Source organism: Hydra vulgaris, chromosome 15 (assembly GCF_038396675.1).
Source record: "Hydra vulgaris chromosome 15, alternate assembly HydraT2T_AEP".
NCBI lineage: Eukaryota > Metazoa > Cnidaria > Hydrozoa > Anthoathecata > Hydridae > Hydra > Hydra vulgaris.
The window spans coordinates 14,328,195-14,400,283 of NC_088934.1; the positions used below are offsets into that span (position 1 = coordinate 14,328,195).

The 72,089-nt window shown below is 28.5% G+C and overlaps 4 protein-coding genes across 6 annotated transcripts in view; 3 read left to right on the plus strand and 1 right to left on the minus strand.

Annotated features, from left to right (window-relative positions):
• Window positions 1-3,810: 3,810 nt before the first annotated feature.
• Window positions 3,811-9,205, minus strand: LOC136092157 (uncharacterized). Its single transcript, XM_065819885.1, has 3 exons — window positions 6,741-9,205; window positions 6,464-6,669; window positions 3,811-6,382 (listed from the first exon to the last, which is right to left on the minus strand). Exons 1-3 carry the CDS (start codon window positions 6,768-6,770, stop codon window positions 6,037-6,039), a joined length of 582 nt encoding a protein of 193 aa, XP_065675957.1. The 5' UTR covers window positions 6,771-9,205; the 3' UTR covers window positions 3,811-6,036.
• A 14,427-nt stretch (window positions 9,206-23,632) lies between these two features.
• LOC136092419 (b(0,+)-type amino acid transporter 1-like) lies at window positions 23,633-42,243 on the plus strand. 2 transcript variants are annotated; one of them, XM_065820652.1, is made up of 9 exons: window positions 23,646-23,735; window positions 23,902-24,135; window positions 30,602-30,727; window positions 38,383-38,651; window positions 38,735-38,838; window positions 38,952-39,048; window positions 41,042-41,197; window positions 41,286-41,463; window positions 41,575-41,718. In XM_065820652.1, the coding sequence occupies exons 2-9, from the start codon at window positions 23,904-23,906 to the stop codon at window positions 41,685-41,687; spliced, it is 1,275 nt and encodes a 424-aa protein (XP_065676724.1). In that variant the 5' UTR covers window positions 23,646-23,735; window positions 23,902-23,903; the 3' UTR covers window positions 41,688-41,718. The 2 variants fall into 2 exon arrangements, with proteins under 2 accessions (XP_065676723.1, XP_065676724.1); XM_065820651.1 differs by having other exon boundaries at window positions 23,633-24,135; window positions 41,575-42,243.
• Window positions 42,244-50,490: 8,247 nt separating this feature from the next.
• LOC136073691 (uncharacterized) lies at window positions 50,491-52,894 on the plus strand. Of its 2 annotated transcripts, none has more exons than XM_065819273.1 (4): window positions 50,491-50,745; window positions 50,823-50,952; window positions 51,070-51,231; window positions 51,555-52,894. In XM_065819273.1, the coding sequence occupies exons 2-4, from the start codon at window positions 50,919-50,921 to the stop codon at window positions 52,853-52,855; spliced, it is 1,497 nt and encodes a 498-aa protein (XP_065675345.1). In that variant the 5' UTR covers window positions 50,491-50,745; window positions 50,823-50,918; the 3' UTR covers window positions 52,856-52,894. The 2 variants fall into 2 exon arrangements, with proteins under 2 accessions (XP_065675345.1, XP_065675346.1); XM_065819274.1 differs by having other exon boundaries at window positions 50,493-50,745; window positions 51,447-52,894.
• Window positions 52,895-67,474: 14,580 nt separating this feature from the next.
• Window positions 67,475-72,089, plus strand: part of LOC136072131 (b(0,+)-type amino acid transporter 1-like) — a 57,464-nt gene continuing 52,849 nt past the window's right edge. Inside the window, exons 1-2 of the mRNA XM_065820608.1 lie at window positions 67,475-68,220; window positions 68,538-68,663. Coding sequence (XP_065676680.1) covers window positions 67,701-68,220; window positions 68,538-68,663 — 646 coding nt within the window. The 5' untranslated portion in view covers window positions 67,475-67,700. The remainder of the gene's footprint in view (window positions 68,221-68,537; window positions 68,664-72,089) is intronic.

Genomic DNA, 72,089 nt, shown 5'->3' on the forward strand with positions numbered 1-72,089 from the left:
TTTTTCCATCCTCACCCCAATTTATTTATTGGAGATAATATATATTTTTTTATATCTCTTTAAAAGCTTGCTTGCACTGCTAAGCACTTGACTGTACAAATTATTCCATCTCATGGTGGTTTATCTTAATTAGTGCATGGTGCTTTTACACCTTATGTACTTAATACACAATACTTGGTGTATTCCTGGTATTGGTACTGGTACTGGTATATACACAGTACTTGGTGCCAGGTGTATTCCTGATTCTGATCAACAGTTATCAAGATCACTCTACCACTAACAACATGAAAGACCAAAACTTTCATGTCAGAAAATAAGATTTGAAACATTTTAGAATTTTCATATAGGCCTGTACACCCATTTGAAACAAATTTAATATTTTTAATTTTAAGTAATATTTTAATATCATTCTTGACAATATCAATAGTTTTATACATCATCTTCACATCAGATTTCATATCATTTGAAACAATGCAGTAAGATTTGTGCATAACAACGTGTTTTTTTTCAAATAAGTATTCATAGAATTTGATGTAGGGGAATTTTGAGTACCTACGGCCTCCTGGTACCTAGGACCACCCTACTTTATTTAAAAACTATAAAATTCGAATTTAAAATTCTGAGTCAATCACTTCTGAGTGAGTGATTAGCTATAAAAACTTTTATTTTTTCATCTTGTTTTGATTCTCAGAAAGCGTTGCTACGGCAAGTTATAATCGGAAAACGCTTTTTGATGGTTTAAAATAAAGCTTTTCTGCTGAAATAAATATTTGCAATCCTAGAAAAAATGCTTTTCTAAATGTTCTTGTATATTAACTTGTTTGTTACTAAAGTACTTAATGCGATGTTATATTAGTTTCATCTTAATCCGGAATTGTTAATAGATGACTTTTTTCATGAGGTTATCAAATTTTGTACCTAGGGTCATACAGTTGGCTTCTACCTAGGGCTAAATGTATGTTTCTCTGATAAAGAATTCTTTTGATCGCGAGGAATATTGTTTGATTTCAATTGATTCAGAGCGTTTACTTTTTTTCGTGCTTGTTTTGGGATTACTATTTCACGTGTAGACTTGTTCGTCAGTTTTGCTCAGAATTATTTGTTAATTTTGTTTTTTATATAAGTGCTGCAATCAAATAGTGTTACTTAATGTTCAGAAATATTTGTATAATTACCTGAAACGGATTAGTATACACGGTACATAGGAACATGCTCTAAGACCTTGCAACGCAACCCACAAATTTTTTTTTTATTTATCATCAAAAGACTCTTCCTAATTCCAAAAACTTAAGAAACAAGTATTTTCACTTGGGGAGTAATCACATTTTTTCCTGGCAAGTAATCACGTATTTTAGGCGAGTGCCCAGTAATTTTGCTGTTCAAGATAAGAAACTAAGAGCCATGTGGCAAACTTAAATTTCTTGTATGTTAATCCTGGTATTAACTAAGGATGACTTACAAAAGGTTTAGGTAAATGGAGCTTACCCAACACCGTCTCAACCCCTAAAATAATACTTACACGCGTTGACATATGAACTGAAAACATGCATTTGGTCTTTACATTGAAAATTAATTAATGAGGCCAAAATATAATGTCTATATTATAAACGCGTATTAAAATTTTTTTTTTGAAGCATTTATTTAAAATGTCTGATCATGCGAAAGAACACGTTGATTTTGTTAAAATGTTTATAACTCGCTGCTTCAGGAAATCCAAGGTTTAAGACCTATAAATAATGATGAAACAAAATTTGATTTTCTATATTCTGGAAAGATTTAGCAGCTGAAAACTAAGACATTTCTACGATGCTTTGCTCAAAATGAAGAAAAAACCTTGCTGGAACTGACCCTTACTTCACTACCTAGCAAACTCGCTATGCCTGGCCCGTGCATGGCCCACCATTGGCGTCATTACTGGCCTACCATCGGCCGACAAGCATGGTCTAATCCAAGTCTTGCTCACGGGCCTGCATAAATGCAGGTCCGTATGAACAAAAGTTATATTTGGGGCAGTGGTGGATTAAGGGGACCCGAATAAGTGTTAATGACTTTTTTATATATATATATATATAGTCATAATTTCAGTCAGTTTTTTCAAAACTGACTGAAATTATGACTATTATTTATTTGAAAAATTCTGTGGGGGGGGGGGAGCAAATGCCCCTGCTGCCCACCACCCAGTTGCTACGGGCTTGCTATGCGACCGTGTTATGAAGATAACATATGCATATTTATATATAATGTGTTTTAGTTAAGACTATAATTACGAGACATACGCTATGAAGTTTAGTCTTGAATACCAGAGTTATCAGTGGGATATAATGAGAATATTTTATAAGTGAAAATTGGCGCAAATCAAAAATGGAAAAAAATATTGGCCCCTATGGTTGATGTGTTTTGGGAAAACACGTTTATAAAGGTGCCAAAGACGTTTCAAATAAATCTGCAAAAAGACTTATTTTTTTATATTGCTATGTTCAAGTGTCACAAGAAATTCCACATGTACGAAGTTAGAAATTCTCTGTACAAAGTAAGAAGGACAAAAGAATTAGACAGCAATTGTAAGATCAACATCAACTTTAACGCAAGGAAAAGCTCTGTCAAGTTCTATTAAAGATTTGACCACAATTGAATCAGGTAACATCGAGTTTAAAGCCAATTTTTTAAATAATTTTGTTATGACTTCTAAGTAATTGAAATATGATTGAATTTCCGCACTTCCTGTGGAGGAAAGAAAAGTTTTTAATGTTAAACCATATTAAACTGACCGAGAACAACAAGTTGATTGGAAAGTTATTCAATGGTGATAAATTCCCATTGTAACTAGGAGTAAATATAAAAAAAATGTGAGAGAAAACAAAGAGGTAAGGTAATTTATTACCAATAATTTTTTTAGAATGCAGTCTATATTTCATTTTGATTTTTTAAGCATGTATAGTTGGTAAAAAAAGATACTCCTATGGTGTATTGCAATTACGTTGAGGAGCTTGTACCAATGGTGCTTCATCACAGACATAAAGAAACAAATAATGTTGATATCAAATTAGGTGTAGATGGAGGACGGAGATTACTCGATCAATTATTCTAAAACCAGAGTAAGAAAATAAAAAAATCCCAAATAAATTGAGAAAGTGTGACGGATATACTTTCAAAGATTTCAAAGATTCAAGTGTACACAAAACTATCATACTGGCTATTTTACATTCATTAAAAATACCATAATCTGAGGATAATCTGCACATAATCTGGAGATAATTTTTGATAAATTGAACATTTCTTCCTTCGAATGCACCGTAGGGTGTTCAGAAAATGTTTTTTTTTGAAAATACGAGCTCTCTGGTAATTTTCCCATTTGACTGGATAAGATATAACCATAATTCAAATTTCAGGTCAATACCTGCTGATTTGACATTGCCACCAGCCTTTTAAAGTTATCATGAATTATTAAAGTTTAATCTTATTCATAAATTTGGGATAATAATGCAGAACATTAATTAATACTTTAACTGATTACAACTATGAATCTAAACATAAAAATTGCTACTAAAACACAATGATATAGACCTTTATGCAAAATAAAAAATAAATGTTTGAGATTCAAGTAATTACTAGTTTATGAAATGAGTAACAAAACAAAGTTAAAGAAAACTTTAGTTTCCTTATTATTTGTATATAACTAATCAATCGGAAACAATGTTACAGATATTAAAATAAAATGTTTCTATATTAGATTCAAATTCACTAAAACATATTTAGACTTGGAAAAGTGAGATAAAATTTACAAAATTATAATAAAATAAAAACTGTATAAATTGTAAAAATATGTATTTCCATTATAAAAGAAAATGTTGGTAACTGATGTTCCAATAAGTCCAACAGAGTTATATTCATACATTTACATACATATTTATTAAAAAGAGTTCTACTTTTTCATCAACATTGATGCTTTATCAAACTTTCGTTTGTTCCTTATATGCTGTTCCACTACTTGGAAAAGGCACTACTATTGATTTTCATCCCGTGTTAGACTTTAATTAAAGTCAGAAACTAGTTTAACTGACCTTTCCGCTAAATCGTTGACAACTTTTAGGTCCTTTAATATCCCAGATATGTAGTTAAATTCATAATTTTTTGACCATTCATCGGGGTACAGTGAAAGCCACTTAGCATTTACTTTCAAAAGATCAAAAAAAAGTCTGGAATTTTTTCCAATTAGAGAGCTCACTTTTACGTTTTGATTCATCTGTGGCATTATTGGCACTCCAATATCCATATTTTCATCGGTTATTTTTTTCAGAATTGTTGAAGCAATTTTCTTTTTTTCATGAGTAGACACAGATCCTGAAAAAAGGGCAAAAGGTGCAACTTCTTCACTTAGGTACCATAGGTGTCTTGTTTGAGCTATCAAAGCTGCTTATGCTACTCCTGGATCAATTTTTTTAAACATTTGCATGTACTTCCAAAACTGTAGGTCGTTGATAGGACCATCTATGGCGTTTGAAGATGTCAACCAAACTTTTACGTAAAAGCGATGCAGTTTCTGAATCATATTTTTATCATAACCTAAGTACTTACTGAATGCGTACATTTTAGCTGCATATAGAATGTTTCCCATCCATCTAACGTGATGGAAAGCTCCTGGCCTTAAGCCATTGTTCTCCCTTTCTCACATTTTTCTCACCAAGGAGTAACAACGTGACATAAATGCATTCCCTATAATCATATCTTATAAATCTATGTTCTTAGAGGGACAGTTTAAGAAAATTAACTATATCTTCTTTTGTGGATTTCAACGAACGTTCATTTACGTCCAGCAATTTAAAGTTGTCATTCTTTTGAGGGATTGTGTCCCAAGAGTTCTTTTATTTTATAGATAAATGTATTTGTAGATGCCGAATTCACCTTCAAGACAATCTGTTTGAAAAATACAAGGAAGAACATATCGGTGATTTTCTGAAAGCAGTTTTTTTACTAATTCTACCAATCCTTGCAGAGTGTTAACTAAAGCATGTTTTGTTTCTGGTGTAAAAGTATTATGACGCTTAAATCCCTTTCCCTCTGACATCTTTGAAGTTGCATCAGCAAATGCTAAAACTTCTTTAAATTTAAGGTCATCGAGTGTCTGAAAAGGAGACCTATTGGTGTCATTAAGTAAAACATCACAACCTTTCCTCTTTATATTTAGCATGTTACATCGTGAAACAATTGGTGCCGAAAAACAGGCAGTTTTCTCAAAATTAGCTAATCTTGAAGCTGTAACGGTTTTTTCATTAAATACAGCAACCGTGCTTGCAACATTTTGTCTATCAATCAAACTGGGGTACACTGACATGCGTAAAAGATTTGTAGTTTTGGCAACACACAATTTCTGTTTGTTATATAAGTAAACAATGTGAGACCAATTATCAGAGAGAGGTTGATTATTAAATTTTAAAGTAATTGTTTGTGTTTTTTCCGTAAACCAATTATTTCTTATACTTTAGTGTGAACTGGGTTGTGTAGCATAATAACTGATTTTTCTTTTTCTATAACACCTTGCCATGGAAAACTCTTTTTACAACAAAACTTTGGTACTCACTTCGATTTGTGAGAATGGTTATCTGATAAGAGACACAATAATTCTCCTCCTGCATCAATTTATTTATTTATTTATGTTTAAGATCAAATCATGAAGAAAGTGTACTGACAGTTTGAATATAGGAACAACTCTACTAACAAAAGAAGGTTTACCATACATAGATTTAATCATAAATACTAATAATGTTTTTGCAATTTTAGTGAGACTGTCCTCACTATATCCAATGAGGTGTCCTCCTCTGAAACTAACACTTGGTTTAATATACATCTCATCAAAGAGAAGGCAGCAACGCTTTTCAGAACTATTAAAATTTTCAAAAATAACTTTGATTGCATCATTGCACTCTTTTTCATTTTTAACTTCTCCAACTCTTCCAAAATTTGAAAAGAGACTTTGGACTGGGCAAACAAAGCAGATTTCTTAAATGTCGATAACAGCATCTGGAGCACAAATACAGTTCAAGTGCACGACGTATACATAAAGTAGAAAAGCGACGTCCATTTAGAGAGTAAGTGGTATGGCGTAGTTAAAGTTTGACTAACCAAACTTAATACCACATCTTTTATTTTAGAACTAGAGGTACAAACTCTTTTGAAAATAGCTTCTATCTGTGACCACTGAGTAAGACAATGTGAAAAACTAAGCAGGTCATTGCAGTTAACTTTTATATGCGTACAATGAATATTAACTTGACGTGAATGACAATTAATTTCAACAGAAAATATTGTTTCGGGCAGACATGATCGAGAAGCATTAAACAATATGACTTTTGAATTTTCAATGAATGCAAAGTATTGAGAAAATCTAAAATAGATTTAATAACAAGTAAAGTTTAAATCAAAACAAACAAATATCTTAAAACAAGGAAAAAATCATAAATGTTACTTTTCTTTTATTTCAGACAGCATTATTTCAACAACATAAAATCTAATTAAATAAATTTGACTGAAATCATCCATTTCATCAGGTATTGCATTTTGTGATCTTAAAGAAATTTTATTTATATTTGTAGATCTTGACTGTGTTGAGGCTATTTGGCACACCATTAAAGATGTGCATCCAGGTAAAATAGATGGGGGATCAATAGGAACCTAAAAAAAAGATATTAATGAAATTAATCATTGTAAAATTTATCAATAAAAACAACTTTAAGGATATTTACCTCATACTTTGATCGAGGAGGCTCGTGCATTTGGCAGCCTGGTGGCCAGTGTTTTTCACACACACCAATATTTGAAGTTACTTTTTCAAATGCATTCGGAATAAATGACCACCAATATTGTAACTTTTATGTGTTACTTGGAAACATGTAAACATGAAGCCTTTTTTCTGAAGTTGATGTTAAATAATTTATGGTATAATTAACTATTGATCATTTTTTTGGCATGATTATAACGAATAACAGTAACACCATTATTATTTATTATAAATACGACATAAAATTTTGTAATATTTAATAGATTCATAACTTAAAATAAATTACTTAAATTACAAACTACAAAATGCAATTTTTTAATTTTACTTCTTAAAAGATCAAATAACTCCAAATTTTTTAATAAAGATAGCAACCTTGTTCAAAAAAAAAAAGGTTTTTATTTTAAAAAAAGGTTGTAAATACCTCCCATATTTCTACTGCATTAATCTATATTTTATTAGTACGATATTGATAAAAAATATATACATTATACCTGTAACATAAATTTATATCACTTTAATTTAATCTAAATTGTGTATATAATTAGATTAATGTAAGTTTTTAATAACTTTTTTGTTAAATCAAACTAGCATTGCCATTTACAATCTGCCCTGTCGTCGTTTTAGCATTGATTTGAAGTTTCGTGTCCCGTTATTTTAGTAGTACCTGTTTAATATATTCCTTAACAAAGTTAAAATAACATTATTAGATAAAAATAAAATCAAAACTAATGCAACAGAGGTTTTCCCTTAATAAAGGGTTTTGCGGAGTAAGAAAAAACATCAAAACTAATTGTGAATCACAGAATTAGTTTTGTAACTCCATTATTAGACCGATCATTATTAGAATTTGTCATCCCAGCGTGGTCTCCTCATTTCATAGGAGATATAATTACAATCGAAAAAATTCAACATCAAACCACAAAATAGATTAAATCAATAAGTCACCTAAGATACAAGGAACGTTTAACACGGATTATTTTGACTACCCTTGAAAAACGCTGCACGCGTATGAACCTTGTACAGCATTATACAGCTATTCATGAAAGTTTAAACAATTACAGAATTTTAAGACCTAATCTTCGGTTTTTCTTGAATAAAAATCTAACGGAAATAGATATCAAAATAATTTTTTTTCCAATTTGGTAAATAAGTTATTTATTAATAGAATAAAAAAAAGTAGGTTTCGACTCATCACTGTTTATTCAGAAATTTCATTATAAGGTAGGTGATACAAATTAAGAGGTGTCACAAAAGTTTAAACAATTTTATTTAGGATCAATTTTTTGCTAATTAATTGATAAATCCGGTGCGAAAATTTTTTTTATTTTTAAATAAAGTTAAAATGAGTTGTTAACAATCAAAAAATTCATCACAACATCATCAATCAGCTTTTAATTCATTAAAAATTAACTTGAAGTATTGTAAATTTCAAATTAATTTCAATTGCGTGCAAATGGGTCGAAAATCAGTTTATAGTGAGATCAAGTGGCGAGTTATTGGTATGGCGAGGACAAAAAATCACACAAATCTTCAAATAGGCAAAATACTTCACATTTCTGAATATTGCGTTCGAAAAACCATCAAAACCTGGAAACTTACCAGGGACGTCTCCAACATGCCGCGTACTAGGAGACCATCCAAACTTAGCAACCGTGACAAAAGTGATATATTCAGAATGAGCAGAGAAAATCCCAGACTCAGCTGCAAAATGCTAGCACAAATCTTCAACGAGTCGAAAAATAATTCAAAAGTACGCAGAGAGCTTGTGAGACGAACATTGTTGGACAAAGGTATTGGAACGTACATAGCTGCTAGAAAACCTATTCTTTCAATCACAGATAAACGTAAACAACAAGTGTGGTCCAAAGAAAGGCTAAACTGGTTTGTAGAACAGTGGGCAAAAGTTATTTGGAGTGATGAAGCTAATTTTTAAGTCGTAAACCGCAATGAAAGAATCTATGTCAAAAGATTTGCAACTGAGAAATATTCAGACAGGTTTTTGCAACATCGCTGACAAGGCGGTGGAGGTTCGGTTGGAATCTGGGGATGTTTTTCTCACAAAGGTATAGGCTTCTGTGAGCTTTAAAAAGGCCGAATTAATCAATACACCTATAAGAACACATTGGAAACGTGTTTAGTTCCATCAATCAGACACTTGTATGGCAGAAGCAAGCAATTCATCTTTCAAAAAGACGGGGCTTCAGCTCAAACAGCTTACTCAATCAAAGTATATTTTTTGAAAAAAAAGTTCGATGTGATGTCCTGGTACCCTAGATCACCAGATCTCAACCCAATTAAAAATATTTGGTCTTGGATCGACAATCAACTGACATACCATGAAATTCAATCAACTCAGCATTTGAAGCAAGTTTTGAATGAGTACTGGCTGAAGGTACCTCGCGTGATGTGCATGAAATTAGTTGAATCAATGCATAAACGAGTTTATCTTTGCTATAAAAATAAAGGAGGACACTTTAAATATTAATTTTGCTTTTTTTTTCATTTTTTGTTTGAATGATGCAATTCGTTTAAACTTTTGTGCTTCTTATTTTTCTTATATGATTTTTTGTAATTGTTTTTTTCTAACTAAATATTAAAATTTTTATAATATATTCATATTCGTTTTAAAGCTAATCACTTTTTTTTTAATAAACAAAAGAAAATTAATTCGAAATCATTTTACAGTTTTTTTATTAAACAAAAGCCAAACATACTTGATAAAAATTCTGCAATTGTTTAAACTTTCGTGAATAGCTTTAAAATATTTAATGGAATTGATTTAATCAATTTTGTGGCGCCACAAACCACACCAGCGTATTGAAGATCTAAGTATAGTTTAAGAATAAGGAGCCATGCTTTTGAACTAGACTTCGAAAAAAATTTGAAACATTATAAAAGACGTAATTTTTTTCACTAATTGAGTAAAAAAATTACGTCTTCGAAATATTCACTACCGGTGAATATTTCGTATGCCAATCAGAAGTAATGAGGCACTGCCTGCGCGATTTTTTCTGAAGTATTAAGGTTAATAAAAAAACCAATCTTGTTATTAAAAACCAATAATGGATTCTTTTGCATCACAACATTTAATTACAATTTGATTTGATTAATAGTATCAACTCATCCGGTTGATACCATTAATCAAAAGGACCAGAATAGTTAGTTTTAAGACAAAACTAATAAAAAAGATTAATATTAGTGCTACGTCAACTAATTTTGGTATTAATATTATTATGAGGGCAAGGCTTCTTGCGATAGTTAAATTTTTTTATTTGATTGGTATGGGTACTTAATTTTGCGTAGCAACAAGATATTTTTGGTAATTGCAAGTTTTTTACTTGTGTTACATGCACTTAATTCGTCACGTGCACTTATATATAGACAGCATTATTATTGAAGATGTGTTTTATTTGGTTGCTATGGATACCTAATTTAGCGTAGCAACAACCTTTTTTGCTAGTTGCAGCGTTTATTTGTGCTATGTACAGTATATTTGGTATGTCTATTTATGTTTTATAGATTGTCACATAAATAAAAAAACACTTTTGTCCACTACCTAAAGCATCATGCATGCCCCCCCCCCTCCTTTCTTTAGATAGGGTGAATTTTTTAATTTAAAATGATTTATCAAGTTTAACTATTTAACATTACATGCGTAGATAAGGTGCAGGGAATGCTTTTTAATAAAAAAATGGAGAGTACAGAGAGATATTGACGTACTTTTTTCGATACGTTTGATACTTTTTCAGATTTTCTAAACAAACGACTTGAGTACCGGTAGCGCTTGTACTTGTAATAGCGTGATGTTTATATAAAGCAAAATAGTCAAATGCAAGTTACTCGCATGTATGTAAATTTATTTCTAAAGAACTATCTAATAAGACTTTTTAAAAACCATTATGAACATTTTAGTCGTAAAATTTCCAAGGCAAAGCATTATGAAGACTTACAAAGACGATTATTATGTTTATCTTATCCGTTTATAAGCATTTTGAGAAAACCAGTATCAAGTTCAATTAAGATTCAATTTCAACATGAAGCAGTTTAACTACTAAAATCATCAAGCCTTATCACAATACCTTATCGCAATATCTGATCACAATACCTGATCACATTACCTGATTACAATACCTCATCACAATACCTTATCACAATACCTTATCACAATACCTTATCACAATACCTTATCACAGTAGTTTAATTTTTCAATAGAACAATTTTATTATTTTAATTTTAATTATTGTCTATCATATACAGTGTTTTATCAATATTTTGCAATTACATTGTTTTATCTTCGCTCGGAAATTCTTTTAATTTCAGTTATAAGATAAATGGTTACCATACCTTAATTAACAGATAGTGGTTGTGACAATATATTAAATTCACACTTGTGTTTTACATTTATAAATAACCTTTGCGCTTATAGGGAGTATTTCACATATTTTGAATTAAAACTGACTATGACTGCTTGTTTCCAAACAATATGAGGTATCCGTAGCAAACAAATAAAATACACCTTCAATAGTAGTACTGTCCTCATATAAATACACGTACTGAACACAGTGTATGTAGCACAGATAAAAAGTCTGCAACTACAAAAAAAGAGCTTGTTGCTATGCAAAATTAGGTATCTATAGCTAATAATTAAAACTAACTATATACTTACAGGTATATTAGTAATCATGCCAAACTTACTTAGTATACTATTTATATCAAATTATATATTAAAAGTTTGGCTACTCATTTTTTTCTAAATTTTTTAACTTTAATATAATATACAAATTAAGTTTTTGTATATATGATAAAAATTATAAAAATAATTTTAAACCTGTTTCAGCTACCCCTATCTTCTCAAACCCCCCTCCCTCCTCACCCTGTGGAAAAACCGTCGCCGCAATCCTTGTTTACAGGTTATGCAAAGTTACAACTTAACAATAGATATTGCAGTTGTATAGTTAAGCATATGCAAAAAAGTTAATAAATTTATATTTCATAGATATACACATTATGTAGGTTATATGTTTAAAGCCAGTCACATTCATTTAATAGCTCTGTGTTCCATATAGTTCGATATTAGGACTATTACTTTTTCTTCTTTTTTTTTTTGATGATCAGAATGTTTCGCAAAAAATTTCTTCTGCTTACCTATTTGCAGATGACATCAACACATTCTTAACTAATAAATCATTTAAAATACTTAACAAAAATATGATCCGGACAGAATTGTTCAATGGCTACCGTTTCAACAAATTATCACTTCTAAAAAATTTGGAATTATTTATTTATCTATTTATTTTAGTGCGTAAATATATACAATCCGTAAGTTACTCACAAGATATATAGGTGGTAAGGGCGTGAAGAAGACTAATATGTCTTATCGCCAAGCCCGTTGATAAATTCCGTAAATATTAAGTTTAATTTAAAAATAAGCAATGCCGTTAACTATATAAAATAAACAAAAGTAAAATTGGTAAAGTAATAAATAAAACATCTATTAATAAGAAATAACAAGAAGCGCTAATAACTTAAACATATTCTTCTAAAAGTAAGGAAATATTTAATTTTTATTTATTAAAAAATCATATATTAAATTTTTTTTTTTAATATTCAAAAATAATTTTGTGGTAAACCATTTTTTAGTAATACCCGTTCAAATTAAGCCATAAACTCATTAAACATTCTGAGAGTTTTAAATTCAGTTGTGAGTATTTTATTCTATGCCTTTGGTCCTCTAATACACACACACACACACACAAAAATACACACACACACACACACAAAAATACACACACACACACACACACAAAAATACACACACACACATAAAAAAACACACAGACACACACACACACACACACACACAAAAATACACACACACACACACATATATATATATATATATTTGTATATATATATATATATATATATATATATATATATATATATATATATATATATATATATATATATATATATATATACATATTAAGAGGTTTACTCAAATTTCGTTCAAAAAATTCACAGTAACTTTGGCTAAGTTTGCACCAGTTTGACTTTCATGAATTTATGAAAGCCACGATTCAATAGAGATTTTGATCATGAAAGTATGAATTCAAAAATTTTCTATTAGTTTGTTTGCTTTTCTTTACACATTTCTAAGAATCAATCAAAGTTGATCTAAATGAGATACATCATGCATAGAATCAATATAATTAAGTCTATTCAAACACAAATAAATAAACAACTGAATTTCAGATTAAGTAGCTAAAAATTAAAACTTGTCAATTCTATCAAACACCTTAAAATCAAAACAGATTCTAATTTATTATTTAAGCCACATCTTTTAGACTTAGTATTGAAGCTAGACAGATTACACGGAATGTTGCCTAAAATCTGCCATTATATTAGTCATAACTCTGCTAAATATATTATGCTGTTTTTCACAATCATCTCATATATGCTAATTTGAAGACAACATTGGCAGCATATTTTTAAGTATAACTCATCTCCAAAATATATCTTAAAAAATAATTTATTTTCAACATACTATTTTAAACTCTAGCGTTCTCCATATAACTAAAAAATTGTCCGTTTGTTTAAAACCAACATCAATAAAATAACCTACCCTTTTATTTACTAACTTTTTTAATTATAATTGAAAATATATTTAACAATACTGTCCTGTTCATTACGGCGGCCTAAAACATTGTCCTACTCATTACGGCTATAAAACCATACAAAATCAAAACATTTAAACAAAGAACAACGCCTCTTTCCATCTAAAGTCTCTAAAATCAGTCTTAAAATTTAAAACTGAACTCTTAAACCATTTTAACAAAAAGCTATTGTTCATAAATCTTTCTACAACTTGTTAATCTTAACTCTGAGTTTTCATTTATCTTACGTTTTCTTTTTTCAGATGTTTTATAATTCTAGTTAAAGATCTTTTTTAACTTAAGTAATTTTATGATAACCTTTAAATCTTTTTTTAAATGAATTCGTTTTATTTGTACTTTTATCATCATATTTACTATTTAAAACTCGCTAAAGTAACAAGACTTGCAGATGACACTGTTATTTATTATTTATTGCCATTAGTGAATTATTAAACGACGATATTTGTTATAATGCTAAATACTTTCAGATAAAATATTAGCTAATTCAAAATGAATTACTTTTTAGATGAATTAGTAGCTAATTTGAAATGAAATGAAAATTAATTAGTAGCTTACTAAAAAAGAACAAAACAGAAAGCATGATGCTTGGCACATCACAAAATCTTAAGAAATACCCAAAAGAATTAACGCTCTTGAACATTAAAGTAATTTCTACATAGCGCTACATGAAGCATGGTACCGCTATCGATCTAACTCTAACAATGAGTAGCAACTCTTACAAATTTATCAACTTTTTTAAAAAAGCTTCCTCGCGTATGAAGTTATTCCACAGGTTACAAAAGAATAAATGCATACTTCTCAAAAGAAATTTACTAAAAAATGATTATTCCTTTACTTTAAATTGGTTGCTTATTTAAATATTGCAGCAATCCAAAGTAATTGTTGAAAATCTTACTCTCGCGTGCAATAAATATCGTTTAAACGGTAACATCGGTTTGTTTTAACGTTTCTATCCACGCGTGTACATCCGTCGTTCACAAATGTCGTGAAAACCATGTAGCAATTTTAACAATTATATTGCTTTAAGGAAAAATCAAATAAATGCGCGAAATAAGTTCTTAATGGAATTACCAAAAGTTTAACTAGAGTTAGGAAAATAATCGTTTCGTTCTATCGGATCAAAACTTTTAATAACCTTTCAAAAGAAATAAGGAAAAAAGAAAGCTATGGACTTTGAGAAACGGAGTTAAAATGTTTTTACTCTTCAAACTTGTTTTTTAAATTTTAGTATATATAAATTTTATACAAGTTTTGAATTCAGGATACATGTTAATAATAGTTAGTGCTGAAATGTTCATTATGCATAAGTTCTCCTTTAATAAAATAAATAAATTATTATATTTTATTATTTTTATTGCTATTATTATTGTTGTTGTTATGTTATATTGTTTATATAGTAATGCTAAACTTAATAGTAGTCGTATATTTGTCATTAAATTAGGTAGGTATTTACTTCAAGTTAATAGTTATTGCTTTTTTTTTAAATGCAGTGCCTTTGCTAGGCTCCCCCACCCCCCACATTGAGGAAAAGGGGGCTCTTGTGCATATTTAAAGAGCTCTCTTTTTTTTATTTTCTTTTTTTTTGTTTGTTTGTTTGTTATTTCTAATGGAAAGTTTCTCAAGATTTTGGGGTCTTAATGATAGGTTTTGGGGGGCAACCAACCCACTAGCCTAAAAGCTTGCATTTTATTTTTATAATAATTTGCCTACCATAATACGCAATGGGAAGCCTGTTATTAATTATTGTTATATGCATACTTAGGTTATGAATAACTTTTAGTTATCCCCTGTATTCTGTATGAAGTACAAGAAAAATAGATAAACTTTGATTTGAAAGTGACTAGAACAGCCATTGGTTTCCAGGGCCAGATTTTCACCATAGGTCAAATCATTTTTTTGGGGCCCACAAAAATATCTCAAATTTTTTGATGACCTGTATTTATTGTTATTGTCATAATCAAAATTTTTATCAAATTTAAACACTTTTAAGGATGATCAAGTTTAAATAATTTTTTCTTTATGTTCTTTGTTTATCTGGAATTTTATTTGAAATTTTAATCAAACGTGAAACTACAATTTTTCATTTCATTATTTACTTTTTCTCATTTTGTTTAGTTATTTTACAATTTACTACATATTTAATAATAATGATAATTTTGTACACATAATGCAAAATGACAAGACAAACTAAAAAATAGTTCATAACAAAGAACATAAATGTTAATGAATCCTATTTTTGAATATTTCCTTTGCTGCTTTTCTGTCAATAAATTTAGATAAATCTGCATAGCTAGATATTGTCAAACTATTCAAAGTTTTTTGATTCAAAGTTGACCATAAAAAACATTTGGTCAATTTAAGTTTTAAAAAGCTTCTTTTATTGCAATAATTCGTAATATTAAAAGAAAATTAGAAATCCTAACGCCTAAGAAGATATGAAAAGGTAATCTCTTTGTTTTTTTAGTTTTGTCAGTTTGTATGTTAGTAAATGTGTTAGTGTTTATTCTTGAAATTTATCTTTTATGAATTTGCACAACTTCATCAAACAAGAAAAAATTGATATCTTCCTAGCACTGTTAAACGATTTCTTCTACATGTTTCATAAGCTTCAGATCAATTAAATATCCTAAAGTTGTGTTAGATTCTTAATGTGTGTAATGTTATTTTTTTTAAATTACAATCAGAGAAACTAATTTTGAGATCAAGAAGTTTAAAAATGTTTCTATTGCCCTGTTTTCCTAACAACTTGTTAGAATCTACATTTTACTAATTTTTTTTCAACTTTAGTTAGTAAGACCGTGGTTGGTATTTGACCGGGCCCAGGTTTGATAACATATAGCCAGGACTGGGTTTGTGACCAGGGCTCCATGAATGTTTATACATCTTAAAGTATATTTTTTTAATTCAAAATTCATATTATATTTTGTATATAAATGCTTATATAAACATCATTATGGTCAACATGATAGTCATTATTATCATGATCATATTATTATCATCGTGATTATGATCATGATCAACAGCATAAAAGAAGACTAAAGTCTGATGGTGATGATGATGATAACCATGATCTTCATCATCATATTTATGATGATGGTCATCATCATCATCATCAGGCTTTAGCCTTCTTCTGTTATGCTGTTTCTCTAATATAAACAATCTAGAGCATTTTTTTTTTCTCAACTGAAGCTCACTCGTACAATATATAAGGCACTTTCTTTTTTTTTTTCTTACTTCTACCACTACCATTTTCTACTAAAGTTGCTACCTCTCTACATGCTGATGCCTAAATTACTTTAATCTTTTCTAACAAATGTTGTTTGATACAACGTTTTTTCTAATCTGTCTAGGATTATGTCTCTTTTTCTTGTCTTGCTAGAGTCACACCACACATCCATCTGATCATCTTCTCTTTCAGTAAATGCCACTCCATATAGATAATAAAGTTTGTATAACAATAAAAGGATATTTTATGCCAGCATCTAAGTAAATAGCAAACATATATGTTTGTATCCATAATATGTATGCATAAAGTGCATCTTGAAAGCTTTTATTCCTTATGGAATAAACGTTTGTAAACTTTTATTACTTCTCTTCAATTTTAAGTCAAGCCTCGTTCTACTCCTCAATATTCACCAACTTGAGCAGTTGCTTTATTGAACATTAATAATTTTTTCATCTTTTTTACAATTACATCTCTCTTAAGAACAAATGTCCTTTTATTATTGCAAGAAGTCAATATAAAAAAGTCTGATGTTAAGCTCTATTATTTTCATGATAAATCTTGTATCTTATCTCAGATGTTAGGTTCTAGAGACTTTTGGTCCCCCCCCCCCCCCCAAAAAAAAAAATCAAGCTTCTATATGAAAATCTAATTTCAAAATGGTGTAACACTTAGGTGTATGTTTTTTGATGCCCCATACAAAAAAATGTTCATTTTGAGATGCCTAAATAATATGATTCTGAAATTTTTTCCTAAGGTTCTATATACAACAAACTCCATAATATAAAAAAAACTGCAAGAGTTTTATTTTTTAAATTAGATTTATTTTCATTTAAAGTCTTATATCAATAAACCAAAAAATATAGAAATAAATTAAACAATAACAAATAAATAAACAAATTGAAATAAGTAAACTGTAATAAGAAATTTAAAATTAGAAGGCAATAAGAATTAACAATCTTTAACAGTTTTATAAAAAAATTAGTTCTCTGGTTTAAAGTTTGCCCAGCTGACTTCAACGCGTTGATGATCAATTTCACTGATTTTGTATTGTCTTTCTGTGACAGCTGTTGGGATATTAATCATTAACAATAGATTTGTTGATGGAACCCAGCACACATCATCTCTAGAAGGCCAATAATATGACTTTGAAGGGTAACATGGATGTATGAATCTAACTTGAAAATCTTTATTTTCAACATCAATCTCTTCAACTAGTCCGATCCATGGATTCTTATTGTATATCAAACATACACACACTCCAATGCTTATATCAAACAAGCATTCTTTAATAATCCTATCAGTTTGAAAATTAAAAACAAATGAATACACCAATTGTTCAGAAACAAGTTTTAGTTCCAATTTTTGTGTTACTTATTGGAATGAAATTGTGATAGCTGCGAGTGCCTGGTAACGTTTTTGCAGTTGCATATCTTTGCTCCATTTGAATTCGGATTATCATGTTTGACTCCTTAGATATGTAATAAAAATTAATTCCTATGCTTTCATTTTGACAAAAATAAAATATTGCAGATGCAGTAAGTATATGATTTGTTGTTGTTCGATGAAGGCTAGCAATTGAAGTTAGTTGTTTATCAGTCCCACCTATACCATCACAGGATGATTTACCGTAACTTGTAGCAAAGAAAGACCATGTACATTTCATAGAAAAATCTTGTTCATGGTGGCATATATTTATGAAGTGTTTGCAGTTTTTGTACTGGCCAGCACACTCATCTGAAAAGTAATGAACAGTTTCTATTTGATGAGAAATATTGCTTTTAATATGTTCAACTGTTAACTTCATCACATGCTATACCATATCTACATCATGCAGTATATCATCAGAGATAAAACATATTGAATCACATTTAAGAACATTATTTACTTTATAGTAAATTACTGTTGGATGCAATGTTACTTGAATTTTGTTCCAGCGAAAACTTTGTACTTCCTCTTGTACTACAGAAAACTATGAGTACTCTTGTACTCATAGTTTTCTGAGAAATCACAATGGACAATGACCTCAGTACTACTTAACTCATATTTTAATTTTCTTAAAGAAGCAGCTTGACTTTTCGCAGTATAAGAATAAACAGTAAGCTTTTGTAACTTATTTGTCAGAGTATTATTGAAGCTACTTGTGGTTTCTGTTAGACTTACCAGCTCAGATCGGTCTGTAATCTATACAACAATCATTGTCTCCAACATTATCTTCTTGAGAACTCAACTCATTTTTGAGAAAATTTCCTAATTTAGAATCTTCTGGACACAAAGTACAACAATGTATCATGCAATTCTTTTTAGCCCTACTACAAACAAGCATATCAATAAGTTCATGATAATCCTTTGATAATTCAACTGCCCTATCATTAACTTAACATTTTAATGGTAGGTGCACACACATACTATATGCGTACCAGATGCTCCTACTGTAATGCACCATTTTGGACGATGTGAGCAAAAGTTAGAAAAACAACTCTTTATATCTGGATGGCTGATTTTAAACTTAGCATATAGTTCTTTTAGATTTGAGAGAATCAAACACTTTTGCATGTGAGATCTTTGAGCTATACTCACAAAATCTTTTTTGCCAGCCATTTGTCTGCTATTTTCATCGTTACAATAAAATTCAATAATTTTATCTAGTGTCTCTTGAGATATTTCTTTTCCTTTTTTTTCTATATTTTTGTTTCACCAAGAAATTGGAACCAGTGTTAGTAGTTGAATTTTCTGATTCCGATTTGAAATTAACATTTTTTCTTCGATTTTTCCTATAAGTATATCCATGTCATTTGCTTTATTTTTAACTTCCTAAGATAATTTATTGAAGGAATCTTCTTAGATTAACTGATCAAAATCTATAATTAAAATCCATGCAATACCTAACTTTACTGTTTTTTGAACATGTAATAATAGCTTTTTACTAAGAGCAACTCTTGAGTGTCTATTCACAGCATGCATTTTAAGAAGACTTATGTTCATAACCATCAAAGAAGAATTAAGATTTTCTTTTAGCAATTCGTTTATAGTTAATTCATTACCTTTATCTTAATAAGTCTGGCTGCAAGTTGGTTCTCCTGGTTCATTATCCTTAAATGACATCAATTTAATCTTACATGAAGGACATATCTTTTCTCCAGGAATAACATAAATACCAATGTTTTTGAATTTTCCAGCAAGTTGGATATCAATTTCTTTACATCCTCCTAAAAACATTATAATTACTGCTTCACTGAGAGTTTTGCAAAAAAAAAATCTTATATATAATTTAAAGCTTTAAAAAAGTTTTATGGATAAGTAGTAATACCTTTTCTTCTTTTTCCATTGTGTAAATGAAATAGATCACAGCAAGTTATGTGGATTGTTGAGTAACGTTTTAAGTAAGCATATTCATGGTGTAGGCAAACTGTTGTATTTTCATTAATTTCAATACCAGAACGTCTAATTATCAAGTCTTTATCAAAATCATTAAGACTTGAAACTTTCTTGATATTATTGGATTTTACATATGTTTGTTTGTGACAAACCTCTTTATTAATCGAATTAAATGTCTCTTTTTATCATTCATATTGTTATACTATTTTTTAGTTTTGTAAGAAATAATTTTAAAATAATTATTTTTTTAAGATTCTTAAATAGAAAATCCTTCAGCTATAAAACATAAAGATTGCATAAAATAAAGATCTTTTTTGTGAAATGCAAATAAGTTTATATGTTAGAACTCTACCTGAGATACTAAGATTCTACCAATTTTTTTAAAATGCAAAAAATAAATGCATATAGTTTAATATTTTTTCATTATTAAATTAACAATTTTTTCTTGTTTTTTTATTATAAATAATTAAATGCAAATAAATCTGATTTAAAAAGAAAACCATTGCAGTTTTTTTATATTATAGAGTTGATTAAATATAGAACATTAGGAAAAAGTTTTAGAATCATATCTTTTAGGCATCTCCAGATAAACGTTTTTTTGTACGGGGCATCAAAAAACTTAAAAAAAGTGTTACACTATTTTGAAACTAAATTTTTATATAGAAGCTTGATTTTTCGGGGGTTTTAACCATCAGTTTTGAGTTTCTCACCCTAAAAATGAGTTAGGTACAAATTTTCACAGCTATTGAATAAATATTTTATAAGTTAAAGCTAATTGTGTTGTGCGAATGGCTTTAAAAATAAATGGCACTGAAAAAACAGTCAAAAAAGAGATTAGGACTGAGTATCAATATCTCTGAAACCGTAAGGTATCAGACACTAAAATTTAGAGTAAAGTCTTCTTTCTTTAATTCAAGCTTGAGCTGGAATGACCCTTCTACAGTTCTCAGAACTCTCAGTTCTTCAGAACTCTCTTTAACTTTTGCTAAACTTTTAAAAACTGCTAAATAAGTGGTTCCAATTTTTCAAAACTCTAGAAAATACTTTGACCTCACCAACTATCCTACGATTAGTCTTCACTCGATTATTAGTTTCTTTATATAAAAGTTTTGAGGTTATTAAATCTTTCTAATTGCAGTAGTAAAGTTATTCTTGAAGGCCTACCCTCTTCTTTATTTCAAATAACTTTAAGGGTACCACAAGGTTCTATCTTTGCTCCTGTATTGTTTTATTATCTACCATAATAATCTTCATGAAATCTACAGTGGCTCTATTCGCTGATGACTTAACTTCATATTTGTCTTGACAAAAAAATCTTCACTTTTTAATTGCTTAGAGCAAGCAGCTGATTTTAAATCTGATCTCTCTTCTGTAACAACCTAAGGCTTGCAGTGGCATATGGTTTTAAATTCTGGACTTCAAATCCACAATTTTTGTTAGATAACAAAACTTGTTTAATTACTGCAAAAAATATTGCATTTTTGTTGGCATTTCTATATTGATGAATAACAACCCTCTTACTCTCAAAGTCTAAAAGCACATTGTAAATGTAATTAGACCTGCTTTATCTGCCCAGCTTGAGTCACTCTCCCATTGTTGTAAGGTTGAATTTCTTTCTTTTTTTACAAATACTATCATGGTCCATTCTCAAACAAGCTATCATCTCAATAACGACAAACCAAAACTCATTCTTGCTTGGCTTTTTATTGGACAAGTTGCATCCTTTTACTGTATCTGTCCCTTCATATTATAAAAATATTTTTTATTACAATTTTTTTCCTTTCACATCCAAATAACATTATAACTCTTACCCATCTTCATGTTTGTTTTTTTATACAACTTACAACTTTTTAAGTCTTCAGGTTTGTTTCCTTGTATTTTAACTTGTTCTCTATTTTAAAGTAACTCAACTTAATAATGGTTGCTTACAATCTTGTTGGAAGTAAATTAGAGTTTAAAAATATATAAATGTATGTCAGTATTTAATAAATAGTAAATGTAAGCATAAAATTATAGTATATTAAGTATTATAAATTTTTTTCTAGCCACAGCTACCAACCCCTGCTAAATCTTATAATTTTGCCGGGATCGGGTTTGCATACAGTCTTATATTTAACCAGGACCGGGGCCCCAGTCACTTACTAACTATAGTAGAAATCACCACAATCACACATTTACAGCCCTTCTTCAATATTGCTTTTTTTTTAGTTTCTTCTTAATGATGAAACTAAAAAAATGACCTATTTTGTTGTGACTTTTTTGGATTAAATATACCATCAGGCCTCTCTGTGTTCAGCATAGTTTTTAATTTTTTTTTAATATAAAAATTGCATTTTTCCAGTCTTTTAATCCGGTTATAGCAAGACAAAAATTAGAAATCTTCAAAACTTTACACACAATGCAGAATTTTTCTTTTTTCTGGCAAGTATATCAACCATTCATATTTTTAACTTTTACTATTTGGTTTTTTGCCTGTGAAAAACAGAAATGATTTGAACAGAAATGATTGTGATCTTTGTACAACTGTTATAATTCTTGAAAATCTGTGTCCATTTGCTTAATAATTTTGTTCTTTGTGAAATCCAAAATAGAAAGTTGTACTTGAAGAGAGTTTTTCATAAAGTATCATTATTACTGTTGATAAGTAAATCACAGTGTTCAACAAATGATTCAGAAACTTATAGATGTATAGAATCCTAATATTTTCAGAAACTAATTTTTTTGGTTCAATGAGTTTTTTATAGATTCTGCATTAGTCACCTTGACAAAAAATTCATCAAGTTTTGAATTTTAATTGGTTTTTGTTCTTTTTCTGCTTTTTTTTCTTTTCTTTTTTTTAGACTTTTGAGCTCCACTTTCATAAAATTGCTTCATTTTCTATATACAATAAAATTTTTACAAAATTAATCTTAAAGTGAAGACTTTAATGTTTTTAGTTAATTTAAGGTTAATTTACTTCAAATATTACTTATCGATTCAGCTTATAATTTATGCTTGTAATTTTTAAATAAATATAAAAAAAAAAATCATGAAAAAAGTATTTTTAAAAATAAGCCTCAAAAACCCTAAAGAATTATAATATTTATTGAACCTATTTTGGGGTCCCCAAAATTGTTGGGCACTAGACCGCAGCCTTGTCAACTTTTAGTTAAATCCTGCAATCTTGGTTTCTTTTATATTTTAAAAAATATTAACCATGCATTTATAACACTATTTTTCTGTTACACTTTTAAAAAAACTTTTCAACATTTCTTTTAAAAAAAAAGATTCTGATATTTTTAACTCTATAATGTTCTGGGTTTTTTTGATACAGAAAAAAAATTACTTTTGAAAAAAAAAATTATTCACAGTTAATTACAATGCTGACCAAGTAAATGAAACCAATAATTTCTTGGTTACTTTCAAACCATAAAAATATTTTTTTCATACAGTAAAGAGGAGATACCGAGAAGTTAACCCTAATGGATATTTGTCATGTTTGCAACATATTGTACATATAGTAAATAACTTAAATTCACATAATACTATGAAAAGAGACATTATTTATGATTATCATAATTTTTGTAATGATTGTTATATTGAGTTTGTGAAATTTTTTTTTTTATCACAGACACAAAAATAAAATAAAATGGGTAATGAGTATGAACCATTACAACAAAAAAAAGCAGAAACAAAGCAAAAGGTAGGTCTACTTGGTTGCATCTCTTTAATTGTTGGTACGATGATTGGAAGTGGTATATTTGCTTCAACAAGTAATGTGTTTATTAATGCAGGAAGCCCTGGAATGGCTTTAATAGTTTGGACTGCTTCAGGTGTTTTAGTTGCATTAATATCTTTATGTTATGTAGAGATGGGAACAATGATACCACTATCAGGTGGGGAGTACAGCTACTATTCAGAAGCTTTTGGAGAGTTGCCAGCCTTTGTTTTTTCTTATACATCGACTTTGTTTTTAAAACCTGCGCAACTGGCAGCAATTTTGTTAGCATGTGGAGATTATATAACAGTACCTTTCTTTTATAATGACTGCAATGTAGAAGATAGAATCATAATTTCCAAAATTTTAGCATCTTTTATTTTAGGTTAAGCTCACTTACTTAATTGCATTCACATTTATTATTAACCCATAGTGTCCATTATTGTTCCTGTTGTTAAAGTACTATATTTTGTATGTATAGCTATTATTTTTTTTATTATTATAATTGTCACTGTATTAATATAATAATAGTGATAATGTTAATAGAAATATTTTAGCTCCTAATTGTAGGAGTTATACCTTAATCTGATTTGTTAGAAGGTATTGTACTGCTAAGCCAAACTAGTTTTTAGCTTGATTTTGAGTATGTTGCATTATTTTTTTATTTGGTTGGTTCTTTTTTCTTAAGCACTAATATTCCTTCAGATTGACTAGTTTTGACATACTTAATAGGGTAGGTATGTCAAACCTGGTTTTAGTTGAACTTTATTTCAATAAAACTTTAATTAGTTTAAATTTAAACTATTTTTTATATTTTGGTAGTTATATTACAAGAAATTACATGTGTTAAATCATTTAGTGTGATAATACTTGTATTGTGAATAAAAATAACTACTCTTGCTTAGTACACAGGACCCCCTCCCATTTATTAATTTCTGGAAATTTTTCCCACCCACCTTAAGCTTATTAAGATACCCCACCCACCATTTATTAGATCTGGACAAAAAATTCCCATCCACTTTTTTATAACAACCCCACTTTGTATTAAGCAGCTAAGAGTTAAGAAGTTAAGCTAAAATTTTTAATGCAGTAGAAAGTTTCTATATTGTTAGAGTTGATAAGAATATATTTTAATATTATCTGAAATTTAAATAATACAGAGTTTATAAACATCCATTCAAAGCTGATAAACTTATGTATTAAAAACTTTATACTAACCAGTCCTAGTTATTTTAAAGTTCTTCATATGGTCTGTTACTATACAAATGTATTAAAGTTCTAAGGTAATTTTATTTAAAATGAGGACATTCCACCAATCTCTAAATTTTCTTCCAACTTTTACCAGTACTTTCTATTACTGAAACATGAAATTTTTAATTCAAAATATAAGCTTATATCTCCAAACGGTTCAAATTTATGAAGTATCAAAATGAGTTTGAGTTGGATATGTTCAGCGATATGAATATATCAGTGACATGAATGCATTCAGTGTTGAAGCATCCACTTAGTGTTGTGTGAGAGAATTCCAATGCACTGCAACTCTGTTTGTGAAATAGTTAAATCTCTCCTCGCATCCTCTTACAAGCTGAGGTTTGAGCTGTTTGTTGTGGTTGCACAAATGGTATACGCCGCACTCAATCAGTTGGTGCTATTGGACTAAAATATTTACTTTGTTGGTGTTGTTTAGTATCTTGAATCACTGGATTTTTTCTCCTTGTAAACAGCGTTCTTTTATGAGGTAAGTCCGAGCATCTGCTGATGTTTTTTTTTATTGTAGTTGCTAGTGGCGTGCCATTAGTGGTTTTTATGGACTACTTGTGTGTTGAATATTCCTTGGGACAACCTACATGCATCTCTTTAAATTTACTGATGTTAGTGCATGAGTTCACATGCATCACTTTAAATTTATTGACAAAAGTGCATGAGCCAAGTGTTTGACCATGTAACATTATCTTTTGAGCAATACGATCAGGTAAATCATTTCTAAATAAAATAAAGATGGTGGCCTCATCGATTGCCTTAGTGAAATTGGTGTAGATAACATCAGCGCTATAGCAATGGTAAGTATATTACGAGCTTCAATGAGGTTAGTCAGACATCTCTTTTTATGAAAATATTGTTTACCACGCAATTCATGGTAAACAATCTAATTTTGTCACCATAAAAAAAGGTTTTACAAGTTCTATAACATCTTTGCTGGTTCGACGCCAATAAACTAGATTAGGTAGTTTTAGTGCTTTTTTATTGCTTTTCTAATAGACAAAGATTTTATGGTCAATATCAAAATTTGAAATTGCTATTTTCTGTTAGAAACCTCAAGTTTTTCTTTTTTGCATTCAACAAAAATTAGTGACATTCAGAACAGAAAATAATGTCCAGAACAACAAATTTCTTAGTAATTGCTTTAAAAATTAAGTTTCTCTTTTCAAGTGAAGGTTTGTTAGGTTTTTTAAAAGGACATTGACCAGAAAGTACCATTAAGCAATAATCTTGTTGACTCCAACATAATTTCTTTCTCTGTGTTTAGTAACATTAAGCTCAATCATGTTCTCATGATTGAGCTTTGTATAAAATGCAATAATTTATATTTGCATTTTATACAAAGCTCCTCCCCTGATACTACAAATTTGCTTTTACTGCATAAGGACTATGTTGTATGCATGTTAATTTCAAGACAGTTATTCCACATGATTTTTTTTTGTAGACATTAAAAAAAGTCTACAAAAATTATCATGGTTGTATAGAGCTTAAAAAGACTTGAAAAATGAGGGGTCTTTTAACATTAAAAGTTTAGTGGATCCGAAATAATTGCATTTTTTGTGCTGGCTGATTGGATTTGCTTGGAAAAATGATTTTTGATAGAATAATTTTTGACAAAACGCCTTGTACTTTAGTAAGGAAAGTTGGCTGTTTTTCCATACTTAAGTATGGAAAATTGTTTACTTATTCAAGTATGGAAAATCAGCTGTTGTTATCTTGCTCTATAAACTTCATCTTTTCTCTTCCAGTAACTTCCAGCTCTAATAGTGGTTGCCGTGTTGTTGAAAGTAAAGATGTTGGGGGGAAAAAAACCCATATAAAACTTACTACATTGGTTGAAAGGAGGTTTTGTCGAACTAAATGATGCAAAAACCCTCAAGGTTTTATTTAATTATTTTTAATTAAAAAAAATAAAAGTGAGCAAAGTTCATAAAATGTGTTTTTTTGTCAAATATCAAATGCTTTTCGTTGCGATGTGGAATCGCTAAGGAAGACTGCTTGTAAATTAAAATGAACTCTTTTAATATCTATAAAAATGTTAAAAATACAATTTTTAAGCTGACAATTACCTTGCATTCAGTTTTGAACTTTCAGAGGTTTTCAGAGAATAACTTTTTTAGATTTGTTATTGGTATTTAATAAGTGTATTAGTGATTAATCTAATATTAAATTGATTTTTAGGCTTTACATGTCGCAACTGTCAGCTCAAAGCTATATTTATACTAACATTTAATAAAAATCAAATCTCCAAAAAATAATGAAATTGTAACCTGTTATAGTGAAACAAAAAGTTTGTTTTGACAATTTTAAAATCAAAAAATTTGTTTTAACCATTTTAAAATTAAATGAACATAAAATTTGAATTTTTTTCTTTTGTTTTTATCTTTAGATTTAGCAGCTTTAAAAATAGTCAGATGCCAATTTTTAGTCATAACCTTTCACTAGAACATAAATTATTCATGAAAAACTACTGCTATAAAATCTACTATGATGAGTGTGAACCCTAATATGTAATTTTTTTTCAAAATTTTAAAATGGCATGTTCTTATTATGCTTCAAGAGACTAAAACTGTGTTTTATATTAAAATAGCCTAAGATCTTTTTTGTTTAAAAAATTGAATTCATGAGAATTAAGAAACACCAAAAGTGAATGAAAGCGCAACTTATGTTGCTTGAACAGAAATTTGTCTTTATTTTAAAATTAGATATTAAAGTCAAATCATTATATTTCAACCAATTTAAATAAAACTTTGTGGGGCACCATCTTTGATTTTCCTGATATTTACATGTTGTTATGCGCATTATGTAGATAGGAAAAATTTGAAATTTCAGACTTCCAAGTACAACGGTTCGGAAATTATAGCCTTAAAAATGTGACACAGTGGCCCCCCTCGATTTACATATGGTCAAAACAGACTACTTTAGAGCTGTATAACTTTTTTCTCACTTTCAAAAAGTGTCTCTTTTTTTTAGAACTATTTTCTGGATAGTGCTCTCTTTAAAAAAGTGGTTTTTTATTAACTTGTTTTAAATTAGAAAAAAATTATGACCTCCTCAACTTTGGAAAAAGCCTAAAATTGCTAAAATATGCCAAAATGAAACTAACTGTAGCATTATTCTATTCATCTGCAAGTCTTAACAGATAAGTTTTCTGATTAGCTACTACTGTCTGCAATAAATGGGCAAAATATAGGCAGCTTGTTGCAGTTTAGAACCTAAATATATCTAAATGCAAAATGTCCACTCGCCTAAAAAGTCCAATTTTCAGCCATTTTGAGTTGCTTGTAAATTTTTCTAACACTTTGTTTTGATCTAAGATTACCAGCATATAAGATCATTAGACCCAACTATCTGAAAATGCAAACAACATAAACTTGTCAAATCCACGCCAAAAATGCCAGCATTTTTAAATAACCCTATTTTTCAATCATCAACGGTTGAATGTGTTACTAGAAACCAGTGCCCCTCTAATCTGCCAACTGGCCTATGTGAAGGGTGCAACTAATTATAAGTCATTTCTTAATAAAAAGAAAGATAAGGTTGGTTGTCCACTTCTTGATCTGGTCTTTATAGTAGATAGGGGCACAAATAAAGGGGGCAGTAACTTTTTAGAGACCTTCATTAAGCTTCAAATAAAGGTCTCTGAATTAATTTAGATATTTAGATACTTAATATCTAAATAAATTTTGAAATGAAACCATTATTTCTTTAAATTCTATTTTATTATAGGTAATCAGTAGTCTGTGCAGGGTCTGGACATCCCCCCCCCCCTCCACTCACTAAGGTGAGGAGGAGGGGAGGGAGAAAAAATGAGACACTTTTTGAAAGTGAGAAAAAGTTATACAGCTCTAAAGTAGTCTGTTTTGACCATATGTGAATTGAGGGGGGCCACTGTGTCATGTTTCTAAGGCTATAATTTCCGAACCTTTGTACTTGGAAGTCTGAAATTTCAAATTTTTCCTATCTACATAATGCGCATAACAATATGTAAATATCAGGAAAATCAGTGGTGACCCACAGGCGATTGGTTGATATATAATGATTTGACCCATTAACCATTTAAAGTTTATCTCTACATTTTTTGATTTAACACCCTCCAAAATGGTGAGATGACAACTTTTTTTATATTTTTCCGTTAGAAATTAAATTTTTTATAAAAAATGAAAACTATTTCAAAATCAACAATGAACTTAGCAAAAGTTAGAAGGAATTTAGCAAAAGTTAGAGCATTTTAGCCTGAATTTTAAAACATAACTTTTGAAGCTTTTAGGGTTAGGAGTTTAAATTTTGCATTTTTTTGTATTTCCTTGATATTTGTCACTGATTAAAATTTATAAATTTTTAAGATAGGCTGAAAAACATGAAATGGTTTCATATACAGCGACGCCATTGAATGGGTCTTTAGTTTCTTCTGCCCAACCTTTTACACAACATAACAAGAAAAAAATAAAGAAATAAATTTAAAAACTTTTTTTTAAAAAGTTCTTATTTCATCAGCTCCAGTTCTTTGTGACAAGACCTGATGGTCTTTTTGAAGTATCATTCTTTATACTTTATTTCTTATTCTTTATATTTTAACAATATTTGCTCCTATAATTTTTCTTCTATTATATATATGTATTTTTATCTTATATATTGTAATTAAAAACAAAAACAAAAAAGACTACTCTAAAGTGTCTTGATGAGATGTTGGGAAAAAAATCTGTAAAAAATTAAGTTATAAAAAGCATAGTAGAGCAGATAAAAATAGATAAATGTTAGTGGAATTAAAAAGAAAAAGAAATAAAAAGATAATGCAATCTAATTCAAAAGTTTGAAATCTCATGCATTTAGCTAATTTTTTTAAAGAAAATTTAACTCTAAGTTAAAGAGTTAAAAGCCTTAGCAAAAATATTTACTGGATTCTCCTGTACATTCATATTTTAAATAGCAGTAACTCTATGTATATATGATAATCTTGTGTATATATGATAATCTTCTATTGTTTAAATGAAGCATTGAATAAAATATTCTCAAAGGTAAATTATGTTTTCAATTTTTAGATTATATTTACTAAAAAAAACTTAAAATCAAGTTTTTATTTTCAAAACTGTTTTAAATAAGCTTATTAAAAATAATAAGTAATAATATACTATATAAAATAATATATATATAAAAATAAATATAATATATAAAGTTAACTAATTAATTAACCTATTAAATATTAACAAAACTTTTCAAAAAATTTTAATCAATTTTGCATTAAATCACACTGATTTATTAAAAACTGATGTTTAAGGTTTTATATCATTTCATTAAATAATATTTTAAAAATGCATATCTGCATTTTATTTATATCTAATTAAGTTTGCTGAAAGTTAAAACTTAGTTTTGCCCAGAAAATAACATTAACATATATATACTTTTTAATAACTTACCAAGTGTAGGCTTTTGCATCAATAAAAAATTGTTAAATAAATGGTTTTGAAATGCCATCAAAATTGTCAAGTAAAGCTTACAAAAGAGAATTACTGTTTTAGCAATAAAAAGATTTGATTTTTACTATTTCTTTATATTATTAAAAAAGTTGAATTTTTCTTTTTGTATTTCAGGTGTCGTTATATTTATAAACTGTGTCAGTGTCCGATGGGCAACAAATATTCAAGTGGTTTTTACAGCTGCAAAGTTAATTACAATTACCATTCTAGTTATTACTGGTCTTGTCAGATTGGCTCAAGGTAAATCTTTGTGTGTGTGTGTGTGTTTATATATATATATATATATATATATATATATATATATATATATATATATATATATATATATATATATACAGTGGTTGGCCATCACATTAGGACCAGCTGTAATTTTTTGTAAATATCATGTAAAAATAAATATTTTGGCAAAAAGAAAAATAATGGTGTAATTTAAAGCTTGTTCCTTTATTTATAAAGTTATACTTGATGAAAAATAAACAAATAAAATTTAACATTTTGAATATTTATTGGCTATTACAATAAATTATATAAAATATATATTAAGTATTAATATTTTGTAAAACCGCCTTTTCTTTGCAATAACTGCTTGATTCGTCGTGGCATGCTTGCAATTGAACTTTTTATAGTTTCTGTCAACTCTGGGTTATTGTGCCAGATCCTGATAATATATTCCATAAGATCTTGCTTGTTAGTAAGAATTTTTTTTCCAACATCTCGCTTTACTATTTCCCAAATGTTTTCTATGGGGTTAAGATCAGGTGAGTTGCCTGGCCATGGCAATACATCTACTTTTTTCTGTTTTAAAAAAGCCATAACACTTTTTGCTGTGTGGCAAGTTGCACCATCTTGCATAAATATAAGATTTTTGACATTTTTGGACTTCTTTTGAATTTTTTTGACATTTTTAGACCAATCTGCCATTTGAGGAAGCAACTGGTTCTCCAGAACTTCTTTATACTGGTCCTGCCTCATTGTGCCAACTACTTCGTAGAGACGCCCTGCTCCTTGCCCACAAATGACAGACCAGATCATTACTGAAGCTGGATGCTTGACTGTTTCCACAATGCAGTCAGGATGAAACTTTTTGTTTGTTCTACGACGAACAAAAGCTGTTTTGTCCATCATTACTTGAAAAGTTGATTCATCAGAGAAGCAAATCTAAAATAATGCTTATTTTAAATTATAATATTTATGAATATATTTAAAATATTTTATGAATATGAATGCGAAGAAAAATACTTTTTCCCAATCCTCAACAGACCAGTGACGATAGTTTTGAGCCCACTCCAGTCTCTTTTTTTTTCATGAGTGAAGTCAGTTTTGGTTTCTTGGCTGGGCGATGACACATCAATCCCTCTTCCTTCAGCCTTCTGCGAATGGTCCGGCCTGACACAGGAATACCAGCTTCATGGATAAGCTTAGTCAATACATTTTGTGGCTTTTTTCTGTTTTCCAGGCATATATTCCGGATAATACAATCCGCTCTTGGTGTTGTCTTTCATTTAGAAGGTGGTCTCCTTGGGCCAAACTCTTCCCCTGCATCAATTTTTTTTCTCACTCGCATTACGGTTTGGTGAGAAACCTTTACAATATGTGCAACTTTTTGCTGAGAATATTTTGTATTCTGTAAAAGACATCTAATTTGACTAACTTTTGTTGGTGTCATATCACATTTTTTACCCATAGCTGAAAATTTAAATTAATAACTATTTGGTGTCTTTACATAAACAGGAAAAAAAACATTAAATCTTTTATTTAAAATTAATGGCTTACTGATTATTATTAAGTTCAAAAAAAATAATTAATTAAATAAATCGCAGATGCTTGAAATGAAAATAAATCATATTTAAACTTCAATCAAACTAACAACTAAAAATAACCTTAAATTGTCCAATATGCACCAATTTGATTATGACAGGTGATTGCTGACAGCCAGAGTTGCCAATTGATAAAATTGTTTTTAAATATTACTAAGAATAGAAATAACTTGACATGTAACAAAAAAAAATATCATATTTATTTTCTCATATGCGGGTTTAAGAAACATATTTAAAATAAATTTAAAAAAAAACGTGTGGTCCTAATGTGATGGCCGACCACTGTATATATATATATATATATATATATATATATATATATATATATATATATATATATATATATATATATATATATATATATATATATATATATATATATATATATATATATATATATATACATATATACATATATATATATATATATATATATATATATATATATATATATATATATATATATATATATATTATATATATATATATATATATATATATATATATATATATATAGATATATATATATATATATATATACATATATATATATATATATATATATATATATATATAGATATATATATCTATATATATATATATATATCTATATATATATATATATATATATATATATATTATATATTATATATATATATATATATATATATATATATATATATATATATATATATATAGATATATATATATAGATATATATATATATATATATATATATATATATTATATATTATATATATATATATATATATATATATATCTATATATATATATATATTATATATATATATATACATTGATATGTATGTATGTATACATAAATGCAGGCCTCAGCGGGAAGCAAGAGCTTTAGCTCTCGTCCACACTCCCCTAAAACAGTTTACGGGAGCAACTTACAGCTCTCACAAAAGAATTTTTTTTTCTCAAAAGTTTAATTATTATTGTAACTAAAATGAAAAACGCAAAGTTAAAAAAATTAAATTCATTGGATAATAAACAGGCACGGTTTTTGCATCGTTAAAAAATTTTTACGTCTAAAGAATTTTTTCACAGCGCAATAAATAACTCTTGTTATGTATATATTATTGTAACAGTAACGTTACAAACATATGCTAGTAACTAGCATAAAACTAAATTTTGTATTTAAGCAAATATAAGCAATTTTTATATAAATAAACAAATAGCTTGTGCCAAAACCAAAAGCTCTCATAAAAAGCAGTTTATATATAAAAATATATATATATAAATATATATATATATATATATATATATATATATAAGGGGTTAAAAAAAATAATTTACTACAAATATGCAAGGTATTATAATAATTATAGTAGGAGACCTGTTATTTATATTATTTGAAATAATATTTTTCTTAATAATGTGTTTATTGGGAATTTAATTTGTCACACGCATAAGTTTTTATATTATGTGTGTGACAGATGATAAAATTTTGTGTTATGTGTGTGACAAATAATAAATTTTTGTGTTATGTGTGTGAAAAATAATAAATTTTTGTGTTGTGTACAGAATTTTGCAAAGTTTTTCAAAATGTAGTAGCTGCTATTAATGGTTTCAGAATATTTTTAAAATGTTTGTGCGCACACTTTTATATTCTTGCTGATACCTTTTATTCGAACAAGAGACATGGTTTTTCCTCCAACACCATCTGCAGCCCCCTTTTCATTGGAAGTTGCAAAATATGTCCAGTAAAATGTTTTACTGTATTGCAAAGATAGCTGGGTTATTAATTTCACCATAAACTTATTTTTAAAATCTAAAGATAGGACATCAGTGAAAAGAGTTTTCAGTTTCAAACAGTGAAAACAGTTTTCAAACATAAGTATTCTATATAATGTCTCAACAAAGCAGTTAATACTATCTTTGCTCTTGTCACTATTATCTGAAGAGATAAGATTTATAGAGATTTTATAAAGATATTTTTCAAGTATTGTTGTTAAAAACAGCACCTATAAACAATTAAACAGAGTTTCTACTCCAAAACGCGCTTTCTACTCTTTTAATATTCACAAACATGCCTTAGCAAATTCTACTCAATTCTTTTTCCTGCAATCCTCTTGCCCTTTTTAAATTCGACTGCTTAAATTTCTTTTTCACAAATATGCTCTCGGAACTTAGATAAAAAAAAAAAAAACATCAATTCTTTTTTCACTTTACCTTACGCACCCATTTTTTGTGACTTAAAGTTTCCAGAATGATCTTTGCTCTACTGCTGTCACATGACCTGCTCTAGTAGATTCAGATTATTTAAGGATTTTTTTACTTTGTTTTTGCATAGCAGGTGTTATATGTAATAAACAAAACTTCTCATTCAATTTGCACTTAAACTGATATGCAGGTATTTCTTCTAAAAAAAAAGTACATTTTTAGTTTTCAATTTATTGAAACCATTACCTTTTCATAGATTGATTGGAAAATAGCCTTAGTCTTTCTCAAAAAGTTTTTTATCAGCTTTTTCTTTTCATTTTCACACACTGTTATTTTGTCTTTGAGACCAGACATTTTGTCGGCGGTGTCGGTTTTGAAATAAAAATTAATTACTATCTTAATATCATTGCTGATACAACTTAATTTTTTTTTTTTTTCATTTTATTTTTTAAAAATAAAGCCAACAACCTTATACAACAATTTTACTTTCAAATTTTAGCAGCGCTCTATTTTTGATAAAGCTTTTTGATAGGTCTAACTGCATTGGTAAAGAATCCAATTATTTAAACCTGAAGGTATTGAAACATTTTATTGGTCATTAATTTTGTGTTAAAAAAAGATGTTTAAAAGAAAAAAACTTGTTTATTTTTGTGTTTGCTTTTTTTCTTTAAATCAAGCCTTTCTATTCATTGTTTCAACTTTCAGTTTTCTAAGGTACTGAATCTTTTTATTTTCTTTAGTGCAGTTTTTTTTGTGGACTTTTTGTTTTTCTTTAAACCTTATATCTCATCTCCAGACATTTTTATTTTCATTATTTATATAAATCTAACATAACAGCAAACTAATAACATTTACAATGACCTTAAAATCAATTATTTATAGACAAAATTGTTGAATTGTATCTGTATATATTAATCAACAATTACTAAGTTCTATATTAATCAACAATTGCTCAGTCTTTTTGGAATGATCATGTATAACATAACTTTTGAAAATATTTTAGCAATTATAAGTTTTTTTTGCTTGAACTGTTTTGTTTTGTTTTTTAAATGGTTAAAATAAACTATTAAACTTTTCTCATATCATAAAAAGTGGCAAGATTGAAAAACCGAAAATATGATTTTATTCTTGGCAATGGATTTGAATCCATGTAATTTTCAGGATGTCAATGTAGAGGACAGTACATAAAATTACTGAGCTTTCAAAGATATACGTTTATATGAAAAAAAGCCATTTTATAAATCATCGTTACCTATTGCGATTGATCTTTTTATAATATGAGAAAACTTTAATAGTTTATTTTAACAATTAGAAGTCTTTTTTACTTTAAATATATACAACAAGGTTGGAAAAATTGAAACACGTATGTTGCTATGGTATATTTAAACCCTAATAAATAAAACAAACTAAGTCACTGAGCTACAGAAGATATACGTTTACATAAAAAACAAACCATTTTATAAATCTTTTATAAGCTCTACATATGCAAAAAAGGTGCGCATGTTAATATTTTTTGTTGAAGCAATTTTTTTGAATGCATAATTTTTCTTCTGTTTACTAAAAAGTATTGAAGTAAATAAGGAATAAGTATATAACTATTGGTGTGCAATAGATAAGTATGGAAATGGACGGTTTAGTCCATTTAAGACCCATTTTTTTACTGGTATGGTCAGCTAGTATTAATAATTGTCAATAATCATTAATCTTTTTATTGTGTAGACAAATTTTGTCTGTTGTTAAAATGATGAGTTTTATATAAATCGAGTTTATTTAAAATAGTTTAATGAATCATTAAAAATGTTACTTTTGAATAAATAACCTGGTGGCCAGATTAAATGTGTGAAAGATTTTTTTGATGAACAAGGGATTATGTAGTGATTATATCCAGTGATCATTGATTATTGTTCAGTGATCAGTGATCAGTGATCATTGTAGTGAATCATCATCTAGATTATCTAGATTAGAGATAACTTTTATCTTATGTCCAATTGCACTCTACTGGTAAACTTATATTCCTAACCAATATCAAACTGTGTAATATTTTGAATATATTATTTTTTACAATTTGGAATCCACATAAGTTAGATATTTCAAAAAAAATGGTAATATACTAAACAATGATGCCATATCCTAACTTAAGGCATCTTTGTATGTTGGTAATGATAATTCTATGTGGTTGCATTTACAAACCAGGTACAAGTGGGTATAATATCAATGACAAAAAAATTAGTTTTTGTAAAAAACATTTGAATCGTTAAAAAAGCAAAGTTGGCAAGCTATTTAACTGTTTATATAGTCAACAATATTTAGAATACTTAAATGACTGTTTTATAACACAAAGTGTAATATAATTATGTTTTATAACACAAAGTGTAAACCCAACTTTTCAAATTAATCAATTCAGAATGTCTAATATACCTGGTTGACAAAAGAGTTGTGTATATTAGTCAACAACATTTAAGAAGTACTTTGTCACACTCATCAAGTTCTCAATTTTGATTTTATAAGCATTTAAAAAACAAATAATTTTGTACATCATCATTATCATTATTATTATTAGTTTAGCATTTAGCAGTTTTTGCACTTACTGTAGGAGCTTTTTCATAATACTGTTTTTCTAAGATGAACCAGTTATAATCAAATCAGAGCATTTTTCCTTCTCAACTAAAGCTTTTTTATCCTATCTGAAAGCACTCTCTCTTTTTTTTAATTTTTTTTATTTCCAATAGTTTCTCCTGAAACTGCTCTTGATGCTGATTATCTACAGTTATTTACATCTTAATGCTCTACATACCCAAACTTTAGCTTCTCTAATGCATCCTATTGTATTCATCTACTGCCTAAAATTATTGCTTCTTTTTAAATTAATTAGTGTCGATTAGCACATCTGTCACATCTTCATTGGATATGCTTCACTGCCATAGATCTTAACATTTTGATTGCATTTGATGTATAACTTTGCTTTAATCTTTATTGATGCATGCCATGCTATTAGAGAAGACAATTCTCTAAATTTTATCTAGACACACATTACTATTGATAACAATACTTGCCTGCACATATTTTATACTATGTTACTGTTTATTTCAATTTCTTTTTGACTCTAGCTTTGTATTCATCAAAAGTACATTTTCGATGTTCAAAACCAGCGATGGGCATTTTATGTACGGCTGCGTCTTATTTAGACCCATTTTTTACGACACAAACAATAGAGTTTACTTAAACTCTTTATCTGCACTCTCCACATGGCTGCTTTCAAGTATTTTCTGCTCACTTTATTTGCATAAGTTTTTATTTAGTGGATGTGTATATGTGATAATATGTGTTCATTGATAGTAAAGTGGCAATAGTTAAAAAATAAAAGCAGTGAGTAGAAAATCAAACTCCAACGAATAGATAAAATAGTTGTTTAGAGATAGTATACTTAACAATAACTTAACAATAAACAATAATTGTGGGAAAAGATCAATTGTTCATTATTTTTCCCTATTTATTTTACATACTGTTTTATTTACAACAAATTGGTTTTTAATTTACTTTAAAAAGTACAAACTAATTTTTTTTTTTTTTTTTTTTCTGTTATTCACCTCCCCAAGGCCGAGAAGGCAACTAAAGATGAGGAGGCTACTTAATAGTGGTTATAACCCTCTCTCAACTCTTTAACTCCGAAACACGAACCTTAACGAACAAGGCCACTGCGTGGAGAAACAAGTTGAGCGCGGTACTACCAGGGACGTGGTGGGGATTGAACTCGGAACCTCTCGCTTATGTAGCGAGCGCTTTACCACTTCACCACTACCGCATTTATTGGGGCAACACATGTATAATAATGACCTACTAAAAAAATCCAAGAAGTTATAAAAAGCGTTTAGTGTTTTTTGATTTTAGGTTTTGACAATGAGTTTAAAAATGCATTTACTGGTCCAAGTCTAAAAATATCAAGTATCGGCTATGCATTCTATGGAGGGTTATGGGCTTACGACGGTTGGAATACACTAAACTTAGCCACAGAAGAAATAAAAAGTCCTAATCGAGATCTTCCACTTGCCATTATAATTGGAATTCCGTTAGTTACTGGGTGTTATGTACTTATCAATGTAGCATATCTTACAGTTTTGACATCCTCAGAAATTGCAAGTTCAAATGCATTAGCTGTGGTACAGTTTAATTTTTTTTTTTCAAAAGAATTCTAATTTTTTCTTTTTATTTAACTTTTTGATAAATATTTTTTTATTTTAAGACAATGGCAAATAGAGTGTATGGTAAATATGCTTTCTTAATACCAATATTCGTTGCCTTTTCAACTGTGGGTGCTGCAAATGGGACTGCTTTCAGTGGTGGGAGGTTAGAATTTTATGCTACATTTTAAAAGTAAATGCAAATATATTGCATACAACTAAAATTGAACTTATAATTATTTTTATAAATATTTATAAAGATTTTATATTGTTTTCCAGATTAGCTTATGCTGCCGCACGAAAAAACCATTTGCCTAAAGTCCTTGCAATGCTTCATTGTGAAAAACAAACACCTATTCCAGCTTTAGTAGTGACAGTAAGTTAATATTGTTTGTGTTGACAGTAAGTTTATATTGTTTGTGTTGACAGTAAGTTTATATTGAAGTCCTTGTAATACTTTATTACAAAAATAAACATTTTTTTCAGTTCTATCTATATTAAATATTCTGTACTTGTATTTTTTTTTTTTTTTTTTTTTTTTTTTTTAGTTATTTCACCTCCCCAAGGCCCAGAAGGCCACTACAGATGAGGAGGCTACTTAATTGTGGTTATAACCCTCTCTCAACTCTATAACTCCGAAACACGAACCTTGACGAACAAGGCCGCTGCGCGGAGAAACAAGTTGTATTAATATACTTTTCTAGCAACACAGCTTTATTAGGCTTCAAAAAATTGTTGGTGCCACATTGGCATATGAGTGGCTTTCTATTGAGGAAATGTTGGCATTGTGTTTTTTTTTATAGGTTAACATGTGTTTATTGCCTCTGTTACAAAACACTAGTATTACAAGGTTAATTGTAATGCTGCAAATTTTTTAAAACATGCTAATCTTATTAAATATGTATGTCATTGTTGGTCAGATAAACTGCCACTCCTATATTGAGGCAATGCTAAGTTATATCTTACTGTTTGGCTGATTTATACAAGTTAATACATTAAATTGCAAATTTACAGATAGTCCATTCTAAGCATTTTTCTGGGTAAGTAATATATTTAAAATATATTGCAAATCCAATACAATCTGTAAATTTATGCATTTAAGCTAAAAAAAATCAATTTAGTTTTTAAGAAAATATAAATTAAAATATATAACCAATAATATATGAATAACAACATATGATTAATAAAGCAGTCTTAGTTCAGTGGTTAGAGCTCTTGCTCAAGAGGTGAGTTCAAAGGGGGTTCTCAATTTTCTTAGGGTTCAAACCAAGCTTTGGGCATATTCCATGCCATAAGTAAAAAAGGAGACACAAACTTCCTAGTATGCTCTTTTTTGTTCTAAGTAGAACAAAGTTTGGAAAAAAGTCTTAATTGTTATAAAGTTGGTACTGTAAAGATGGAAGAAAGACGTTGAAAACAAATACATCAAGTACCGTGAATGAAGATGTTTGTATATAAAGTGTCATATATATAGTTTTAAAACTGGTTAGTATATAGACTAAATAGATAGGTAACATATAATTTTAAAAAAATCGAGTACTGAAGTAAAGCTTTTCTTTTATTATTTTATCTGTAAAAATTTCTAATGGCTTATTAGTTTTTTATTCCACAATAATATTAACTTGATGTCAATAAAACGTTATATAAACCAAAATGCATAGTATATGGAAATGCAACTACTTGTCTAACAAGACTAAGATTATGATTAAGATTATGCCTTTATTAAACTGCATGGTTATGAAAATAAAGTTAGAATCTTAATCTCATTTCATTTATTTGGCTGGAGAATATTTCAGCAAATTTTAAACTCCATCTGATCAACTCTTTACATCAACTTATACTTAATGTATATCTTGGAGCTGGAATTAAATTATTAATTAATGTGTAAACACCTTATTTAGGGAGACATTTTAGTACAGGGGGATTTAAGATTTGAATATATTTTGCTTAAAAAAATTATCAAACCTTTTAAAATTATTTAAAAGATTCAGAATTAGAATAGGTTTTGTTCTTTATTATCATATTGAATCATAGTTAACCATTCTGTTAGTACAATTAGTTACTTAGTATATTCTTCATCTATTACTGTATCAATACACCCTTTACCTTCACTTGCTTAGGATAGACTATAAAGTCTTTATTTTCAGTCAGCCTTAATGCTCTTTTCATTATCATGAAATATCAAAACTTAAAGAAGTGATCATTCAACAAGCAAACCTAAAACACAATTATTTGTTTGTTTTTGTTTTATTTGTATTTTTATATGTTAGTAATTTAAAATTTAACTTCTTATAATTTTTAATAGACTACATTTTTAATAGTGTATATTAGCTTATTTATTTATATTGCTTTTATGTTATTTTTTATAGTGTATATTAGCTTGGATAATGATGATTCCTGATTCTTCTAATTTTACTACTGTAATGAATTATTGCAATTTTGTTGCGTGGATGATTTATAGTTTTACAATAGTTGCGCTTTTGTGGTTGAGATTTAAAAGACCGAACGTAAAGAGACCATTTAAGGTAAAGAATTTTTTTTTACTTAATGTTTTATTTTTAACATTTTTTTTTAATTGTTCATTACCAGTTTACTATTTTATTATTGTTATAGATTTTTATTGGAATTCCCATTTTTGTGTTATTTTTTTCCGTTTATCTTGTGATCGCGCCATTTTACGAAAATCCTTTGGGGTCTACATATTGCCTTCTGGTTTTATCTACTGGAATACTTGTATACTTTTTGTTTATCAAGTATCGAATTGTACCTCAATTTATTATGGAATTTTTCGGTAATTAAGTTATAATTAAATATAAACTATTACATTTTTTCTGATAATATCTCATGGTGAATTAACATAATTTTTGTTAATGGTAGCGTAACTAACAAATTTACATTTTAGATAAGTTTACACTGATGGTTCAAATGTTAGCGAATCTTTATTTTCCGAATACCATCGTAGAATCGTACACCCAATCTAACTATGAAACGATTATTGAAGATACAAAAATTTAAATAGAAAATAATTTTCATCCTAAATATTAAATAGTTTTCAATTTTTATTTGAACATATACGAATGCTATACATTATATAACACAAATTTAGTTAACTTGTAAATATTTTTTAAGATCTGGTTATTTATAAGATGTTTTACAAGCGTAAGACACAGTACGATATTAGTGTATCTACTTTACATGAGCTTCATTCACATTTATATAAATATTTATATGTTATTATTTGCCGACTTTTTCTGTTTTTAATGATAAATAAAGACTCTGCTTTTTAACGAAATTTTGTTTATAATAATTTTTATACGTTTATATATTTTTACCAGAGTAAAAATTAAATTCTATATTTTAATAACTTTTATTAAGTGAAACTAATTTCTAAAATTTTTATTAGTATCATTTTTATTTAAAAGTTTTAGGTTTTAAGTTTTTCTTGTTTTGCAAATTAAAATACAATATTTTTGGTAACTTTTTAAACTCAATTTTTATACTTTTTATTTTGTGCATAGAAATATTTTGTAAAGTAGAATAACAAAGCTTAAACAATCAAGTCTGATCGATAATACCTTTATTTTTCTATTTAAGGTTACAGGGGTCGCTCTAAGATCACTCGGCGTCTGGGTTAAAATTAAATTTAAAGACCTTTTACATTCAAACCTCTCATATGGTAAAAAAAAAAGGTCTTTTGAATGAACAACAACACATGATCTATTTTTAAATCAATTCTGCAAGCAATATGATCAAGCATTTCCTGAAAAAAAAGTTATTGTAAAAACCAAGTGTTTTAACTCCATGGATGTCTAACGGGTTATTAAAATCTTCAAAAAGAAAACAAAAGTTAAATGATAAGTACTTAAAAAAAAAATTATAAAAACAAAATGACATAAAAATTATAAAAAATATATTTGAAAAAACATCAAGCAACTCAAAAAAGCTTTACTATGCAAAGCTATTAAGTGAAGCCACCGGAAACACTAAAAAACATGGAGTGTAATTAAAGAAATAATCGAAAAAAATAATTATGCGAGAAACATTCTGCCAAAAAAAATAACAATTGATAAAACACAATTTATGATAAATCAATTATTGCTGAAAAACTAAACAGCTTCTTTACTAATGCTAGTCCGAATTTGGCATTAAAAGTTTATATGAATTCAACACCATTTGAATCTTATTTAAAAAATTACGATAAAGTTATGGATGAACCTAATTTAAAACTTTTTTACTTTAAAACTAACAAAAGAGCTGGATTTGATGAAATTAACATTAATGTTTTAAAATCAGTATATAATAAAATAGAACCCTCGTTATTTCACATATTTAATCTTTCATTTAAAACAGGTATTGTCCCTGAAAAACTGAAAATTGCACGAATCAGGCCGATATTCAAGTCCGGAGATGACTGAAATATCTCTAATTATAGGCCTATATCTGTTTTACCTTGTTTTTTAAAATTACTTGAGAGAATAATGTACAATAGGCTTTTTAATCACTTATCAGAAAAAGACATATTGTATTCAAAACAATTTGGTTTCAAAAAAAAAAAAATTCAACTGAACCTGCAGTTGTTGAATTAGCCAATCAAATATGACGTGCATTCAATAGTAACTACTTTGCCTTAGGAGTTTTCATTGATCTGTCAAAAGCTTTTGATACCGTTAATCATAATATACTAATAAAAAAACTTGAACACTTTGGAGTAAAAAATAACAATTTACTTTGGTTCAAAAGTTATTTGACCAATAGAAAACAATTTATAGTGTATGAACAAAAACAAACATTCTCGACTGCTGTAACCAGGGCTCTATTTTAGGACCACTGTTGTTCCTAGTGTATATTAATGATTTAAATTTAGCAACAGACCTATTAAATTGTATTCTTTTTGCAGATGACTCCAATCTTTTTTATTCCCACAAAGATATCAATACACTATTTGAAACAACAAACGAACAATTATCGAAAGTTAATGAGTGGTTCAAAAGTAATAAACTTTCTCTAAATATGGATAAAATCAAATTCATTGTTATTTAATTTATTGCAATATTGCATGGGCAAGTACAAACCATTTTCGGAGCTAATAGAACTGTACCTTGTGAGCATCTTCTGCGTATACTTGGAGCATTAAATATATATAAAATCAACTTACACCAAGTTTCAATGTTTATGTATAAAACAAATATAGGATTATCTTCTAAAATATTTAAATCCTATTTTCGCAAAATAGTTCATAAATATCCAACAAAATTTTCAAATAACAACTTCGTTGTTCGAAAATATAATTCAAAACTAACTTCATATTTAGTTTTATATCGTGGACCTTACTTGTGGAAAATGTTTCCAAAATTGTAAATACACATAAAACTAGTATAAAAAAATAACTAGTAAAACTAAGTCAACGTAAAACTAGTCAACGTCATCTGAAAAAGAAAAAAATCTTATGAAAGACCTACATCTCAAAATCAAAAATAAAACTCAAAAGCGCAAAGTTGAAGAAATCAACAATTTTAAAAAAGTTTCTGAAAACTACTGTTACCAGTTGAATGGTCTTGAAAGTGAAAATAAAATACTTAAATTAGCTGTAAAAACCAGCAATGGAGAGAAAGTAGAATTTGTAAGAGAATTTAGAAGAGAATTTAGAAGAGAAAAGTAGAATTTGTAAGAGAAAGTAGAATTTGTAAGACAAGCCATGCATCGTAAAGCATCATATACAGCAACAAATAAAAGCCTGTTGAGTCTAGAAAAATTTACCGCATTGAAACTAAAGAATAAAACAAACAAAATTCGAAATTTAAACAAGAAGATTGTTTATCGAGATTTAAAGTTGAAAAAAATAGAAAAAGAAATTGATGCATTAAAAGCACAATTTGAAAAACTTATCTCAAACTTTAAATATGAAATTCAATAACCTTAATCAAATGCTAGAAAATAGTAATGCAAAAGTTGAAATGTTGTGTCATAAAAAAAAGAAATCTCAAAAAGAAATTAAGCCGCGTGAAAAATAATTTAAGTAAAACAATGGAAACAATTTCCTTTTCTTTAATTGAAAATCTCTCTTTTTTAAAGTCAGAAGTTAAAGAACTTAATGCAAAAGTTGAATAATTAAATAAAGAAAATATTTATTCAAATGGTCTTTTAAAATTGTTGGAAGATGAGGAAATTGTAACATTTGAAAGAGGACGTTATTCAAGTGATATTTAAGAAGTTATCATGGAGCTGTCATCATTAAATGTCAGTATGAACATTGTCAAAACTTTCAGTTGACTTTAACAGAAATGTTATAGGAAATTTGTGATATTCTAGACTCAAAAGACAGGGAAAAAACTTTGCAAAGTTAATTTGTTCATTCAAAGCAACTTTGTCAGATTTAGGATCTGTCAATCCACTGTTAAACAGTAAGTTCGAAGAAATGAGGGAGCTATTGTTACCAAAAGGTATAGAACATTGGGATAGTTTAACAATTGAGAAGAAAAATGAATTTAAGGATATGTCAAACTTTTTTTGCAAGCTACATCTTTAAACAAACTTTGCAATTGAGACAGATAATGTACTGGATTCATTTGAAAAAATTGCTCTGAGTGATGCTCACGAAGACACTTTTGCATTTAAAACTTTTGAATCTGGGGCTGCAAGACTAATACGCACTGCATGTAAAGCATTCCACAAATGAGGTAGTGATGAAGCTGGTGTTGCAGGATATTTCAATTCTTTTCTCATTGGAAAAGGTGAAGACAAGTGTATGTTGGCTCCTTTTATAGGCAAGAGATTTAACATTTTGTTTTACAAATCCTAATAATCTAATAAAAGTCAGTTAAGGAAGATATATCAAGTATACTATTTTTAGTTGAATCTTGTGCACTAGGTATTTTTGATACGCTTATTACTGGTCCTCTTTGGAGACTTATTAAAGAAAAGAAAAACATTCTTAGCATGAATAAGTATTTATTTTCATTTAAAAATGAAATTGTCAGATCTTTGCAAAGATGCTTCTCCAATGCTCAATGAAACACCTGTATTTGACCCAAGAGATGTTAAAATACATTGAGATAAACTTTATGAAAAACTATTTGAGGATACTGGCAATATAGAATTTGATGTCTTGGTGCAACAGTCATTAGAAATAATTTCCCATATACTTGATAATACTACCATAATACTTGAAAGACAAGCAATTGATCAGCTCCCAGGCGGTAAATATTGGAACTCAAATGATCAAATTCAAAAGGCTGCTGAAAATGTACCAACGACTAACAAAGCTTCAGAAAGCGATTTGGCGATTTTGGATCTACTTATTCAAACTAAACCAAATCAGAAGAAGAACGTTACATGTTAATTGAAACAGCTTTTCATAGTGTTGAATAAATAAAATTAAAGTATAAAGAGCAACAAGTAGAGTTAATTTCAAAGAAAACTTCACTGTTGAGAATAAAACACCAACTCAAAGCAGATGCAGAAAAGAAAGCATCATTAAAAAAAGTAAATATAGTTAAAATGCTTAATCAATTGTTTCACAATCACAAGTTTGGCTAACAGTAGAAGAAGCAGAAGATAAATCTTCAAAAAATTAATAATAATACTTTAAGGAAGCAAGTTATTAGAAGTCAATTATATTTTTATTGTTATGTAATGGTGGCAAAATGTTCATTGAAGCTGTTTTTTAAAACTAAAGTTTCTGGGAATAAACGTATTGATTTAAATTCAAATGAGCTGATGGAAAACTTGATAACTTTTATTCGCACATGCAACTTGCCTCCACCAGAACAAAGGAACAATACACTAAAAGAAAAAAGCCAACGCAATGACTTGATTAGTAACAAAAAGAAGAGTTGTTTAGAAAGTTAAAAGGTATAATCAACGAGCCCTAAGATTCTTACATAATTTTAGAATTTTCATAAGTTTATATGAATTTGTTCATTCTTATGGTATGAAAAAACTGTTTTTAAACAAAAGTTAATTTTTATGCTTTTTACAAAGAAATTGTTACTTTTGACCCAATTACCCCAAATGGGGGCAACAAACCCTTGGATTCTTAAATGTTTATAGAATTTTCATAAACTTATGAATTTGTTTACTCTTATAGATTGAAAAGGTTATTTAAAGGTCTTTTAACTAAAATTAATATTTGTACTTTTTACAGAGATTTTGTTGCTCTTGGCTTAATTACCCCAAGTGGGAGAAACGAGCCCTGCGATTCCAATATAGTTTCTAGATTTTCATAAATTTGTATGAATTAGTTCACTCTGACAACTAATAATATAAGAAAAAGCTCTTTTTTTCTTGGACTGAACTTATTTTTTATTACTTTTACCGTGATTTTATTTCTCTTGACCCAAATGCGCCAAAAGGAAAAAACAACGTCTTGGCCAACTATATCACAAAAATAATTTGTATAATTGAATGCATTCATTCCTTTGTTTAAAAAAAAGAAGAAGAAATATACTTAATTATTTGTGCTCAACTGTAAGTCTTCTCGTCGATGTCAATTGAAAAGTAAATAAAAATTTTTCATTTCGGTGCCAAAAATCCTTTAGAAAAACTCCACAAATTTCGACCCAAAATAGACATTATTGGGCAGCACATAAGTCGTCATAATTCGGGAACCAATTATCCAATTTTAAAAAATGAACTCATTTTGAAATCGTCTGTATTTTTCACATATTTTGATAATAATTATGGTTAAATATAGTGAAGAAATCAAAATCATGTGAAGTGCCTACTAAAAGCTTAAAATTTGTAATATTTTTTTGCTAATATTTTTTCAGTTAAAAGAAAAAGTTAAAACACTGCTTTCATAACTTTTCTTTCAGCAAAAGGGGCATAAAGTATGTACGCAGTAAAATACTGGTTTTAGAAGCTCCTTCCCTTGTACGTAGTTTTGTTTTCAACAACCCCTCCTCCCCCTCCCTCTTCCAACCTCTGCGTACGTAGACATTATTTATTACGAAATCAACTAAACGCATTAATTTTTCAAAACATTTAAAACAAAAATTTTTTTAGTTAGTTCGATATATGTGCGGCCGTGGCGCAGTGGTTAGAACGCTAGCTTTATAAGCAGGAGATCCAGGTACGAAACGAGCTTTGGGCATATTTTCGCGTCGCGGTAAGGAAGAAGGCGTGAACTTCCTGGTTAAACGCACTTCCGTGGTGCTCTGTGACAAGATCGTTAGGACTTCTTGGGGCACCCAAAAATAAAAAAAAAATAAAAAATAAATATATATATATATATATCGTCAGCTCGGAATACAAGCGTCGTATACAACGCTGTTTAAATTGAGAAATTTGCATCCAAAGTTTAAAGTACAAAATCTCTTCATGTAAATATGATGACATGATAAAATTTAACAAAGTTGACTAAAATGAATATAAGTTCTAGTTTAAATTAATAATTTCTTCCTCCGTTACTTTCAGTTAGGTCAGGTGTATGGTCTTCATGATCACCCTGCTACTGGTAACATGTAACCAAGTGCAACCTGTTCCACGTCCTCACGCCTCGTGGAATTCGCTTTCTTAGCAAAAGCTGGATGGAGATTGCTTCCTGTTATCAGTACAATTTAAAATCGGTCATGCCTATAGTAATATATGCACACATATTATTTGTTTGTTTTTTTTTTATTTTCGGGAGGGGGAAGGGGGCTTTTATATAGTTTGTTGTGCCTTAGTTACTGTTTTAGCTCACTAGTAATCTACTTTATTTGTATGTTTGTATTCTGTGTAAACCTCCGGCGCGGTGTTGACTCAACCGTAAGTTGCTATCTGCATGTTTGTGTTTTGTCTGAACCTCCGGTGCGGTGCTCACTTACCCGTAAGTTGCTATCTGTATGTTTGTGTTCTGTCTGAACCTCTGGCGCGGTGTTGACTCGGTAAGCTCTCTTATCAAACCTCTATTCCGACGGTCTCCTTCAAGTCCGCAAATACGAAAAAGAACAATCTTTCAGTTCAAGTAAACCTGCCCAAGCCGAAACCCTCAGTCGATGTATGCACACTCACTATGCTTATGGCTATATAAATCAGACGATATATGTACACTGCGATGCGCCTATATTTATATATATTTCCCAATTTGCCTATTCCCTAAAATCCCGGTTTTCGGACGTCAAAGATGCTCAACATCAGAATAGGGGTTTGAAATGAGAGACTACCAGCTGAAATGGTGGGTAAGCGAAATATCTTTTTCTTACCTACCATTTTAGCTGGTAGTCTCCATTACTGTTACCATTACTGTTGTTATATTGGTGATTTGGGGAGAAATGTAGGAGAGTGCTGCTACATTAATTAATCTATACCTGCCCAAAACCTAACCCTCAGTCGATGTAGCAGCATTCCCTTGCATGTTATCCATAAATTAGCCAATGTAGCAGCACTCTCCTACATTTCTCTCCAAATCAGTAATATATTCGATCTTCGTTTTTTGAAAAATCAAAACTTTATTTTGAGTCATAGTATCTTTTGCTTACCGAAACGGTGGTATTCACCCAATGAGGTTTAATAAACAGGAGACGGTGTCACGTGACTTTTTTAAAGCCAGTTTTACCCAAAACATTTTACGGTCACATTAAGTAAGTAGACCGTTTAAGTAGACAAAATGATACTCTGCGCATGCGTTAATTCGCGGATACTTATTTAACGTATAAGTCACGTTAAATAAGCAGACAAATTAAACAGTTGAGGCATTTTTTGTTAACCTTGACGAACAAATTAAAAAGAGCATACGTTAATTGAACTAAAAGCACTTACTATTTAACTCACTGTATATATTCTAGTCGAAATTTATATTTTTATAGTAAAGTATGACAAGAAACATTTTCTGAAGAAAAATTTTTTTTTTCTTAGGCCACCCACCGGATAAGTATGCTAAAATCAGACATGCTTCAATGATATCAAATAAAATAGCTATAAAACAGTCATCTCACTAGCACATTTACTGAATTCCTCAATAATTTAACAGCGTTTCACGCTAAATTATTCATCTTTACCCCTTAAACTTAACAATTGTAAAAGTTTGTGATCTGTAAATACGCAAGGATATTTAATTAAAGAAAAGTTTTCACTTACAGTTAAGCTTTTTGATTAAAAGTAATTGTTACTTGATTGTACGCAGATAAATAGTAAGGAAAGTATTCCGATATTTTCGCAGCAAAAAGAACTGAAGAGAATTTATTAATTCCTGTCTAGCCCTTTTTTGTGTGTGTTAACTTACTTCCCCAAGGCCAAGAAAGTCACTACAGTCGAGGAGGCAGCTTTAGTGGTTAGAACCCTTTCTCAACTCTATTACTCTAAAACACAAACAACGACGAACAAGGCCGCTGCGCGGAGAAACAAGTTGAGCGCGGTACTACCAGGGACATGGTGGTAAACTTGGAACTTCTCAATTATGAGGCGAGGCCGATACTGCACTACCGTTGAATAACAACCTAGACGGGTGTTATTCGACAATTTCAGCGGTGTTATGTATATAGCAAAATAATAAAAAATGTGATCTGAACTTAGTTTACCATTTCTATGTGAATTTTTTAAATAAAAACGACATTACAGAACGATAGACCAATACTGTGAGCCATAAAGACCGTCAGGTTCAACTTTTCCCCACCTCTAATTTTTTTTTTAAAGTAAATGCAGTTAGTTTAAGTCTTTTTCAAGTGCAGAACAAATCGATAGTCTTTTTCAAGTGCAGAATAAAGTCGATCAGAAGAGTTAGTATTTTAAGTATTAAAAATTAGAAAAACCTGAAAATTTAGTCTTAAATGTAACGCAATCCGCCATCCTCGGCTTCTTTTTCTTTAATAGTTTTGAAATGATTCAGGTAAAAAAATATACATACGGTAAAGATGGCTGATTTAAAACGGTCTGTTTGTGCAGTCTGTTTGGAAAAAAAGGTAAATATTCAAAATCTTTAGTAAAAGTACAACCATCTGTAGCAAATAAAATCAAGGAGTTAATTTGGCCTGAGTACAATGTAGAGTTTAATGTCTGTCCGGATGTAATTTGTTCAAGTTGTAGAAGAAACATCCTTTTGCTGGAAAAAGGATCAAACACTTATCTTTTAAACTGGATAAGTAAAGTTTCTCAGGTATATGACTTTAAACTTATTTAAGTTAAATGATTAATACATATAAAGATTTTTTATTAAATGCTATTTTGAATTAGGTTGACAGACCAAGAAGTAGACGTAGTACTGAGCTTAGTGATATTATACAATCATCTCATGTTAATACAAAAGATGTTGAATCTCTGAAAAAAAATATGTGCAGCTGCTGCTTTACTCTCCTTGCAAGAGGTTAAAAATTTATAAGTTACTTGATAAGTAAATTAAAAGTTATCAAATATTCATTTATAAACTTCAATAAAAAGCCTTTAGGCGTATATTATTTTAAGAGTAAATTTTATTCTTCAGGATGTCATAACAACTGTTGTTCTAGTCAGGCTGTTTTGAATTTAATTAATTTGGCAGAAACTCTTGATCCAACATCATGTGAGCAAGTTGCTTCAGGCATAATGATAAACAAAATAGAGGGAGAAGGCATTGAGAGAGGCCAGTCCTTTAAAATATCTACAGGTGTTTAGGTTTTTATTTTCATTTTTAAATAATTAAAAAGGGTTTATATGTTCAGATAAAACTTAAATGCACATATAAAACACTCAGTAGATATGAGGCTTTTGTAACTAAGCAATTGTATAGGTTGCTAACAATTTTTTCAAAATGTTTGCATTGTAAATTTAGAGTAGGGGTAGTTTAAAGATACATATAATTAATTATACTTTATCTTTAAGGTGGAAATCCGTAAAATTTAACTGTTGTAACTAAAGACAATAAATCTTCTAGAAAGTTTTTTAATCAGATATCATTTCAAACAGTGATGGAATTAACTTCTGTTTTAGAATTGACAAAAAATAAAACAAAAAAACTGATATCAAGTCTCCGTAAGAATCTGGGATCATCTACTGTTGTGGAGAATAATGTAATTAGTATGATGACATCATTACAAGAAGAAATTGAATCTAAATATAAAATAGAACAAGAGAACTTTATTTGGAATGATGAAATTGTAACAAGACATGTAGTATTTATCTATGACACTTCTGAATTTATTCTTAGTATTTTAATTGAAAGAGGAATGGATCCTCTCTCCAGTATGATACGTATATCAATAGATGGAGGTCAAGGATTTCTGAAAGTAATTGTAAATGTCTTTGATAAAACTAATAAAAATGAGATTTACATTGACAGTGGAGTTAAAAAGTGTTTTATTCTTGCTATTGTTGAAGATGTTTGTGAAGACAATGGAAATTTGCAGAAAATCTTGAGTAGATTAAATCTGGATAATATTACATATCACCTTGCATTTGACTTAAAATGTGCTAACAGCATCTTTGGTTTGTCTTCTCATTCAGGTAAATATGCCTGCTTGTGGTGTGAAGGCGAATGTTCCCTAGAAAGTGGTACTCCAAGAACGTTAGGTTCTTTTGATTATTGGTACAACTTATTTGTTGAAAATGGGGCAAAGCGGTTAGAGATGAAAGATTTTTATAATGTTATTAGTCCTCGACTCGTTAATTTAGACAAAAATGCTGAAGATGAAGTTAATCACTTAGTCCCTCCACCAGAGTTACATCTTCTTATGTGGATTTTGACATTACTTGGTAGACTACTTTTAGATCGTTGGCCTCTTTTTAAAAACTGGCTCAAAGAACATTATATCTTACTTCAAGGTTATCATGGGATAGGCTTTGATGGGAACAATTCCAATAAACTTCTGGAAAAAGTAGATATTTTAGAGAGAGATGTGTTAGCATCTCAAACTAATTTATTGCCTATAGTTCATTGCCTCAGAAAGTTTGAAAAGGTTAAAGAGTGCACCTTTGGATACGAATTAGGCAGCAATGCTTCTTCAGTTATTGAAGAGTTTAAAGTATCATTTTGTGACCTACAGCAGTATGCAAAGATGCATTTGAATACAGAGCTGAAGGTTACCTGGAAAGTCCATATAGTTATCTGTCATATTCTTCCATTTGTAAAGTTTAATTGTTGTTCTTTGGGATCATATGCTGAACAGACTGGAGAAGCTGTTCATAATGCCTTCAAACCAAGTTGGTCTCAATACAAGCGAAGGATTGAACATAAAGATTATGCTAAAAGATTGAAATCTGCTGTTGCAACCTTTTGCTTAGATAAAATGTAAATATTGTAATATAAAAGTAGTTGAGTTATTTTTGTTGCATTTATTGTATTTTTTTCCTTTTAACTATTGGTATAATAGTGTACAAGGAGTTTAAATCACTTCAATTTAAGATTAGTAAGAAAAAGTAATGATTTTTTTAAGGAGGATAATGAAAGATTAATTAAATTTTTTTTTTTTTTTGAAAGGAGGTAATATCATAAAGCGGATAACTTTATCACTTGAAGGGGGGTAAATAGGGTAAAAAAATAAGTTTTTGTTACTTCTGATCGACTTTAGATTTGTCCAATACAAAAAAATAACATATCTAACCAGCACTTGTCTTAATATGAAAAAAAATTAGAGGTGGGGAAAAGTTGAACCTGGCGGTCTTTATGGCTCACTGTGCCAAGCTAAAACTTTATTTTGAAAATAAGATCAAAATATCCTTACTCAATACAGTTAACAAAATAAAATTGCATGGCTTTAAAGTCCTGTTAAAAAAATTTAATTGGGCCGAAACTTGGGCACTTACGGAAAAAATTCGATTTTTCCATATAGAATTACAAGCCTATATAGTATAGAATTATAGTTTAACATAAATATTATCATAAATTTATCAAAAAAGAAAATAAAAAATATCTGCTCTTATACCAGAAAATTACTTAATAAATGCATTGATCAATATATGTCAATAAATTGATGTACAAAATGAACTCTAAATGTGTGCCAAAAGGATTCGAGTCTTTGAATCATAGGAGTGTTAAAATGTTAAGAATGTTAAAACAGTCATGGCATCTACATGCTAGAAAAGTCTATACTTTTACAATATTCTATAAAAAATTGATCAAATATTTAATTAAAATTAATAACATAAATATATTTTTAAATACTACTTTTGTCGTAGTTGTAATAGTGGTTTTAGTTAACTGCAACTGCAACAAATGTATGCAAATAAAGAACTGACTTTAATAACTGTACCTATTAACTATATATTATATTAATAACCCTGGGTAATAAAATGAACTAATGACAGTAAGAAGTAAACAACTACAAAGTTAGCAAACAAGTCATCATGCCAATAATGAAATAAAGAACAAGCAATAGTTGACCTAAATTAGCCAATTATATAACTTTAGACATATATAAGAAACTTATAAAAAAAAAAGCAATAATAATAATAATGAATTTTTTAACTAAAACATAAGGTACATAAACAATAAAAAACAAAAAAACTAATTTATGTATATTAATTGAATCTAAATATTCAAATAATTCATAAAAACAAAACAAAATAACAGCAGAAATAACAGGTTACATTCACAACAATGATAGTACTAATGGCACACCTTTTACAACAGCCTAACACAGTAACAAAAGGAAATATCATTAATTTACCATTCTCAATACCTTTTAGGTAATGTTATCTGATATCATAATCTTTCCAAATAATTAAACTTGGGTTCATACAGCTACACAAAGCTGTTGCATTACCTTTTACAAAAAAATTGCAATCATTTACTTGTGCAGCTCTATGCACTAATAGTGGTGTATCATCTTTACTTAAACTATTAAAGAACGAATCATAAATCTGAACACATTCGCATGTGAAGCAACACTCGAATTTGAAATAACAATGAATGTGAAACAACATCATCACAGAACATCTTAGAAGCACCAAATATTATTTTCTAACATCACTTACATAGAACTGTTACTTTCTGAAAAACCACCTGAATTAAAACAACTAAAAATGCAAAAAAAAAACCAATTTTTTAAACTTTGTAACCCAGATATGCTATATCACTTAAGGCGTCATTAAGCTAGCCAGAAGTTTTTTTAAGTCAAGTATACTTCAAATATACTAGGTCCAATAAGGTCTAGGAATTCGTGTACCTAGGGCCAGAATTTTAATGCCCAAATTCATGGCTCTGGATCTATCTAAAAATTGGTGAAACTGATGTAACATCTTTATACCATGGCCTACTTTATTTATGCGGCCGGATATTTTGCATTTTGAAGAAAAAAATAGAAGGCCAGTTTTCTTGAAAAGTGTTTTTAAAGAAGCAGCTTTGAAAGCTCAAAAAGATGGTTAACAAATATTGCGTTGTAAATTGTTGTTCAAATTATCAAAAAAATTGGATTAAATTTGTAAATAGAAAAATTGGACACCTACTAATTATTCCGTTATATGTATCAAACACTTTGAAAAAAAATATTTTAAGAAAGGTAACACGAATCAAGGTTTTAGATTAATAAAAAAACTAAAGCCTACTCCAACTATTTTTTATTGCACAAATTTGACTGAAGAAGGTTCATCACAACTTATAAAATCTTCTAATTCGTTAAGAAAATCACCAATTAATAGAATATTTCAGCCAGATCAATATGAACAGTTTTTATTGAATGATTTGATTAGTAGCTTTGACGATATTACTGAAAGTCTTGCTCCAGATGGTTTTTCATTCATGAAGTATCATGATCATGTAATTTTTTATAAATTGAGTAATAGTACTTTATCTATTCCAGAAGTTACAGAGTGCATTCGTGTAAACAATGAGATGCATGTTAAATTATTTTACAAAGGTTTACCTCTGTCATTGCCTCAGTGGTTTCGTCAAGGAAGAAATTGTCGTTTATCTTGTAAAAGTATGCTTCATAATTTTTCTACCTACATTAAATCAAAAGCCGAACAATTTACATCTGTATTGACTGAATTACCGCAAATTAAATAAATGAAAAAACCTATTTATTCAGCCAATATTATAAAATATTCACTGATATTACGATATACTTCTATGCAGTCATACCAACTTTTGTGCAAAGAATTACCTTAAACATCATTATCATTACTTAAAAAAATAACTAGTGGAAATATTGATGCTCTAAGTTGTGTAAAACGTTTAAAATTAGAAAGTAAGATATCTCAAGGCATTTGCTTGATTTTTAGATGAAATGTACTTGCAAAAATGTGAGGAGTATTTTGCTGGAGAGATGATTGGTAGTGATGAGTCTGGAGAGATGTATAAGGGAACAGTTTGTTTTATGATAGTTGGCCTGAAACAAAACATTCCAAATGTGATTAAAACGTTTCCTGAAAAAAAAATCAATGCTGAATGGTTGAAAGAAGAAATTTTTGAATGTCTTCGTATTTTAACTGAATGTGAATTTAATGTTAGAGTTATTGTGTGTGACAACCATTCCTCTAATGTTTCTTGTTTTAAAAAAATTCTTTGTGCATCGAATCAACAAGCTGAAGATTTGTTTTTTATTTACAATCTAAAAAAAATTTACCTTTGTTTTGATGTTGTACATCTTATTAAAAACATCAGAAATAATTTGTTAAATTGCAAAAGATTTTTATTTCCAGATTTTAACTTTAATGGATTTAAAGATCCTATAATTGTATGTGGGGAGAAATTAAATAGAGCACCTTCCATAATATTTATGAAAAAGACATCGCTCTTGATGCTGGCTTGCGTAAAGCACCAAAAATAACAATGAAAGTATTACATCCTGGCAATTTTAAACAAAATGTTTCTTTAGCACTTGCAATTTTTGATGAAACTACATCTGCAGCAATTCACTCATATTTTCCTGATCTTAAAAGTAGTGCAGATTTTCTTACACTATTTAACAAGTGATGAGTTTTATCAAATTCTAAATGTCAATATTCAACATGTAATATTTTAGGTAATGCAGTCGTTTCTGGTGATAAAAAACCTGAATTTTTTAGGGAAATGGCACATTGGATTGAAGCTTGGCAATCACAAAAGATACCAAACAGTGAGAAGTTTACTTTAAGTGTTCAGACAGCTGCAGTACTAATAAGAACACTTAATAGTCATGCCTTATTGATCGAGGACTTACTTAATGATGGATATCACTTTGTTTTAACTGCGAGATTTCAAATTGACCCATTAGAAAGGAGATTTGGACAATATAGACAAATGAGCGGTAGAAGATTTTTGGTGGGTTTAAAAGATGTCACTATTTCTGAAAAAATATTAAAATCAAAAGTATAGTTAAAGAAAGTATTAACTTTGATAATAGTTTGAAAATGCCTCTTGAGTAAGAAAATAATTTAACAGATTTGAAAAAATTTCTTCTTGATATTGATAAAGCTGAGTGTACTCCAGAAATCATGACACTTGCACCAGAAAGTAGGGAAGTAGGTGCTCATATTGCTGGATATATAGCAAAGAAACTTAAAAAACGTTTTGGTACATGTTGTAAAGAATTTTTATGTTGTGTCAATATTGATGAAAGCAATCCTGATCATACTTATTTAACATTTATTTCTAGGGGTGGTCTCACTATTCCTTCACCACCACTTTTGGATTATGTTTGCACATCCTTTGCTATGATTGACTACTCTTATAACAAAATAAAGAAATTTAATTATACATGCACGACAAGCTTTATTATATTTTTTAAACCACTTTTATGACTCTTTTCAGACTTTTTCTTGTCCCATGCATGAGAAAACTGGGATAAAAATTGCTGGAAGAATTGTTATCAACATTTTTCTTAATAATAAAAGAATTATCTCTACCAGCGAAGTAGCTGTTGATCATGTAAAATTTCTTTTTTCTTAATCTTGTTTCTTACATCGTTTTTACTAATTCTAAATTTTAAAATAAGGACTCTTTTTATTTATTTCATAATAAATGTTCGTTTAATATCTAAAATTATGAGTTTATACAACTTTAGTGGACTTTTTAAATTTAGAAAGTAAAATAATTTTGAAAATGTTCAAAATGTATTAAGTTTTTGAAACATTACGATTTTAAAAACTGGCCTTCTATTTTTTTTTTCAAAATGCAAAATATCCGGCCGTATAAATAAAGTAGGCCATTTTTATACTAATTAATTTATTTTAGTATAAGTATATTGACTCAAACTATAAAATTCCATCAAGTAGAACTTTCTGAAAATTAGGTTTATATCCATAATAAATTTAAAACAAAGATAGACACTTAAACTTATATAAAAGTTTATTTAATCTTTAATTGTTCTCAAATAGTTCCTCTAGTGTTACTTAATTACAACATTTAAATATATAACAAAATAGTTCTGAGCAAAATTGACAAATAAATCTATGCATAAAAGTCCCAAGACAACTGAGGATTTTGAGATGCTGAGACATAGCACAAAATTAACGTCAGAAACATACAAATTATAATAAACTCCTAATATACAACTCCTAAATATACAATTCCAAATAAACAATCCAAACTCCTAAAATATACAATTATAATAAACTCCTAATCATAAATTATATAAAAGTTTAACTTAAATAGTTGATTATATATACACCTACCACAAAGCTGACATTTTTTAACTTCATTATTTATTTTTCCATCGGAGATATACTGCTAAATATCTTCAACAGAGTAATTATAGACTGGCATTTTAATTAAATTAAAAAAATTTTAAAATCTGATTATTGCTTAAATTTAGATATTTTTTATTATAAACCGGCATTTCAATTATGTAATTATAAACTGGCATTTTAACTATATAATTTAAAAAAATTTAAAAATATAATTATTTCTTTAATTTAAATATTTTTTGAGTCTATACCTAAGGGAAACAAGGCTACTTATTTAAGGATCGATTTAACCTACGTAACGGAAGCTTTACGCATATCTGCGCATGCGTCGCGCTTGCGCAAAACTGATTGTCTACTTATTTATCTACTTATTTAACGCGACAACAGAACTTAAGAGATTACTAAAAAATTTATTAAATTCTAGTCAAAAGATTGCACCAAATGAATGAATTATTCGTTAGTTTATGTTAGGAAGTTTTTGCAATCTTATAAAGAATTATTTGCTAACTGGTTGACTTTTTTTAGTTTATTCTAATAACATTTGGAATACTGAAATAGACATTCAGATAGCTGTATTTCAACACGATACTAGAAGATGTTGTATTTCAAATAGTATAATAGATTCTCGAGAAAATAAAGCCAAATGTTTGTGAGTTTTTATCTATATTTAAATAATTAAAAATAAATATACATTTCGAGCGTGTGTGTTTGTGTGTGTGTTTATATATGAATGTATATGTGTAATTACATATTACATATATACAATATATATTATTATATATACTATAAGGGGAAAAGCGGCGCATTAAGCCCCATTTACTCTGTTCATATATTAAAATGCTTAATGTTATTGTATTAAGTGAGATGGACATTAAATTTTACATCATAGATACTAACTAACCAATCAAAGAACTTTTCTCAACATTACTTGGGTTTCTAACCAATGGCATTAATATTTAATTAGAATTTATAGATGAGTGATTTTTCCATCTAGTTTTCTGTTTCCTTCAAACTTATTGAAAAACTTATGTTAAATTAGCGCGTGTTCGTTTTGACTTAAATACAAGTACATATAAACGCGTGTTTGTTTTGACTAAAAATACAACCATATATAAACTTAGTAAGTACTATTTTTAACTTTATAACTAACTGTGTATGTAATCAATGAATTAAAGTACTAATATTTCTAGAGAAAATTAAGGTAGCAATTATTGCAAAGTAAAATGGCAGTTAGATGAATGTCTAAGAGATTGTTTATAAATAGCTCTAAAATTCACTTTAATACTAAATTTCCATTACATGCTTTGAATAGAAAGCATACCTAAGAGAAATATGATTTATTTGATTATTCTTTAGTTTAATTAGTTTATAAAAATTAATGTTTTAATTAGCAGGGGCTTAATGCTCCCAAATGCCAAAAAAGTGATTAAAACAACCGAATAAAATTGATTAGATAAATAAAGTCAATGTTTTAATTATATAAATATTACACAGATATAGTTTAAATTGAAAACAAAAGTTACTTATTTTTAGAAATAGTTTAATACTTTTTTAAATATAGTTTTGATAATGGAGCTTATTGCCCCCTTTGTTTAGCAGATTGGTTTGAACATACAAAAAGAGAGAGGAAACAGGATGGAAGTCATATGCAACTAGCCAAGCAATGCTAGATGCCTACAATTCTGTCAAATGTAAGCAGATGTCTGCCAACTATGCTTCCATTCATTATGGAGTTGATAAAAAGGCTCTTTTAAGGAGAGTGCGAGGAGAAATACTAGTTAATTGTCATCCAGGGAAGCGAACTGTTTTAACATCTAAGCAAGAAGAAGAACTGGCAGACTACCTTATTGTGTTAGCTGAGTGGGGTTGGGGTTTTAGTAAAGAGGAGGTTAAAGACATAATACAGGAACTTGTGAAAGAAAATGGTATTGAAACTCCTTTCATCGATCGTCGACCAAGTAGGGACAAATGTTCAACTGCGATGAAACAGGTTTTGTCACTGACTCAGAGACCCAAGTTGTGTTAGCAGAAAAAGGTGCTGCTAGAGTGACCCAGAGCATTGGTGACTTCATTGACACTTCAGCACCTGCAGGACCGCAAACATCATTGTCTACTTCATTATCAGTAAAGTCTTCTATTAGAGATTTTTTTCTCAAAGAACTGCAGCCTAGATTTACTCAAACTTCAGGGTATAGTAGGTCGGCTAGAGTCTCCAGGTTTCGCTACGGAGAAAGCCCAACAGGTGATGAATGTTTGAAGCGACTGAGAGTTGAAGCAGCAAAGAAAGATAACACTCCAATAAAAAAGATCACCAGAAAAGAAATCTTCCAGCTGGAGATGATAGGGACAGTGATAAGGACAACACCTTGTGCCTAAAATGTAATATTCATGGGGGTCACGAAGAACAACGGGTCTGCTGAGACTTATGTAATGGTTGGTACTATACTAAACGCACAGAGACTCCAGATGGGGCTGATATTAAAGCCATGAAATGGATCTGTAAGATTTGCCTGCAAACAATGTGAAAATATTTGTTTAACATCTGGAGCTTATTGCCCCCATTTTTAAATTTTGAGTCATTGTTAGTTGTAACTTTATATATATATATATATATATATATATATATATATATATTATATATATATATATATATATATATATATATATTTATATATATATATATATATATATATATATATATATATATATATATATATATATATATGTATATGTATATATATATATATATATATATATATATATACATATATAAATATATATATATATATATATATATATATATATATATATATATATATATATTTATATATATATATATATATATATATATATATATATATATATATATATATATATGTATATGTTTATATATATATATATATATATATATATATATATATATAAATATATATATATATATATATATATATATATATATATATATATATATATATATATATATATATATATATATATAAGTATACTTACTAACAGTTTTCTTCTTCTTTGTTCTATAGCAACTTTGCAAGAATGAATACTTTCCCCATTTACAAAGGTTCCTGTTAGGTCTGAATCCCTTTGGAAACTCCCAATTCTCCACCCTTTGAGGTTGTCTTTAACCCCGGGCATGTCTTGAGATTCTGAAAAAGCCTGGTTTTTGTCTTGCACCAATCAACTTCTCTCCTGCTGTATGCAAGGGTCCATTGATCAGCTGCGTTTGTGCAATTATTTCTCGCATCGCTTTGACGCAGCGATGCGAGATATAATTTCGCATCCTGTCTTCCCAGATCCGCCTCAACTACAGCCGTTTCCACCGGCGCGTTGATAGGCTGTACTTCATTGGTTGATTTCAATGTTACCATTTCAACTTCATCAGCATCAGTAACTAATTCGATTTCATCAGTTATATTAATTACAAGTATTTAAATTTACTTTTTAAAGCTCTTCAAACAGTTCCTTCTACATCCGTAAAAGCTTTTTCTAGTCTTGGACTTTTTGCTTCTAAAATAAGAAGTTCTTTAAATGACATTTTTAAATAGTAGTTCAATTAAACATTTTTAAATAGCAGTAGCCAGAGATGTATTTACAGGGAGGGCAGAGGGGGATTTAGCCCCAGGCGCCAAGTTTTGATAGGGCGCTAGCCGTCAGAATGGTAAAATCTTAGAAAGTTGTTAAGTAGTAATTTTATATTGTTTTCACGAAAATTTGTATATTACCATCATAGATTGACTAATAAACCTACTATATATATCCAAGTTTTTGAGGCAATATTTCCAATTATTTGCTTTTCTGCCTACAAGTATATGTGCGGATGCTTTTTAATCGAAAATATTACCATTGGAAATTCATCTTTATAAAAATCATAAATGTGTATGTTTGGCAGAAGAAAGTATCATTCAAAAGGCAATCAAAGTCTACTTGCAAATAATTATTATTAGTATTACATAACTATGCGCGAATTATTTGTGCGAAAACGTTGGTTTGGTAAAAAAAAGTCACGTTGTTCAGTTTGACCCTTTTTTAAAGGATCCTATCTTTTTAGAGGATCGAACCTATCTTTTTATATATATGAGCAGTTTATAGGTATTATAATTTTAAACCTATAAATATAAGGCAGATAATTTTATACAACAAAGGCGAAAGAAATAAAGAAAGCTAAATATTTTTTCATCAGTATTGATTCTACTTCTAATATTAGCCGTGTAGATTAACTGTGTTCATTTTTCGGTATGTTTAAAAGAATGGCTGTCCGGTAGAAAGGTTTTTAGGATTTTTGCCTAACTTCTGATCTTAAATCAGATGCTATACTTTTAGTTTTAGAACTGCATGGATTTAATATAAAAAATAGTTATGGTTATGATTACAATGCGTCTAACATGTCTAGTAGGTATACAGGACAGAAACTCGCATTAAAAAAGTTAACCTTTTAGCTACATTTGTAACATGTTTAGTACACTCTTTAAATCTTAATGGTGGATGCACTGTGGACTGTTGTAGAAATGCTTCAGAATTTTTTATTTTACTTCAAAGTATCTATAACTTTATCAGAGCTTTTACATGTTGATGAGAAATACTTCAGAACAATTAAATAACAACAGAAAATGTATCACTTAAAAACTACAAGTAGTCAGCCAGATCTGATGCAAAAATTAGTTTAAACAAAAGTTTAAATGAAATAATAAATAATAAATGCACTATCTTTGATCAAAGATGATAAATCACAAAAGTCAGTCACAAGATCAAAAGCTAATGAACTATCTTAAAACGATTATAATGGCCATATAAAGAGGTGACATACTAGAAAGATTCAACAAAAATAGTAAACAGCTGCTGTCAGTTAAGATTGATTTAGAAACAGTTGTAAGTTCATACAAATCGTAAATTTGATATGTATTAGATCTGAGTAGTATGTTTGATATCTATAAGAGAGAGAGAGAGCAATTACTAAATTGGGACATAAAATATATCAAAAAATAATGCAAAAGAAAAAGAAAATTAACTGCTGTGAAAAAATAGAAGAAGAAATAAGTTTTGAAATACTCTTTAAAGATTAATATATATTATGCTATTATTGATAAACTTCATTCTAACCTAGAAAGAAAAAAATTGTGCTATAATGAAGCCAATAAAAAAATTTAACTTTTTGTTTCAAATGGTAAAACTATCACCATCATAAGTTTATAAAAAAGCATAAATACTTCAAAATATATATAAAAATGATCTTTCGACTTCATTTGCTAACGAGTGTATACAATTCAGAAGTTATATAATGATTAAACTGAAAACATATGACCAAAAACTGTAATAGATATTTATATAATGATCAGAACTGATAAACTTCAAATATTATTTAACTATCCTTAATGCTACATCTACTATAAGTAGATATATCATTAAGGACATATCTACGCTGTCCAACGTTCAATTGTTCAGCCGAGAGATCATTTTTAGCATTGAAGAGGGTTAAGTCTTATTTAAGGTCGGGAATGACTGGTGTGAATGTCTTAATTGGTTAGCAATTCTATCTATTGAATCTGCACTTACCAATGATATGAACTTTAATGACATTATAAATACATTTGCAAAACAAAATTCACGTAGAAGATTATATATATTTTTTTAATGTTAATTAAGTTTAATTAAATATATATGTTTCTATCAAAAATGTCATTGTTTTTTAACTATTCACCCCATATCAAAGTATTCAGTTATTTGTAAAAGAGGGCGCCTCAAAAATTAGTGTCGCAGGGCGCCAAAAATATAAATACGTCTCTGGTAGTAGTAATAGATTACAACTTCAAAAAAAAAAGTGTTTAAAAGTAAAATGTTAAGAAAAAAAAATTAATTCAACTTTTATTTATAAACATTTTTTAAATATATATAAGCCTTTAAAATTATAAAGACTTGCTCTGAACAAAAAGTGAATAGGAGTAAAAGTGATTACTACATGAAACACTATTGGTTTAAACTTCTTTTAGTGCATGATAGAAGGTAAAAAAATTAAATTCACTCAACTTATCGAAGAACTGCAAGTCGATATTATGTCAATAACAAAAAAATCGTTTCAGTCATGGAATTTAAAAGAACTAAGAGAAACATTAAAACTTTGATGAAGGAGAGTATTCCTCGCTGTTTTCCGAAATTCTTATTATGATAAATTTTTGATGAGATCTTCAAGATCTTCAACAAAACAAGTTTATATTTTTAAGTTGTTATATTACGATTAATAGTTGAAAACTTAAAAAATATATATATAATTAATCTGAAAGTTATGATACATATATATATATATATATATATATATATATATATATATATATATATATATATATATATATATATATATAATATATATATATATATATATATATATATATATATATTGTTTTTGCATGGATAACGTTCGCATTTAGGTAATTTAGGATAACGTTAGTAACCAACGTACCCGTCAACAGACCTACTCCTAGATAATATTAAATATTTATGATAATATTTTTATCATTATTCATGTACAGTGCAGAGTCGCAAAACGTGAATGTGTCAATCCTCCTTACTTTAACTTTAGACCTAATCCAATTCCAAATTGAAAACAAATTAATTCTAATAAAGTTGCATAATAATAGCATAACAAAATAACGCATTTGATAATTTGTATAAACAAGGGGTTAGCAATCTTTTAAGACGAAAGACCCAAATTTTACAATTTATAAAAATTTTCCAGTTTTTAAAGAGCTACTAACATCTTGTTTTTTAATGTTATAATAGTATTTGTGCATGGAGCTGGGGAGTCGCATTATAACTGTGAAATTTAAACATCAAATATTTCTACCAGGGTCGGCAACCTGCTTGCGAGCAGCAGGTTACCAAATCTGGTATAAACATTTAAATAATATAATGTAGATTATGTACTTACATAAATCTTTATTTGTTTTTACATCAGGGCAACAAACACAAACTTTGAAAAAATAATAGTGTTACGAGTAAACATCTCGCGTGTACTCATTTACTTCTGTATGTGTCAGGTATTTTTAAAGCACAACACGGTTTAAAAAAAGAAGAATGTAGAAAATGTGATTAAAATACTAAAAGTTGGGTGAGTACATAACACAAGACTACAAACGCCGCCTAATTTTTTTTTTTTAAGTTTAGTTTTGTTTATTTTAGTGGTCAATAATTTAACATATTTATAACAATCCGCAATAAATTTATAGGCTTTTGAAAAAAAGTCTAGAAATTTATTCGCCATGTTTAAAATACCAAAAAAGATGTGCTGCATCAGGCACTTCTATACTTACAGTCTTAAGATACTTGAGGACACAAGTACCATACTTTAAGAACATAATAGAATACTGGAAACATATGGGGAGAGGGTTTATTTCCAGTTATCGTTTAAAAACTCTCTTTTATCTAATTTAAATGTTCATTTAGTCAATTTTTGAAAATGTTGACGGAAGTCGCGTCAATTACTATTTGCGGCAAGGTATTTCACTGCAACACAACACAGTTCGTGAAGAATTTTTCTCTTTGCCTGCAATTAAGTACTCTTTGCTGTGCTTTGATTATGACCACGCATAATATATTTTGACGACGAAGGACGATTTAATAATACATGAAAGTTTATTTTATCGAATTCAAGCATGAACTTGAACATCAGAATTAAATCACCTCTTGTTCTTCTTTCTTCAAGTGTCGTAAGACTTAACATGACTCTTCGCTGCTCGGCGGTGCGATGCCTAATCGCACCGCCGAAAGAAATGGTTTTTGTAGCACAGTTTTGAACTTTTTCTAGCGTTTCTATGTCTGCCCGTTGGTAAGGTGACTACGCTTAGATAGTGTACTCTAGGTGAGGACGAACATACGTAGTATATACACTTCTTAATACACTTAAAAACTACGGCTGCGAAAAGTTTTTTTTAGCCTCTCTAAGGAGCGGTTAGCGTTCACCGCAGCTGCTAAAACTTGAGCATTATATTTAAGATCATTTGAGATAAGAACTCCAAGATCTCTCTCTAAAGTAGTAACTAAGTAAGTATGCATGATTAGTAACGAAGTAACAAAATTTATTTAAAAAAGTAACGTTGTTGACGTCAACTTTTCTTGACCTCTCCCCTCCCCCTAATCAAATATTGTCTAAAAATTTCCAGACCTCCTCTCCCCCCTATTTTGTTGACGTAGTTAATGGACAGCCCCATACCTCAAAAATTTAACTTGTAACTTTTACAAAAAGTGTTTGGTAAAAATGGAAGAAAACTAGTACTTATTTATTAATATGCAATGCTCCATTATTGCACAGTTAAATTTAAAAGTTAAAAAAAATATTTTTTTATTATAAATGTTTGGAATATCGACGTGGCATTAACATTAAATGAAATGGTAAGGATTTTGTTGAACTGAAACTCAAAATAATACTGTCATATAATTAAAGCAATAAGACTTTTTTTGATGCTATAGACTGTTAGGATTAAATTCGCCATCTCACTTTATATCAAATTAAAACTTTATTCATTTTTACACATATTTAAACTTCTCAATACCTTTAGCTAAATAGTTAGTGACTAAAAACCATTACTTTTAAGTAATTTGTGAAAAAACTTGTAAAAAAAGTATTAAATAAAACAACGTTTATCGCTTTTAAGTGTTATTTATTTTCTTGAATAACCCTCATAAATAAAATGTTTTAGTTTTCATAGTGAAATATCTTTTTTATTTAGGTGTTACCTAATGGTTTATTTTTACATTTCTACAATTAAACAGGTTATAAAAATATTTCGGGTTTTAACATTTTTAAATTTCTACAATTTAACAGGTTATAAAAATACTACAGGTTTTAACATAACGGGTTATGACATTATAACGGGTGTTCAAAGTAATGTTTTAATTCTTTTTGACTATCAAATTATTTTGACTAACTTTTTACGACTAACAAAGTTTACAAATATTAATTGTTTAAAAAGGATACCTTAGCTATAAGAAATCTTGTTGTATTTTTAAGTTTTAAGTCACTCAAGTCTCACATTGTCAAAACTTTTTGAATAAATGTTTTGCAAAGCTGTTCTTAAGATAAAGTTACAACGTCTGCAACAATCTCACGATATCAGATTAAATATTTTATTACAAACCTGTTAAAAATGCGGAAAGTCTTTTTTAAAAGATTTTCTGTTTTATAAAATATCGTGGAGCAACGATTTTTAAAATAATATTGTTTTAATATATTATAAACGATAAAGTAACTTTAAAGCTTATGCTCGGACAGTTGTATAAACAAACATGTTCCTCAATAGATTATTATGATTCAACATTTTTTTGTTTAAAGATATAGAAGAGAAAACGAAAAAAAAACAAACACATATATGATACTTTATATTAAAAAGAAATTTATCAATGAAACAATAGTAACTTTAGCCGAAGGACAACTTTTACTTGTTTGTAAGGTTCCGCACAATCGTCAAATATTTTTATACCTTGAAAAGTTAGCAAAACATTTTTTTTTTCGACTTTTTTTTAAAACATTTCATGGCTTCAACCGAAGTGTTATCTGTTTCCTATCGTAATAGTGAAAGCACTACCTCGTGTGAATTTACAACTTCGTCATGCGAAGTACTTTATGAAAAAGATAAAATACTTATTAAAAAAGTTGGACTACTTGGCTGCGTCTCTTTAATTGTTGGTACAATGATTGGGAGCGGAATATTTGCTTCAACAAAAGATGTTTTTATTCATTCACAAAACACTGGTACGGCTTTATTAGTTTGGAGTGGTACTGGTATTTTTGTTGCATTAATATCATTATGCTATGTAGAGTTAGGAACAATGATACCACTCTCCGGTGGTGAATACAGCTATTATTTAGAAGCATTTGGAGAATTACCAGCTTTTGTTTTTTCTTATACATCAACTTTTTTTCTGAAACCAGCTTCATTAGCAGCAATATTATTAGCAAGCGGAGATTACATGGCCGAACCTTTTTATGCTTCAGGATGCAATCCTGCGGAAAGAAATCTGGTTGCTAAAATTATAGCAGCTTTTTTTTTAGGTTGATAAGTTATTATTTTCTAGCTACCAAAGCCTTCACCAGGATCTATAAATTTTTGTCGCCAGGGTATATCAATTAGATTGATTTTCTTAGAGTGTTTTTATTAAGTCGTTTTTTTTTTAGTTTAAAAAAAAGTTAGCTTTTAGTTATGATATGCTGAAATCTGGTGTCGGCATTAGTAACTTTATTTACTTTTAAATTCCACTATTTTTTTAAACTAAAATTTTGCTTAATAAACATTAAAAAGATTTTGAGGTTTGAGGGTGAATCACACCGTTTAACAACACTCAAAAATAAAAAAAATCACTTTATTTTAGGTTTGATCGTATTTGCAAATTGTGCAAGCGTTCGATGGTCTACATATATTCAAGTTCTTTTTACAGCAGCAAAGTTGTTAGCAATCGTTGTTATTGTTGTTACTGGATTAGTAAGATTAAGTCAAGGTAATTTGATACCATTGAATAGACAGGTTTGTGGTTGTGCAATGTTTCTTAGTAATTAATGCAAATATATGGAATCGGAAAACCTGTAAAATGTAAGTTTATATAAAGTCCTATGTTTGATAAATGTAAATTGATAGTTGAAGCAAGATTTTTTTCTGAAAAATGTAAGAAATTTATCCGTGCATATTTTTGACTTTTAACTTAAAACTGTTACTCTTTGTTTTAGCTTTTAGATCTAAAAGTCAAAACAGTTAAGAACAATACATAAACATATATACAATGATCTTAATTTGCATGATATTTTTGTCACCAACCATAGTAGCTTAAGATTGAGAAAAACTTTAGATTTATGTGTTCATAATTCTAATATTCGTTTTTAATAAAAACTGTTTTTACGTACATTTTGTTTCTTGTACGTTTTGAACAAACTTTTTCGTTAACATAAATAAACTTGCCTGGTAATGATCTAAGTTTGATCTAAAACAAACTTTGTTTACTTTTTCTAGAAAAAGCATATTTATAAAATAATCTTTAAACTTGTCTTTTTGATAATCATTATTTGTCTAACCTAATTGATAATAACAGCCTCATTGGTTATAACCTTTTCTTGCGCCGTCAATACCACAAATCATATCTTATGCGTTCCAAATTTTAAAACAATATCATTTTATATGTTAATATAATATGTTATACTTTATATATTAACATTTTATCATTTATATTTCATATCTAATTTTATTTTATGATTTTTAAAATTCTATTCAAATACAGTAAGTTATTACTTAAATAAAATTTTATTAATGTCCTTTAAGGTGATTTAAAAAAAATTAATTTCTTTAAATAAAAAATAAATAAAAAAAATAGACTGCTCTTGATAAGATGTTACTGACTGTTTTTGTTTATGTTTAACACCATAACTTAACCATAAAAATTACCTGTTTAGGAAACTTTTTTAGTTACAAGCAGCCGGATATAAATAAATAATGAAAATGAGAAGGCTTTCTTCTAAAAACTCTTTATAAATTTACACTCAAAAGGGGTAGCAATATGGCTTTAAATTTAAAAAAGGTTATAAGATTTAATAGACTAATAAAAGGTATAAGAACTTAATTTTCAAAATATTTAGTAGCATGATTTAAAGTGTTTGAAACCGGTTAGAACTTAATGATAACATTGTAAAATCTATGCATATTGAAATAAATAAAACTAAAATTGGCAACATTAGATTGGTTTCCGGTTTTTCGGTACCCGAAAATTAGTTTTTTGTTATTTTGGTTTCTTATTCTATTTTACTGTAAAAATGGTCTTGATATTCCTAAAAGCTGGTTTATTAATTTTAGAAAAAAAGTTTTTACTAATTTATTTTTGATAACATTTAAATATTTCTATACGCTAAATCTTACAACAAACAAAGTCCATCAAGCATGCTACGTTGGGAAAACGTTTAAATAATATCAGAAACGTTGCGCCAACATTGTTTTGACGTTAGTTTGACGTGTTCTGCTAGCTCTCAGGCAGGCGGAATATCGTTCACGCAAAAAAATTTGATGCATTTAAAAATTGAAATGCTTTTAGTAAGAGTTTAAATTTGTAAAAATTTAAGTGCTTTTAGTAATTTTCTTAAAGCACCTTAATAACCAGATGGAAAAATTGTCACCTTACTAAAAATGGCGTATTCACAAACAATTTTAAACCAAAATATTATAAAACAAATACAGTGTTATCATTTTAGGTGCCCGTTACAAAAAAAAAACTAAAGTTTAATTTCAAATAATTTAAACAATATTTAAAACAATAAAAATATTATAAAATATTACAACATTATTATATATGTTACATAACTCCTGCTTTCAATCAGTAAAAATAAATGCTAAAATCATCTTTTATTAAAACTAACTACAAGTTGCTCTTGATTATGAGTATACAATCTACTACACGTTTAAATCTATTTTAAGTAGGTTTAAGTTTAGAATGTCTCTTTAAACGTCTTTTTGACACACAGTGTGCTTTCTCTTCAACAAAATATAAACACAATTTCAATATTTAATTTTAAAATTCGAACTACTAACAAAGACGTCTTTTATTACAGCCAGCATATCTAGTTTTATTTTCGGACTCGTGTTTATCATGATTCAGGCGTAACCCAAAAGACGTTAATTTTACGGGCAGTTATTTCGGTTTATATAAGGTTTTTTAAAGTCAAGTTTAAATGTCACATGCTTTTAAAACAGGTTTCAAATTTGTTATGGAAATTTAGTATAATATTTTACTACGTTCCCGTAACGGTGAAAAAAAATAGTTATAGCTATAAATAATAAAAACTTAATATCTAAACTAGAGTTTCGAAGAAAAATTGTTGAAAGTATGATAAAAAGTGTGTATTACTGACTGTGAAACATGGTGGATATAGTATTAAGGCGTAGGGCTGTATTGATTCGAATGAAAAAGGGATGATAAACTTTCGGAAAGATGGGTCAAATGGAAGCCATTCATTTTTTTTAAAGAAAACAATGCAAAGCTTAAATCCAAAACAAATTCTTCAAAACATTTAATAAGTTATCTGACAAAGTTTGAGAACGATTAAATATTAAATTGAATGCTTTGATTTTCCCAATCACCAGATCTCTCTAATATCAAAATTTTATGGATGAATAAAGAATGATGTCAAAAATTGATGCCTTATTACGCAAAAGACGTGGAAAAAACTTATTACTGATGGGCATCAAATTGACTTCAACAAATTAGATAAGTCGTTAAGTAGAATGCCAAAAGTATGTAAAGCGTTTATAGTTGCTAAGGTTGATTTAATAGGCAAGTAAATTATATATAATTTTTTAATATTAATTTATAATTAACATATAATTTAGGTAGATTTTGCTTACAGTTTTTCTCACAATAGTAGTTAAAACTATATTATGTTTTATATGGAAAAGTATGACGATTCAAATAGTTATGGATGATATATACTATATATACTATATTATAAATATATATATAAAAAGTGTATATATATATATATATATATATATATATATATATATATACATATATATATATATATATATATATATATATATATATATATATATATATATATATATATATATATATATATATAGTATATATATATATATATATATATATACATATACATATATATACATAAACATATATATATATATATATATATATATATATATATATATATATATATATATATATATATATATATATATATATATATATACATATACATATACATATACATATACATATATACATACTTGATGTTTAATCCATCATAGGCAATATGAAGTATGGCTGGGTTAGCTAGATATGGTTCAGGTTTTTTATGCTGGTTTCTAGTAACCAAAATAACTAAAATGCATGGATACAATATATAGATTTTTGTCTGGAAAGTGTCTG

Coding starts and splice junctions, on each gene's coding strand:
- LOC136092157 (XM_065819885.1), bottom strand. CDS start 6,770: ATGCACGAGCCTCCTCGATCAAAGTATGAG. Junction 6,670..6,740: donor CTCCTCGATCAAAGTATGAG/GTAAATATCCTT, acceptor TCTTTTTTTTAG/GTTCCTATTGATCCCCCATC. Junction 6,383..6,463: donor CTGTCTGAAATAAAAGAAAA/GTAACATTTATG, acceptor AATCTATTTTAG/ATTTTCTCAATACTTTGCAT.
- LOC136092419 (XM_065820651.1), top strand. CDS start 23,682: ATGGGTAATGAGTATGAACCATTACAACAAAAAAAAGCAGAAACAAAG. Junction 38,839..38,951: donor ACTGCTTTCAGTGGTGGGAG/GTTAGAATTTTA, acceptor ATTGTTTTCCAG/ATTAGCTTATGCTGCCGCAC. Junction 41,464..41,574: donor ATTTATTATGGAATTTTTCG/GTAATTAAGTTA, acceptor TTTACATTTTAG/ATAAGTTTACACTGATGGTT.
- LOC136073691 (XM_065819273.1), top strand. CDS start 50,919: ATGTGCAGCTGCTGCTTTACTCTCCTTGCAAGAG. Junction 50,953..51,069: donor CTTTACTCTCCTTGCAAGAG/GTTAAAAATTTA, acceptor TTTATTCTTCAG/GATGTCATAACAACTGTTGT. Junction 51,232..51,554: donor GTCCTTTAAAATATCTACAG/GTGTTTAGGTTT, acceptor CTTCTGTTTTAG/AATTGACAAAAAATAAAACA.